At 39.7% G+C, this 71,790-nt stretch overlaps 4 protein-coding genes across 5 annotated transcripts in view; all 4 read right to left on the bottom strand.

Annotated features, from left to right (window-relative positions):
- Positions 1-18,815: 18,815 nt before the first annotated feature.
- Positions 18,816-27,846, bottom strand: dhx58 (DEXH (Asp-Glu-X-His) box polypeptide 58). 2 transcript variants are annotated; one of them, XM_063018900.1, is made up of 12 exons: positions 27,787-27,846; positions 26,515-26,688; positions 25,695-25,899; positions 25,166-25,356; positions 24,525-24,638; positions 24,037-24,169; positions 23,531-23,716; positions 22,807-23,054; positions 22,382-22,693; positions 21,801-21,991; positions 20,921-21,014; positions 18,816-20,712 (listed from the first exon to the last, which is right to left on the bottom strand). In XM_063018900.1, the coding sequence occupies exons 2-12, from the start codon at positions 26,686-26,688 to the stop codon at positions 20,533-20,535; spliced, it is 2,028 nt and encodes a 675-aa protein (XP_062874970.1). In that variant the 5' UTR covers positions 27,787-27,846; the 3' UTR covers positions 18,816-20,532. The 2 variants fall into 2 exon arrangements, with proteins under 2 accessions (XP_062874970.1, XP_062874971.1); XM_063018901.1 differs by lacking the exon at positions 20,921-21,014 and having other exon boundaries at positions 20,590-20,712.
- A 1,874-nt stretch (positions 27,847-29,720) lies between these two features.
- Positions 29,721-41,575, bottom strand: kat2a (K(lysine) acetyltransferase 2A). Its single transcript, XM_063018943.1, has 18 exons — positions 41,281-41,575; positions 39,928-40,051; positions 39,423-39,568; positions 38,601-38,690; positions 38,316-38,497; positions 36,987-37,178; positions 36,760-36,866; positions 36,075-36,164; positions 35,839-35,975; positions 35,279-35,487; positions 34,990-35,116; positions 34,792-34,902; positions 34,195-34,338; positions 33,824-33,938; positions 33,692-33,728; positions 33,387-33,450; positions 33,153-33,237; positions 29,721-32,262 (listed from the first exon to the last, which is right to left on the bottom strand). The coding sequence occupies exons 1-18, from the start codon at positions 41,473-41,475 to the stop codon at positions 32,069-32,071; spliced, it is 2,349 nt and encodes a 782-aa protein (XP_062875013.1). The 5' UTR covers positions 41,476-41,575; the 3' UTR covers positions 29,721-32,068.
- Positions 41,576-42,982: 1,407 nt separating this feature from the next.
- On the bottom strand, positions 42,983-54,199 carry rab5c (RAB5C, member RAS oncogene family). Its single transcript, XM_063018551.1, has 6 exons — positions 54,114-54,199; positions 47,442-47,771; positions 45,433-45,584; positions 44,790-44,912; positions 44,598-44,691; positions 42,983-44,381 (listed from the first exon to the last, which is right to left on the bottom strand). The coding sequence occupies exons 2-6, from the start codon at positions 47,611-47,613 to the stop codon at positions 44,233-44,235; spliced, it is 690 nt and encodes a 229-aa protein (XP_062874621.1). The 5' UTR covers positions 47,614-47,771; positions 54,114-54,199; the 3' UTR covers positions 42,983-44,232.
- A 6,169-nt stretch (positions 54,200-60,368) lies between these two features.
- The window catches only part of kcnh4a (potassium voltage-gated channel, subfamily H (eag-related), member 4a), a 21,167-nt gene continuing 9,745 nt past the window's right edge, over positions 60,369-71,790 (bottom strand). The window contains exons 3-16 of the mRNA XM_063018505.1: positions 70,179-70,310; positions 69,951-70,075; positions 69,136-69,397; positions 68,144-68,301; positions 67,715-67,922; positions 66,817-67,011; positions 66,199-66,398; positions 65,134-65,383; positions 64,052-64,251; positions 63,673-63,711; positions 63,022-63,368; positions 61,993-62,075; positions 61,259-61,335; positions 60,369-61,161 (exon numbers count right to left, since the gene is read on the bottom strand). Coding sequence (XP_062874575.1) covers positions 60,385-61,161; positions 61,259-61,335; positions 61,993-62,075; positions 63,022-63,368; positions 63,673-63,711; positions 64,052-64,251; positions 65,134-65,383; positions 66,199-66,398; positions 66,817-67,011; positions 67,715-67,922; positions 68,144-68,301; positions 69,136-69,397; positions 69,951-70,075; positions 70,179-70,310 — 3,053 coding nt within the window. The 3' untranslated portion in view covers positions 60,369-60,384. The remainder of the gene's footprint in view (positions 61,162-61,258; positions 61,336-61,992; positions 62,076-63,021; positions 63,369-63,672; positions 63,712-64,051; positions 64,252-65,133; positions 65,384-66,198; positions 66,399-66,816; positions 67,012-67,714; positions 67,923-68,143; positions 68,302-69,135; positions 69,398-69,950; positions 70,076-70,178; positions 70,311-71,790) is intronic.

The raw sequence follows: 71,790 nt of genomic DNA on the forward strand, positions 1-71,790 counted from the left end.
GAACTTCCCAACATACAACCACAGTATCTGCTATTCTGATGTGGCTTTTATTGTCACCTGTAATTTATTATTTTATGATATTGTTTTAAACTCTGCCAGGTATTGTTTGTGAAGGGTGGTACACACAGTGCAACCTGGGGAGTCTTTCTATTTGAGAGAACCCCCCTCCCAAAAACCATGTGACTTCTTGTATATGTTTTTAATATTTCTGGGGATATCTGAACATGTCAGTTTTTACAAGCTGTGTATTACTTGGCATTTTATAAAATGTTAAGACACTGTAACAACAAACAGGTACCACACACTAACAGTTTAAACAATTATTAACAATTGTTTGGCACAATCTCAGTTTACCCTACCCTACAATATTAATGTATTTATTAGGATTTTAACGTCATGTTTTACACACTTTGGTTACATTCACGACAGGACACGTAGTTACTGGTTACCCAAGATTCATCAATTCAAGTCTTTTCAAAGTCAAACACAGTCATGGACAATTTAGCATCTCAATTCACCTCACTTGCATGTCTTTGTACTGTTTGGAGGAAACCGAAGCTCCCGGAGTAAACCCACGCAGACACGGGAAGAACATATAAACCCCACACAGAAAGGACCTGGATGCTCCATCTGGGAATGAAACCCAGGATTTTTTTGCTGTAAGGCGACAGTGCTACCCACTGAGCCACGTGTCGCCACCTACACTGCAACAAAACAACCCTTCCTTCTTGTAAACCCAATCCCAGACACAATAAATATCTGCAAATATGAATGAATAAGAAACAAATGAGCTGCCGGTAGCACATTAAAGACTCGTAATGAGAAAACGTTTGAGAGAATAAGCAATAAAAACCTTAATAAAGCACCGTCAAGCTGAGCAATGATGCATCTGATAATAGAAAACTTAAATTCCATCAGACACAGTGCATGGGGAATTGGGGAACTGTAATAGGTCATGTTAACCTAGTGTCACTCCTGGTAAAGGTAACCTGGTATTTACACTAGTAATGGGTGTGAAATCGGTCGCAAAGACGTGTCGCAAGGCTCAGTTCAGGTTTGCTGTGTGTCTGTGAATGTGTGTCAAGTATTTAGGCCTAGTAATACAGACTGCTTCAGAGACGGGCTGCTCCGTGCTACCATGTATATGAATGAACTGGCAGACTGATAAACACACACACACACAAACACACACACACACACAAATGCAAACTCCTTGCTGATGAGGCAACAGTGCCTCCTTTCATACTAAAGAGTCCAACAGGAAATAAAGAGGGTGCTGCCTACCTGCTCTCTCACTTAGCCCTCTATTCATGTGTGTGTTATTTGTTTGTATGTGTGTGTTTCCACCCCATGCTTACACAGAAGCACACTGTTAGGCACAAATCAGTGTTGCTGGTTTGACGCATTTGGCACATGTGTGTGTGAGTGTGTGAGTGTGTGTGTATGTGTGTATACATGTAACCCTCTCTCTTTAAACACAAGCCAACATTTGGCTTCTTTTACTTTACACAAACATCTTGAGACTGCAGGCTTAAGTCAAGTGGGAACAGGCATCAAACTCCGGGCCTGTGAAGGTCGTTTGGTTAGAGGGCGTGTGTGTATGTTCAAGCATATGGAGGGCACAGTACCCTCTGTCTGGCAGGCAGAAACAGAGGGGCCATAGTGCTGAAACATTAGCTGTTAAGACCTCCAGGCACCCACCCGCTGACTCTGTCCTCAGTTGAGCTCTTGCTGGCGGGTGGTAACGTGGCAGGGTGCTGAAGAGCTACCACAGAAAAAGGGCAGGTTATGCACCATATCGCCTTATGTAGCCGTCAGACACAATGCGGTCACCGACTCGCCCTCACAAGCATTGACAAAAAGAGAGCTGAAAGAGGTTGACACTCACGGCCGCTCTGTGCGAGTGGAAGGGATTCTGACGCTAAGCTTGTGCAAATGTTCGTAAGTGTATAACATGAAGCATGGAGTGTTAGAGAGGTGAAGAAAGAAGTAAATCTGGAGTACTGTACACTGTACTAGCTGTTGTAAGAGAAGTGTGTGTAACATGTTTTAAGATAAGTGGGTGGACATGAGATAATTCCATCAGCAGTCAGTATTGAGAGCCGAAAGAGGTCGACACTCACGGCCGCTCTGTGCGAGTGGAAGGGATTCTGACGTCAAGCATGTGCAAGTGCTCGTAAGTGTATAACATGAGACCTGACGTGTTAGAGAGGTGAAGAAAGGAGTACGTCTGGAGTACTGTACACCGTACTAGCTGTTTAAAGAGAAGTGTGTTTCTCTTAAAACATGCCAGACATGAGATTCCATCTGCAGTACTGACAGTATTGAGTCTTTGTTAACCTAAATGTTTATCATGTGCTGTGCTGTGCTATAGGCGCTGAGGTCTGGTCAAACAGGCTTATATATCATTGTCTAATTGAAAAAAAAAAAGATCAACTGTCATTATTACTGTCAATATTCTAACTTCTCCACCTTAGCCAAAAGCAAAAACATTCGATATGTCAACTTCTGAATCTTGACCTCCTCACCTTAACCAAGAAACATTAAAACTTTTAAATTCACACAAAAGAGAGGGATAGAAAGAGTGTGCCCTATGTTAAACAGGTTCAGCAAACTCTTTTATGGTGGCCATAATGTCATCATGCCACTCAGCGAGTGTGCAATTAGTCTGAAATGAGGAAGAGGAAATGTGAAGCAGGCACAACTTGGAACTTTCACTTGCTCACATCCACACAAACACACACCCAGGCAAACATCCTGAAAAGATGCTGGGTAAAGTGGCCACTGCCTGCCAAAGAAAGAATATAACAGGAACTTCACACATTAATCAAAGAGTAGGAGGGAGTTGGTTTGACTGGTGGTTGAGTCTGTTCTTTTGTCGTGGTGCGGCTCTAAGAAGTTATTGAAGGCTACCGAGCATGTGTTGATTGTAGTACCTGTTGCTCTGAGTTTGCCATCAGCTCTTTGCGCTCCACTGATCATGGGGTATTACTCTTCCATAATTTTTCATTTATTTTAAAAGGATTTTAACGTCATGTTTTACACTTTGGTTACACTCATGACAGGACAGGTAGTTACTGGTTACACAAGATTCATCAGTTCAAGTTTAATGTCAAACACAGTCATGGACAATTTTGTGTCTCCAGTTCACCTCACTTACACATCTTACGACTGTGGGAGGAAACCCACACAGACACGGGGAGAACATGCAAACTCCACACAGAAAGGACCCGGACCACTCCACCCGGGAATCAAACCCAGGACCTTCTTGCTGAGAGGTGACAGTGCTACCCACCGAGCCACAGTGCCGTCCCTCAATCAGTCTAAAAACAATATTTTTTCAATGAAAATATTTCAGGTATCTCACCATCTACCATACATAATACTGTGAAAAGATTCAGGAAATCTGAAGAAATCTCAGTCCCTGCAGCGCAAGACTGGAAACCAATGTTAAAAATGTGTGACCCTTCAAACCCTCAAATGGCACTGTATGAGAAACCGTCATGCTACTGTGATAATTATAGTCACTTGCATTAGTGACCATGGTGCGGATACATGAATATCTTGCATATGTGTGAACAACATCATGGCTTCGGAGACACAGAGTGTGCTTGACTGACCTGCCTGCAGTCCAGATCTGTGTCATATTAAAAATGCATAGTGAGTCATGAAAAGGACATTCAAGTGAGAGAGTGCAGGACACATGCATACTTTTTGTGCAGTCAATTCACAGTTTAAGCAGGTGAAAACAACATCTCTTACACTCCATCTACAAACCAATTTCACACCCTTAAATCCCACAAGGTTACACCAATTTTTAGCACCAGTCACTGTACCAGAAGATCCAGCACACATTGAAGGTATAAAAGCAGTAAGGTTTACTGTATCTGTAGATACATTTGACATTGTACAATCTAAAAATATATATGTTCTTCTACTGGGTTCAAGTCATTTAGGTGTGAACTTGCTTTTGTGTTTGGGATTACTGTCCTAAGATTTTTTAAGAGAGTAAAATTCATCACTCCCTCAGCTTCTGAAAGTCACGCAGGTCCTAATGCAGCAAAGCACCCTCACACCATCATTGGTAAATGTTTCTACTACGAAATGCTGTATTTGATTTTAGCCAGACAGTATTCTGATTCTGATTGACATATACAAAGAACATTCTCCCAAAAGATAATGGGGCTTATCTGCTAAGCACTGCGGCTTCTCCTCTTGTTTTCACGTCATTCTGTCTACTAAAACCGAAATACTATTTTTTTAAATATAACTTTGCCTTTAGTTTAAAAAAAATACTTTAAATTGAAAAAGTTGTTGATTAAGCTTTTATGATTATCAGTTAAAACTAAGAAAAGCAGATGCAGCAAAAACACAGACCTGAGTAGGTTGTATGACAGAGAATTTATCATTAATACGTAGTCTTAAAATGACCATTTTTTTGTTCTTTTTCTTAAATGTTATACACTGTCACATAAGACAGCTGATGCCGGGTTAAAGACAACAGAGGATGCCACACTGTATTAACATTCAAATACACTTTTCTAAGTATAGTGATACTGTGAGATAAGTGATGTTCTCCAAACAATCACATCAGACCAAAACATTTATCATTACACACCATTAAACATACATGTTTAGGTTCCATGATTAAGTTTTAATGTTTATTAGAACTTCAATAGTAAATTCAGTAAAATTTGACATTAGATCCTCATGTTCAGCTGAGCATCATATCCATTCCAGGTAAAGTAAGGTCACAGTGTTTCAAACTGTTGGACTATACCAATAATTTTTGCATTGTTAACACAACACGACTTGCACGTCTTTGGACTGTGGGAGGAAACCCACGCATACACGGGGAGAACATGCAAACTCCATACAGAAAGGACCCAAACTGCTCCACCTGGGGATCGAACCCAGGATCTTCTTGCTGTGAGACGACAGTGCTACCCACCGAGCCACCACCGTGCCACCCTTAATAAATCACAACACTCCACTGTTTGTTTGTTTATTAGGATTTTAACGTTTAGGTTCATCATTTCACAAGTTTAATATCAAACACAGTCATGGACAATTAAGTGTCTCCAGTTCACCTCACTTGCATGTATTTGGACTGTGGGAGGAAACCGGAGCACCCGGAGGAAACCCACGCAAACACGGGGAGAACATGCAAACTGGGGATCGAACCCAGGACCTTCTTGCTGTGAGGCGACAGTGCTACCCACCGAGCCAGACTTTACTTTTATACATTTGGTGGAAGAGCCAGATATCGTGACAAACATTTATTTGTCTCAGGTATCGCGATATCAGAGACGTGATGTTGCACAGTTTAGTCAACTCGCTCAATCAGGTACTGCATATAAGTAAAACTCTTTAAACCAGTTCAGACACTTTCTATAGAACTTGTACGAGTTTTCTAAGGAGGAATGAGCCATCCAAACACTACCACAACATTTGTCGCCATTCAAACACTTGTGCCCTCATGTCATTCTCATCGGGACAATAATACCGCCGTAGTTTCATATTTCACCGGTCAACCGTGACAGGGAATGTCAGCACGAAGTGACGGACACTTGTTACAACCTTACATTAGTTTACTGTTTATAACTCACAGCCTGGGTTCAGTCTGAGAAACGTCCCCGGGTTAAACAAGACGAGCCAAAACGCGTGATACAGGATAGTGTGGTTCTTACCGGTGGTTCCGTGTCCGTGCTCTCCGTGTTCCTCAGAACCCAACATGACTCTCAGAGCTGATGTTCCTCTCACACACACACACACCGAGCTACTGAGCTCGAGCCTCGCGCCGGTTATCAGCTCGCTCACACACGCGCGTCATTGCGCGCGGCGCCGCCGCCACACACCAACTATTTCCACTCAAGTGCGCGCGCACTGGACAGGACGCTCCTCACAAAATAGTCGTTTACATTTTCTGCATTTAGCAGATGCTTGTATCCAAAGCGACTTCCAGTACTGTGACAGTATACAATCTAAGGGCCTTGCTCAAGGGCCCAACAGCAGCAACCTGGCAGTGGTGGGGCTTGAACCAGCAACCTCTGATTACTAGTCCAGTACCTTAACCACTAGGCTTGTATCCAAAGCGACTTACAGTACTGTGATAGTATACAGTCTAAGCAATTGAGGGTTAAGGGCCATGCTCAAGGGCCCAACAGCAGCATCCTGGCAGTGGTGGGACTTGAACCAGCAAAATTCTGATTACTAGTCCAGTACTTTAACCGCTCTTGATTATAACATTTACATTCACATTTTTGGCATTTAGTAGACACTTTCATCCAAAGCGACTAACAGTACAGTGATAGTATACAGTCTAAGTAATTGCGGGTTAAGGGCCTTCCTCAGGGGCCCAACAGTGGCAACCTAGCAGTGGTGAGGCTTAAACCAGTAACCGTGTGATTGCTGGTCCAGTACTTTAACCACTAGACTTTTATCCAAAGCGACCTACAGTACTGTAACAGTTTACAGACAGTCTAAGCAGTTGAGGGTTGAGGACCGTTCTCAAGGGCCCAAAAGCAACAACCTGGCAGTGGTGGGGCTTGAACCAGCAACCTTCTGATTACTAGTCCAGTACTTTAACCACTAGGCTACAGCTGCCCCTTTTATCCAAAGCGACTTACAGTACTGTGACAGACAGTTTAAGCAATTAAGGGTTGAGGACCGTCCAAAAGCAACAACCTGGCAGTGATGGGGCTTGGACCAGCAATCTTCTGATTACTAGTTCAGTACCTTAGTATGCAATGTCTTATCAATATTTTGCTTTTTGAAGGTTATCTATAGGTGCAATTGGTACTGTGGGTGCTAAAAAAAAGCAACATATGTCCAGGGCACATGGAACACTCCTTGCCTCCAGTGACAGTCTGTGAGGAATTTTGCATGTTCCTCCCATGCCCAAGTAGGTTTCCTTGTGGTACTCCAGTTTCTTCCAACTATCCAATAACATACAGAAAGTGGATTGGCAAATCTTTATTGTTTTTAGGTGTTAATGAGTTAGTAAATGCGAGTGTGTTGCTCTAAAATGGAGTAGCACCATGTCCAAGTTAGTAAAAATTAACAAAAGAATAAGGGAATCTATTAACAATGTTCACCTGAGTGTTTGAAATCTTTATGCAGTCGAATTATACCTGGGATTTCACCTGGGTACAAACATTGACAGGCCAATTTCCTACTTATAAACATTAAACTGATTAAGTAAATGAATGTGGGACTGTGTTGTGCCCCATGATAGATTGTGTGCCCTGCTCTAGTATTTAAAGTTGGTGCTGGATTCAGCGGAACCCTGATAAGGATCAGCAACACACACACACACCATCATATTTTCAGAAAACCCACATTTTGTAAGGTAAGGCACTGATGTTGGATGAATGAATGTTTAATGGGGTTGAAGTCAGGGCTCTGTGCAGGTCACTGGAGTTACTCCACATCAGATTTGTTATTGACTTCAGCTTGAGCACAATAGTGGTAAGTATGTGGTTCCTTATGTATGTGGTTTGGCTCTGGACATATCACAACCCTTAAGGAATTTCTCTTCTTTTCAGTCTGATGGATTGTTTTAGATGCAGTAGGAGAAAATATGCTGCTGTTTGATTGGTAATTCAGTGCCTGTTTTGATGGATGATGGTCATTTGATACATTGCAAAATGATAAGAAAAAAGTAAACATTCCAGTGTATCAGATTCATTTGTATTAGATTCATTGTTATACATTATGTAAAGTGTTTTATGGAATTTAGCCACTGGATTGAGCTGACTCTTGCATGTGTTTTGTTTCTGTGTGCCAGTCATAAATTTAAACTCTGTATGAAATATGAATCTCTGCCAAAGCTCTAACAAGACTGGACAGTAAGCTAATTAGACCAAAGCCAAAGCTGACCTTCACTCAGCTAATTTCAGATTGTGTGATAGGAGTTGAATAAAGCTTTGATACTACAGATTAATCCATCTGTAATTAAAGACTGAGTGGCAGACAGTGTCAGTATAAGGTCAAGTTGCTAGTACACTATATGGCCAAAAATATGTGGACACCCTTTCAAACAACTGAGCACAGTTGGTTCCGGCACAAGCGTAACTAACAGGTTTATAAAATTGATTACATAAATAAATGGTTTCCAACCTTGTGGCAACAGTTTGAAAAAGGTTCTTTCCTGTTTCAGTGTGAACATACCTCTGTGCACAAAGCGAGGTCCATAAAGACATGTTTAACAAGTTTGGTGTAAAGGAACTCCCTGACCTCATTCCCACTGAACACATTTAGCATGACCTGCAATGTTGATTGTGAATAAAAGTGCCTGACCTTTGAAATGCTATTTTGATTAAAATGGCACAAATTCCCACAGACACTTGTGGAATCTTGTGGAAAGTCTGCCTAGAATAGGGGAGACTGGTATGATTAAAGGAAATGGAGAGGACTGAGAATGGGAAGGACGATAAGCTCATGGTCATGTATCCAAATAGGTATTCTTTTGCCCATATAGTCCACTGTGATCCACTGTGATTCAATAAATAGATTGTAGTCAAGCCTTGATCTCAGACACATCTGTGACACAATTCAGCACAGAGTAATCCTTAAAATAATATATTATTGATATATTATTATGCACATAGGTTTTGTTATTTTGTTCACTCCTTATATTTTAATCTTTTCAGATGTAACCCAGATTGTGGCCAAAAAATCTAAAGATTAAAGGAGTTTTCTAAAAAAGTGTATAAACATTTGTACACGTCTGACATGTGTACACAGAACTTCACATTTTCTGTACACTAAAATTAAACTTGAAATGGTTAAAACCACCTGTGTCAAAGCCTCTGGCCACAGATAAACCCTTGATTGAATATCAGAAGAATCCAGTAGAATTCAGTACCATGCAGTAGCATCCAGTAGCATGCTTGTCCTTTGTGCGTATGTGAGTTGCCCGTCTTACTGTCAACACGTGGTTGATGGATGCTGGTGGAAACGCACATGGACCTCTGCTGGCCTGTGGATCAGTGCTTTGACATTCTGCACTAGAGGCCGGGAGCAGTCAACCAAAATAAACCAACAGAGAAACACAGTTAAGCACGAAATACAATCCCCCCAACATTACCAGCGGCCACATCACACCCTGCTTAAACACATGTACACACACATGATCTTTTCACTCACTCACACACACACACACACACACACACACACACATTCCCCGTAATCAAAATGTGTCCAATCAGTCCTGACTTTTCCATTTGACTCACCTGGTTTCCATGGCAATGAGCCGGAAAAGTGCACATCAAGCTTTCAAACAAAAGGCACTTTCAAATGCAGCTTAATGGAGTCTTTTGAGGGCCTGCAAAAAGCACACAATGAATAGATAAAAAGGAAGAATGGAAGGAAGAAAAATGAAAATTTACGTGTCATTAAGTCTTGTGTGCCCACCAAATCCACCCTGTAAAGTGGAACACACTGTATTTGAATAGAAAGGTTGATTTAGACAGATACACAAGATCTCTCAGGCAGGACAATTGGGAGACGTATGAGAGATTTATAGATGATGATGATGTTTTACAAATTAAACCAACAATGTGAAGGTGAGCTGGAAAAATCTGCATAACCCTTTAATTATTATAGAATATTAAATCCTGTTAATAGGTCACAGTTATGTACATGCAGGTGCATGTTCTAACAGTGGTCACTGAACTGCTTTCTTACATATAAATTATACTTGAGTGCCCCCTGGGCCCCTGCACATATACTGACACCCCAAGTTATTTCATATTTATTTTACTGTCTTTTTTGGGGAAATCACAAGTTTGCAGTCCTGATGATAGAGCAAACACATCACTTGGAAAGCCCATCACCTACCATCTTGAGTCAACGAATTGCAAATGCACTTGAATTCTGTTGACTAAGCTTTGTCCTAGGCTCTGTTAAAATTTTCAGGGATAAAGTACTTCTTATCAACCAAGCTGCACAAAGAATGAACCTGGATTTAGTGAGGAGATGACGCAGTGTTTGAGAAAAAGGACCAGAGCAACGATAAGCATGTGCCAGGAAGCCCAAGCACTTAGAACATGGGCACTGGCCTCTGTGTTTCTATAGTGAATCAGGAAATCAAATGGATCTTTAAGGTGAGTACAAGAATTAGTGCCGTTCCAGACACACATTAGCCTATTAGTGATTTTCACATTGTAAACACATTGCAGTGTGATAGGTTTGTTGTATCAGGCCACTTTGCTTTGAATCCAAAGGCTTTTATGCATTAACAGAATTCATAGAAAGTAAACTAGCTGGTTTCTAATTCGTGATACACTAGGGTAGCGTTAGCCGTAGCCTTCAGTGATACCCAAGCCCTTCTCTGCTCAGTGTTGTGAATTCCAGTAGCATACAAAGTCTACTTTAGTCATTTTATGCTAAAAGCCAGTGAGGAGTGTGTGTTAAGAGGAAACAGAGTGAGTCAGTGATTGTTGAGAGCTGCTCTCTGTGTGGGACTGAACATAAAGAGACTCATTTAATTCCCCTTGTGTGTGTGAACTACACACACACACACACACACACACACACACACGCACACGTCTGTCCTACACAGTGTTTATAATACAAGCAATTACCGGCATGAGGGACAGAAATCAGTCGCCTTTTATCAGATTCCATTTACTCCCAGAGTGTCTTAAATTAAAGTCCCTCTCTCCTGTTACTAACAAACTTTGTTATACAGTTCAAGTCAAATGTTTACATACGGTTGAAAGAGACATGTATAAAACTTTGGGGAAGGCCTTTTTTTCAATGTACTTGCCAGGCCATACTTGTACATTTTCACAGATATACCCCAAAACTTGTAAAAAGCCTTTCCAAAAGGGTGCAGTCTTTCACAGCTGCAAAGCCAAGCTGACGTCCCAATTAGTGCTACCAGGGCTCATGGTGAGGTGCCATCATACTTTATGCCAAATATTGTGTGTTGAACATAGCATACCTTTTGAGGTTAATTATAAAGTGTCATGTTGAAATGATGTGCTGCTAGTAAGTCTCTTGACGTGACCCACAGCAGCAGAACGAAGGCAGAGATGATGCACCTTTCACTGGACACTTTAGTACTGAGAGCCCTTAACTACAGGCATCATGAGGAGCAGCTGAGTGCCTCTGAGTGGTGTTACCTAATCCACCCACAAGACTGCATTTAAACACAAACACAAACACACACACACACACACACACACACACACACACACCTGTACACACAATAATATAATCAAGTGGCATAGCAAGAAAGTGACATTCAGTTTTAATACTCACTGATTCTCACTGCACTCAGCCAGCCACCAAAGCACCCTATACACTCACTTACTCACACTCACCAGTCACCGACCCACCCACAGTCATGATTTGCTATATTTAAGTAAGTACATAGATTTAAAAAGTTGTTTTGAGCAGCACAAATATTCTCATAACAAATTCCTTTAAATGTCAGATACAATAGTTCTACCAAAGCCAGCTGAGAGGAGCCTTCAGACCTGAACAGATGGAGCACTGGATAGAAGAGAACTGTGACTTAATTTAGACCTTGATAACATCACGGAAAAGTACTTCCTTTCACAATGACCAGTGCCAGTGTGAGGAAAACTGAGAATAACAGGTGCACCTTTAAACCGTACACTATCAGATTCAACAAATAATTAAAAAACAACCTTTATGAAAATGAATTATCAACATGACTATTTAGGTTAATGTTTTATTGTCTTTGAGTGTCACTGGACCTGCACTTTGAGACACTGGTTTAGCTCATTAGCTAAATTTATCCAACCATCTGTGTGTTAAATCACATCTCTTATTACAAGGAAGACACATGAAATTGTGTGGAGAAACTCAAGGCTCACAATGGATTGACTGTCCGTTTGTGCTACTTCATAGCGCCAAGTAATTCCGGGAATGCCAGGCCTGCCGCAGTCCTGACCAGAATATAGCAGTGGTTAAAAACATGACAATAAAATGAAGATGCTGCAAATCTAAAAAGCAGTGAGCTGTTGATTGGTCAGTAACCTACGTGAACAGAGATTCTTCATTGCTGCTGCAAATCCGGTCTCTGTTGGCTGTTTTTTTCTTAATAATATGTAATTTGTGTTAAATTAATAATTTATACATTGTGTTTTCAACTCAAACATCATAAGGCAATACCAGATTAAAACCTTAGACCCTACTTCATGTTATTATGATTGCTTATTGTGTTAGAGATTGCTGAATGTCTGATCAATTGCTATCACACAACTGATTTTATAGTAACACATTGTAGCCAAGCCAAGTACTCGTATTGTGCACCGCTTTACAATCACAAAACACTTCAATTCCGGCAGGTAAGCCACCAGACAACCAGATAAACTATTTAACCTCAAGAGAATACCTCTCTACTCTTTCTTTCTTTTTTTCTTTTTCTTTTAGACTTTAGTATCAACAGCAGCAGTAAATCTGTAGCTTAATCCTGCGGCACAGCATTGATGGAAAACGGATTCTCATCCATGCTAGAAATCTGTGGACATAAGTGATTGTTTCAGCCCAACAAACTAGTCATCAGATGAGACAGAAGAAGTGCTTTCATGCTACACTGGTCTGTGTTTCAAAAACAACCAATCAGCAGAGGAGAAAGAAAACATGAGGTGTAAGAGCGCTTGATATATACAGACTTAGTGGCTATTCAAAAGATCAAGCTAGAACTCTGAAGTAAGAAGGAACAGCCTAGTGAAGGAAATCAGTATACATGTATAATACGAGGGTTCTTCAAAAAGTTTCCGCACTCTCTCACTCTATTTATTCATTTATTAATACCAATTTTTTAATGCGATCAAAAAAGTTTTTGAAGAGACTTCCACTGGCACAGGGAAAAAGTACATTCGGACGTTGATTGTTTGAGCACTGACTATTCTATGAGCTATTTATGGCCAAAAGCCTTCTCACTGAATAGAATAGGACACATTTTACGTTTCTAAAATGGCACAGCTAAGATCCACCAAAATCTAAATACCACTTTAGGGGATTTTTTTAAAAGAAGGTGCTTAACCATTTTTGTGGAATTTCAGTCTTGTGGAATCTATGCCAATTTGTATGTATCAAAATGGTACCTCACTAGGGGTAAATCTCTTTAATTTTTTCTTGCAATTCTTCTACATACTGTTGAAATTCCAAGTAGCATGATATTAATATGAGGAACAGGCAAGTTAAAGGATCACTGGAGCAAATCAACAGATAAGACATTTGTTCAGGGTGGAACGATGTATGAGAGGCCGCTTGTGTGTTAACCACAACATCTTTTGATTTTTGCTGGAAACACAGGGTCACTTGTTCCCATCAGTCAAACTGCTCTGATCTGGTGTGGTCTAGCCGCCATACACCCCCCTCCCCCCATTTTAATACAACCACTTTACCTCCAACCCCCATTGCTTTTTTTTTTTTTTACAGTTTCAAATTTTTAATGGCAGCATTTGCTGCTGAAGGTTACCTGTGCCTGCAGGGTACACTCATAATGTGTGTGTGAGAGTTCACTCCATTTTCCACTACATAAATAGCTATTTCCCATCAGAGCAAACCCAGTTTTACTACACCATCCCACCACCCAGCTTACAGAAGTTCCCACCAGATACACGCCTGCACATTAATACACACAGAATTCCTTGTGTTGTGAGCGATGTCAGCCTCGGCCAGACAGGCTGTTATTTTCATGTCCTGTCCCTGTGGCTGCACTTTCTTTGAGCGATGGAGTAATGATGCCGCATGTACAATTGATTCATTTGCTTTAAAACCGACTGCCACTTTATAGCGGATCCACAAAATCCAGCCAGACTCCATCTGCTCTCATTAGGACTTCATTCAGAGGCCATTTAATAGGAGCAGCATGGGGTCACTTATTATGGCCTGTCTGATCACTGTAGCTTGTTTAGGTTTTTACATTGACAGCATGTAGCGGACGCTTTTTATTCAAAGCCACTTTCAACCATGACCATATACAGTCTGAGCAATTAAGGGTTAAGGGCCTTGCTCAAGGGCCCAACAGTGGCAACCTGGCAGCCTTCCGAGGGAAGGATATTTAGTGATACCACCATGTCTAAAGCTGCGGTCATACTTAAGTCCTGTTTCTACTAAAAAATGACCTTTACCAGTACTGTACAGAAGTGGGGGTTCTTCTAGACACACAGTTTTCTAAAAAAAAAAGAAAAAAAGAAGATAATACAGAAGAGAGAAATTACAACTGAATAGCATGATCAGGGTTGTGGTAGGTGCAGCACAAGGTGAGAATCCACCACATATTCATGTATATATCAGTACATGCAAACTTCGACAGGAAAAAATGCATTTTACATAGACAATATTGTCATAGGCATGACAGAAGGTGCCAACTTAATAAATAGATTAATAAAATAATAACAACAACAATTAGATTTTATGAATCACAAGTGTTATCTGCTTAGAATTTCATAGTCAACCTTATTTTTATCCTAGATGACTTAACAAAGGATCTCTAAAGATTGAGAACCATTGCTCTACCCTAGGGTCACGTGCCTTAGGTGGGTTGCAAGCCGAAAAAAATGAGTCACAGAGAAAAATAATAATGATTAAATAAACTTGAATGTGAACGCCCCCTTGTGGAGGCTTTATGTTACATCTTGTAAACCACAGAGATTAGATGCATTGCTTGTGTTGCCTGGGTCATGTAAAAAATAATGAGCAAAATGTGGGTCGCTGTAAAATAAAGTTTGAAAAACTCTGACCAACCCTACTCTAAAGGAATCACGTTCAAGATTCAACCACCGAAGAAATAAATAATGGAAAGGAAAACATAACTAAGATTTATACAACAAAAAAGCAGAAGCAAAAGTGAAGTGATGGTACAAAATGTTCTTTCAAAAATCCAGCAAGGTCTTCAAAGTTCCCAAAGTAAATGTAGCGCACTACTACCCATCTCAAAATACCAAGCACAACTAAGTGGTCGTCACACGCCAGCTGCATCCAGCGATGAAAAAGAATAATACTGTAAAATTAATGACAGAACTCGAGTGTGTCTCATTCTGATACTGATACTAAGCATCCAGGTTTTTGGCAGCTCTTTGATATTCTAATATTGGAGCAGAGAAAGGGAAGTAAGTGTGGGCTTCTCTTCCAGAGACAAAAGATGACTGAGGGGGTGAAAACAGGGATGAAGAACAGAGTGGTGGAGGAGGAGGAGAAGGATCGGGTCATCTTCATGTCTCATAAATAAGAAAACACCACAACATGCAAACATGAGACACCATCAGATGAGTGAATCATTTTGCTTTTGCAAGGAGTGTGGAGGTGTGTGTCGTGTATGAGGATGAGGGAAACCAGGCAAATGTGTATATTTAGCTGTGTGATTGTACATATCCTGTTTTTTTAACTGTTTTATCCTGGTCAGTGTCACTGTGGGTCCAGCATCACCCGAGTGCAAAGCAGGAATAAACTCTGGACATGCTGCCAATTTGTTACAGGGCATCACACCCTCACACTAATAGGCAATTTAGAGCAACTACAACATCTGCATGTTAATGGAAGCAGGATGAAACACAAATGTACCTCCAGCTTCTTGATTGTGTTAAGAATGAGTACCAGAGGTCACTTGACACTTGACCATGAACTCATTGGGCATCTCATTCTAAATCTGTTGGCATAAATATGAAGATTTATAGCAAAGACAGGGGTAATCTTCATATGTATGCCCACTCCACTCTTCAGGAAAGGCTTTTTACAAGAATTCAGAGTATGTCTGTGAGAATTTGTGCTCATTTAACACTGATGTTGGGTAAGAAGGCCTGGCTCTGTGCACACCACACACCAACTAGTCAAACCATCTTTTTATGGTTCTGCACAGAGGCAGCCATGCTGAAAGTAGAAAAGACCATCCCCAAACTTTATTTGCTTCTGTTAGTACTGGGTGTTACAGTGTATCACAAAAGTGAGTACACCCCTCACATTTCTGCAAATATTTTATTATATCTTTTCATGGGACAACACTATAGACATGAAACTTGGATATAACTTAGAGTAGTCAGTGTACAACTTGTATAGCAGTGTAGATTTACTGTCTTCTGAAAATAACTCAACACACAGCCATTAATGTCTAAATGGCTGGCAACATAAGTGAGTACACCCCACAGTGAACATGTCCAAATTGTGCCCAAAGTGTCAATATTTTGTGTGACCACCATTATTATCCAGCACTGCCTTAACCCTCCTGGGCATGGAATTCACCAGAGCTGCACAGGTTGCTACTGGAATCGTCTTCCACTCCTCCATGATGACATCACGGAGCTGGTGGATGTTAGACACCTTGAACTCCTCCACCTTCCACTTGAGGATGCGCCACAGGTGCTCAATTGGGTTTAGTCCATCACCTTTACCTTCAGCTTCCTCGGCAAGGCAGTTGTCATCTTGGAGGTTGTGTTTGGGGTCGTTATTCTGTTGGAAAACTGCCATGAGGCCCAGTTTTCGAAGGGAGGGGATCATGCTCTGTTTCAGAATGTCACAGTACATGTTGGAATTCATGTTTCCCTCAATGAACTGCAGCTCCCCAGTGCCAGCAACACTCATGCAGCCCAAGACCATGATGCTACCACCACCATGCCTGACTGTAGGCAAGATACAGTTGTCTTGGTACTTCTCACCAGGGCGCCGCAACACATGCTGGACACCATCTGAGCCAAACAAGTTTATCTTGGTCTCGTCAGACCACAGGGCATTCCAGTAATCCATGTTCTTGGACTGCTTGTCTTCAGCAAACTGTTTGCGGGCTTTCTTGTGCGTCAGCTTCCTTCTGGGATGACGACCATGCAGACCGAGTTGATGCAGTGTGCGGCGTATGGTCTGAGCACTGACAGGCTGACCTCCCACGTCTTCAACCTCTGCAGCAATGCTGGCAGCACTCATGTGTCTATTTTTTAAAGCCAACCTCTGGATATGACGCCGAACACGTGGACTCAACTTCTTTGGTCGACCCTGGCGAAGCCTGTTCCGAGTGGAACCTGTCCTGGAAAACCGCTGTATGACCTTGGCCACCATGCTGTAGCTCAGTTTCAGGGTGTTAGCAATCTTCTTATAGCCTAGGCCATCTTTGTGAAGAGCAACAATTCTATTTCTCACATCCTCAGAGAGTTCTTTGCCATGAGGTGCCATGTTGAATATCCAGTGGCCAGTATGAGAGAATTGTACCCAAAACACCAAATTTAACAGCCCATTTACACCTGGGACCTTGACACATGACACCAGGGAGGGACAACGACACATTTGGGCACAATTTGGACATGTTCACTGTGGGGTGTACTCACTTATGTTGCCAGCTATTTAGACATTAATGGCTGTGTGTTGAGTTATTTTCAGAAGACAGTAAATCTACACTGCTATACAAGTTGTACACTGACTACTCTAAGTTATATCCAAGTTTCATGTCTATAGTGTTGTCCCATGAAAAGATATAATGAAATATTTGCAGAAATGTGAGGGGTGTACTCACTTTTGTGATACACTGTATATACCATCCTTACTGTATAATATAGTTAGTCTTTGTCTTACCTAGGCATGAAAAACAAGTTTTTTTTCTTTTACTTCCACCCTCTGTTCCCAAACATGCACAAACACAAGCTCGCCTCTTATTGGTGAAGAACGCTGGCACACCATTAATTACACTGTGCAGATGTGAAATTACTCAATTTAAGCCAATTTTCCCTTGTATTTTACTTGCTGATATTGGCTATCTGAACAAAGTGGCCCGGGAACACACTCGGTCTCTCTCTCCCCAAATCAGCCTGATCATTAATATGCTTTCGACTGGAGAAAATAGCGGCTATTACACCCTGAATGGAAAAAGAAAAGGAAACAAGGCTGTTTTTCCTACCGTCCACATCGACGAGAGGACAAAAGAAAAATGAAAGGGAGACGCAGCAAGAGGGGAAGTGAGTGCACAAAATGACAGGGCAACCTAAAATAGACAGAAGTGTGATGATGGGTAAAAAGATCCAGAATGAACAAAGCTAGGCTGATAGTACCATTGTACACAGTTTCATCTTTCTGTCCCTTACAGTTTCCATAGTTGGCATCCTTCCCTCTCCTTCTGCGTTTTCTCTTTGTTCCTTGTCCTCTCCTACAAACAGAGCTTAAACATCGACTTAGTGGCTAAAAATACAACACAATTTAAAGATAACAAAGAGAACAAATAAAAAAAAACATGAGAAACAAACCATAGAGCAACATTCATAACAACTGAATTCAGGCGTTTCAGTGACATGTATTTCTAACAGGTATATAAAATCAATTTCCATATCATCTGTTACCATTTTATTTTTTTATTAGGACTTTAATGTCATGTTTTACACAACTTTGGTTACATTCATGCCAGGACAGTTACTGGTTCCACAAGATTCATCAGTTCACTTGCATGTCTTTGTACTGTGGGAGGAAACCGGAGCTCGCGGAGAAAACCCACACAGACACGGGAGAACATGCAAACTCCACACAGAAGGACCCAGACCACTCCACCAGGAAATCGAACCCAGGACCTTCTTGCTGTGAGGCGACAGCTGAGATTTAAGCTCAGACTCAAAGCTGTTACATTGTTGCGGTCAAAACTTCTGATCTCACACTGAATAGTTTAATTTAGTGCTGGTTTCATATTTAAATAAGCCTGAATTAATAACAGATGTAATCAGTAAAATCATACTTATGAAAACAATTTGATGAATGAATATTGATCATTTTTTTTAAACCATTTATTTATTAAATATTTTATTTATAATTAACTCCAAAGGCTTTATAGAGACCAAGGAAAACACATTTATTCATCTTAATCATTGATTTATTGAGATACAAATACACCTTTTACAGTAAAGTAATCATTTTTAATAACATGTCAAATATATTTCATCATTAAAGAAACATACAAACAGACAAAAAGGATAAAAGTCACATCAAGAGCAGTATCTTTCATCAAAGCATTCAGGAAGGGTCGTTTTGGGTGATACCCATGTTTGGTCCATGAACAGAGTTGGTCGGCATGTTTGTCCCAAGGTCACAAACCAGGAGCATTTCATAATGTCAAGCATTTTAATTCACATTCATCAGCATAAATTAAAATTCATCAGGCAATCAAGTGCCAAGCTCCATTAGCATATCAACCCCCCAGAGACACTGGCTACGTCCCAAACCACATACTACTGTGCTCAATGTACATGTTTTCATTGAAGTGGTTTACAGGTAAGGTAGAATATGTTCCACACATTTAGCTGAGCATTTGAGAGCTGATTTAGGACTTTTGGTGGCTCTCAGGAAGGTGCTTGACTTGAACTAGCTTCTGGTCAGATTACCCACAAAACTAGTTCAGTTCTAAAGGTCTACATGATGAGAAAAATGGGTTAAATATGTTACTGGATGAAGAAGTGTATTAGCTTTGTTGTCTTTCCCACAAACAATAGATGTGATAACAACAGTGCCAAGACCTGTAGCCGTGCAGGTACTTAAATAAAAAAACACATGCAGGTGCTTCATGTGCCCAAGTATTTGAGTCATATTACTTTCTGTTTATACCCTTACAAGATTACCCAAGCAGAGAAAAGTTGGATGTCTATGGCTGATTATACACAAGATGTTCATGTCAAGTGACCTAACATTTGTTCACTGCTTAAAGTGAACTAAACCTGACTCTCAGCATGCACTGGCAACAGTAATGTTGATTTATTTGTTTGAGTCTTTGGGCTGAGATCTTACCAAATAATTTGGTACATGTCTGTACCATCCCAGGTAATTTCAACCTAAAATTTTTTAGATTATTGCATGTTATTTTATTCTAAAACATAATTTAAATATTAAAAAGCTAAAATATTACATACAAATATACCAACTCCAAAAATAACAACTCTAAAAACGTGTTTAAAAAGACTTTGGTTTTAGGTACAAAAAACTTTAGGGGATTCATTACAGATTGTAGATTTCTACCTTAATGTTCTTAAAATAATAAATACATTATAAAATCTGTTCTATGTAAAACATTTAAAAAGATGTTAAACTCAAAGTGAGAAAGTGCTATGTAAACATGTTACTAGTTACATGTTATTTAAATAATATCTAAAATGCATTAAATTATTATCATTTTTGATTTGTTCATATTATTATATTTCATTTTATTTTCAAGTTTTACCACTAATTCATCCAGTTTAGAGTTGCTTTAGGTCTGGCTTCCCTGAACGCAACACAGTAACATAATCCAGACAGGACGGAGAATAAGGCGCTAATTCACATACAGTTGATGTAAACAGAGGATATTGTGTGTGTTAACATTATGGATTGTAATATATTAGTAATATAGCAGCTATGGTAACTGATAATAAGTTGATTTAAGTTCTGCTGCAGAAAACAATGGAATAAAAATAAACAAAATCTATTGCACAACAGCGACACCTAGTGGTTAAATAAAACAGTAAAACCTCCCAGATACTAAAAAGTCTTGGCCTAATAAGCTGTGTGGAGTTTAATCAGAAGTGTTCCTGCTGTCTAGCTGTGTGCAGAAACTCACTCCAGGTCGAAGTTCTCAGACACATACTTAACAAATTCAAACTCCTTCACCTGGAACTCCACCTGCTTCCACTGTTTGACTGTGCGGCTTCCCTCTGCAGTCTTCAGCGAGAAGCTCTTTATTTTTAAACATGGCAGGACTATTGTTTTTCTCAGTTTGATCTCATACCCCCAATCCTAGAACAGAAAGAACAAGGATAAAAAACACCATTTCATACATCTCTCTGACCAACTGGAGACACCTGATCGTTTCATGGATCGAACGTAATCTCAAGATTTTATTTATATACAATTCCAGGTATTAGTGCACAAAAGAAAGATTTAAACATATGTGAATCTGATTGATTCAGAAGATAAATAAATGAATGTAGTATGTAGTAGATACCTTTCCACATTTAGCACAGCTAATGGTGCGACCAGGCTCCCAATCTTCAAACGTCCGTTCTAGATAAACCTGTCCTCCAGTCTTATAATACCTCCTGTAAACCACAGTCAGTTTTCTCTCGTCTTAAACTTACTAAACTCCATCATACCAACAAGTACAGATTTATTAAACTCATGTTAGTAAAAAGGCTGTACCTTCTACTTCTCCTATTTATCCTAAGTATAAAATTATGTGTTATGTGTTATGTGTCAAACCATCCAGACACAGCAGCCTTTGGACCAACTGCCACAAGAGGGCAACACAACACTTTGCCCTGTTTCTATATCAGGGGTCGTGACAGAAGATCATTCTGGTCTATGCACCTGACCTTACACCAGATGTCCTTCATGACGCAACCCGCCTATTTAGATATTTTCAAAGCCTTGATCCACTTTATACTGGGCACAAACAAGCTCTGTCACCAACTAAAGTCAGTCATGAATTGGCTAAAAAAGTATTGGCATCATTTATTGAAATTAATTGGCACAATGAGTTATTCCCATCACTTGGGGGACCTTGGGAATTATAGATTACTGAGCAGTTTAAAAAGGAACATGTACACCATCTGTTAGCATAGCATACCATAGCAAAGCATTGTGGGCTGATGAGTTATATCACTTGAAACTACAATTTAATGGTCAAATACTTATTCTCTTAGACTTTGTAGATTTTTGAGCAGCATACCCACTGTATATGTTCTTCTTTTATGCTTCTCTGGAACTACTTAGTGGTAGGAGTAACTCAAATGGCAATAAATGGACCAACAGATATTAGATTTGGTAATAATTAAATACTGGACTGTCCAAATTCACTCAGCAAAATAATCATTCAAGCTCCTCACTTAAACTCAGAGTTGATGTTGACATGCTGTGTGTCATTCACGATCCTAATGTCGTCTCCGTGTGCTACAGGAGTGAAACAGCTGCGGCAGAGGAACTGCACTTCGTTTGGGCTGAAACGAAGCCTTTTTTCTTCTCTCTTCATGGCCTCCAGTGCCCGCACTGCCACTGTAGCTTTCTGCAGATCATTGGTCTGTACATATAGAGAGTTATAGAGAGTTTGGTTAGTGAAACAAAACAGCAAGATCATTCATGTTTTACATTTACATTGACTTTGGTTTGGTTTAACATGACTGTCTCCTGGAGGGTCTCCATACTTAAAATAAGGCCCCACAACTTCACACTTAAACTAGCTTCTAGTCAGATAACCCACAGAACTAGTACAGTTCTAAAGGTCTACATGAAGAGTTCATAGGGGAAAATGGGTTAAATATGTTACTGGATTAAACAGTGTAGTAGTTTTGTTGTCTCTCCCACAAACTTTTATTTTTTGGTTTGGTTTAACATGACTGTCTCCTGGAGGGTCTCCAAACACAATCTAGAATTTTTTTCTAGATTGTGTTTGCAATAACTACAGACTTACCCTCATGTCAAACTCTCTGGGCCCCATGCTCTGAACTTTGTCAATTGCTTTGGATGTCAAATCCTCCAGGTATTCATTGGTCCTCTCCTTGCGTTCCTCCCGGCCACCTGCCTTTGCCACCACCGAATAGACGCTGTCTTTGGCCCGAGCCCTCCCACTGGCCTGCTGTTGGGCAATCTCGTTGGTCAGCAGCCCGTAACGGATCACCACATTGCACTCTGGAATGTCAAGGCCTTCCTCAGCCACGGTGGTGGAGATGAGAAGGTTGAGGGTGCCATCTCGGAATTTCTGGATAGTATCTTTTTGCTCTCTCTACAAGCACACAAATAACACAAAAATATACTTTACACTCCAAACCAAAACCATTTCTGTCAAACAGAACTTTTGTCTTCTCATAAACTGTAAGTTTTCCACTTAAGTTCTACCTGCGTCATGTGGTTAGGACCAGTGCCTGCTCCAACAAGCACGGCAGCGTGGATGTTGTTACGTTGCAGTTCCTGGTTGGTATGCACCCAGTCGTTCAGGCAGTGTGTGCCCACTCGAGTTTTGACAAAGATGATGCCACGTGAGTTTTTATCCTGGAACTGCTCCACCAGGGTGCACTGCAGCTGTGCTAGCTTGGGGTTCTCGTTTTCTGGATCTGATGCCAGCTCCCAAAGTTCCACTACATTCTCTAGATAAGAACCAAAAACAGTAGCGTCATCATGGACCAAAACCAAAACCTTTATAATTTTTATTACTTTAAATTAATATTTAGTGAAATCAGAGCAGCCTGTTTTATCAGATTCCTCACACACTCAGAGTTAGTGTAGTTTAAATAAGGGCTCTGTAGTTCCTCACCAATTAATTGTTCAAACCACATTTTTTATGGATCTCACATTGGTCATAACCGGGGCACGATCATGCAAAGTTGCAAGCATAAACTGGATTTGCTAAAATTTATTTTATAACTGTTAGCAATGGGTGTGGATTAAAACACCCAAGCAATAATTAGGAGAAGTATCTACTGCATCTACATACTTTTGGCCATTAGTGTTGTAGTTTATTAACATTAAATAATAAACTAATATAAAAAATATTTTAAAAAATCAATAGCGATAATTCTTTGCCCTACATGATGGAGTTGCAGAACTAGATCTTTCGCAGTACCTTGAAAGATTCCTGAGAGAAAGATGTCGGTTGTGTCCAGAGCATTGTTTTGCTCTGTGTTGTAAAATTCCCCCAGAAGCCTCAGAGCGTCCTCCATGCGCACAGTGTCGGTAATGAGCAGAGCATCGTTATACTTTCTCAGGTGAAGAGCACACTGCGCCAACAGCCTGTTCTCCTGCCCAACAGCTGGAAACCACACACAGTCCACATCTCAGTAATACATTAATAACCTAAATAATAAATAAAAATAGCAATCATAAAGCATAAAGAATCATATATGTTTTCAGGGGATTCATGTATATGACTGTCTTAGAAAGGTAAGCTTGGCTTTATATAAGCTAATGCTCCAAGTTCATTTTATTCCCACATCCTACTAAGTCATGGCCATGCATTAGGATCGTGTTCTATACCTTCTGAACTTAATCTCATAACTAACAGTTTGCCATCATAAGCAAATGATAACAGCCATACTTCTAGACTGAAATATATCTCAGATTCCCGCTCACCTATCTTCTCCAGTTCCACCACATCAGCTTCATATTCCTGTGTGCCCATCTCCCGCAGACTCAGAGTTTGCCCTGATGACATGTACTCATGGATCAAGCTCATCATCCTCTTCAAATGGCGACCGAATGGGTCCTGTGAGTTAAGTATAAAACACACAGGTGAGGGTGCAGGACCGCAAAGAAATATTCCAGTGAAACTAGCACAGGATATAACAAAACTCATCAATCTCTGGGTTCATCAGTAATGCAGATCAGGTCACAGGAGATTTTTAAAAACTGTTAACATGAACTTAAAAACAAATAAATCTGAGCTGATGTTTTGCATGTGCAGAAACACATTGTGTACAAACAATAACAACACTGATCTGTTTAAATAATCACTTTTAATCTAAAAAAATAGCTTCATTAGGATTTTTCATTGGGTTTTCAATGGGTTCATTGGCCACAAAAAGATAAAAACGCTGAAATGCATCTCTCTATATACTTACCAAACGGTTTTCATTCACAATGTCGTATCTCTTCTTGGGTTTGGGAACAACATTTTTCAGCTCTGGGATGTAATTCTTAGTGGATACAATAACAGAGTCCAGGTTCGCACAGATCTGTTGAAATGATTCAGTAATAATTTAATTGGCAAATGTTATTTGCATGTTTTACACCATAAGAGATACAAAACATTCTTAAATCTGAATTACATAAGAAATCCTAGAGTGTCTTTTAACTGCCCAGTTAAAACCATAAATACTAATGTTATTAGTTTGTGCTGACTAAATAATTTCTTTGCTTTTTTTTGCATTTTCTCCCAATCTAGTCATGTCCTGTTTCCCAAATTTAACTTCCTCCGTTGCTGCAGACCACCACAGCGGTATGGCCTATACACTACAATTCACCATCTCTCATGCAGGCATCTCCATCAGAAAGTAGGTTCATATATAAACATACAATGGCAAAAGACATCATGTGTACATTTACAGTGAATATATGCACTGCATTTATATTAAATAAAACAAACAACAGTGGTTAAACACTTGTATCCCTTACTGCGTTTTAAAAACACATTTTCTTTCAATTCAGGATTACTTTTACTCATCTGGGGTCACATTTCCCATCCACACCCGCTTCCACATACCTGAAGAACGTGGTCCACTGCTCCATCCAGACTTCTGGCTCCACCAGTCCCAGGTGAGGCAGTTAGGCCCAGGATCTGAGGCAAATTCCTCTGACCTTTCATCTTCATATTCACATAGCGTGCCATGATCTTATTATACACGCCTTCCTTATGAGTGTGATGGCACTCATCGATGATCAGCAATGTAAAATCTGAACCAGAGGAAACATCAGGAACAAGCACATAGCTTTTATTAAACCTATAAAATGCATTTCAATCTGGGAAGCAAATCATTTATTTAATAGCTTGATAGCAATGAATGTGACACACTTCTGAATTAGATGAACTGTCCACCACACGTTGTCCGAATAGAGTATATTAAGATGGGCATGTGTGAACATGTGTAACATTAACATTCATAAACACTTGGCATTGATCTGCAGAAATAAATTAACAGAAATACACACTAAACAGTGTATAATCCTGCAGAAATAATTGACACATTCTTTGTGGTACTTGACTGAACAATAACATCTGTAAAAGTGCTAACCCGTGAGCTCCACCTTCTTGCTCTCCTCTTTGCTTATTAAGGCATTCTCCAAGATCTGAGCGGTGCAGATGACCAGATCTGAGTCTCTGACTACCAAGCCAAAGAAATCTTTCTCCAGACTGTCCCCACTGATGGCTGCAATTTTTACTATGTCACCAAGGTAGGGCTGAAACTCTTTACTATTGTGCTGATCAACCAGGTGCACCTGAAAATAAAACCCACACACACCTTTATTTTTCTGTTGTGTGCCTGACAATTTAAACACAATAAACCTATCAACCCATGCCTAATATATTTTAAATGATTTAACACCAAAGGAATATTAATAGACTTAATTAATATGTATTCATCAATAACAATAACAAAGTGACCCTGTTCATCTGGGAGTATTTGGGCAACATGCATGGGGGCTTTTTGTGTGAAGTGTGTGAATGTCTGAGTGTGTGAATACTAATTTTGATTACTAATGATTAAGCACCAAACTACCAGGAAATATGCCCAGATTTATTTTTATGTTTTTAATTCTATTGTCTTTTATTAATGGGACATTATGGACAGAAACCTTTGTGCCTTGTTGGGAAACTGAAGCAGAGGCAAAGTGTGAGGACACAATGCCAATAGCAACAAAAGCTCAAGCTGCATTCTAAGTGTTTCCACAAATTGAGATTGATCCTGTTATTTACTATTCTGGTATACTTTCATGAACTGATAGTAATGCTACAATCATCACTAGATCAGCTTGTTTTTAAAGTCTCTACCAAGCTAAAGGTTGTGCTGACTGGTTCCGTTAGTTTAGTCTGAGAGCAATGTGTATATGTACCTTGTTGACGAGCACAGCCACTTTAGCATTTGGTTTAGTTTCCAAATGCCTCTTGGCCACATAGACTGCAGCGCGAGTCTTTCCTCCACCTGTGGGAAGCCAGATGATACTGTTCTTCCCTTTTAAAGCTGCCTGGACCACTTCCTCCTGGTACGTCCTGAGTGAGATCTCCATCTACACACATGTAGACATTTAACAGATCCATGGCACACAGGTATACATACAACATTTACATTTACAAAAAGTACTAGCAAGAAATAAGCTTTATCCATAAATCTATTATGAAACAAATTCTGCATGCACTGGTTTAGAGTCATATTCAAGGCAAATGCAGACAGTTTTAGCTACACAAAACCACAAGATCAGTCTCACATGTCACAAACTGAAGAGTATAAGGACACCATGCCTACTGCAACAAAAGCTCAAGCTGCATTCTGAGTGTTACCACAAGGGGCACTGTAGTGTCTGTGGATTGAGTGTGTTTATCTTCAGTCTGTCATGGCAAAGTAGTTTAATAAAAATCTGAATGAACAAGAGCTAGTTCACATCGTCAGCTGTTCATATACAATTTGAATCTAAGTTAAATTTAACATGGACACCGCTCCTGAACTGAATTGTGGTTATAAAGCCATGATTTTGTCATGCTTGTCATTTTACCTACAGCAAAACTAACAGAAAAGGTATGTGATTCAAGAACGAGGGCGAGGTTTGTGTGCTGTAGCTGGAAGCCCCACTGGTTCATTTAAACATTCCAATACACAAATAAACTTTCAAAAAAACTTTAGACCCTTAAATAGCCTGTAGAGTTTATTGTTAAACAAAACTAGTTTTTTAGGGTGGGAGCAAACAGACATGGACCTTTGCATTTTCTTCCAGTGAGAATGTGTGTGTGTGTGTGTGTGTTTTGAATGTATTTATTTATTATTATTGGCAGGTAATTAAAACACAGACTGGATTACTGAACCTAGGTGTGTGACTGAATGTGTTGCCCTGCAGTTAATTGTGTCCCAGTCCAGTGTTTCCAGAATGAAGCAGTTAGTCAAAATAAATGAATGAATTCATGTTAAACTTGAATGTTTCTACCTGCTGCATTTAATTACATTTAGATTAAATTGTAAGTAACGATCTCAAACATGCATCTGGTTTCTGTTTCTAATCACAAGCATAAACACAACATGGATGAAGCTTTAACTACAGACCTTATCATATAAAACAGTGCATTACAAATATCTATATATAAAAATCAGAGAACCAGTGTATAAATGCACTTACCTGGATTGATATATAGTTAAGGTAAAGCTGCTGGAAGACTAATGTACTGTGTTGACAGAATTGACTGGATCGGCTCTATAAATACCCCCCTGGTAGCCTGCTGACCTGAGAAACGAAAGCGAAAACACACAGAGGGCCCAGTCTAGGGGGGTGAATGACATACAGCAGCCTGTGGGACAATACAATCTCAGTAACTGTGTGTAAACAACAGAAAACAACAGTATGTATTTGGACACCTCTCTTAGTTGTTGGGTTCAGGTGTTGCAGCAAACTCCACTGATGTACAAAACCAATTACACAAAATAAATAATATGCTACCAGTTTGGGGAAGGCACTTTTCTGTTCCAACATGGTCTTTTCTGTGCCCATGCACATAAGTGAGGTCAGTTTATTTGTTAGGATTTTAACATCATGTTTTACACACTTTGGTTACATTCATGACAGGACAGGTAGTTACTGGTTACCTGGTTACAAGATTCATCAGTTCACAAGTTTAATGTCAAACACAGTCAAGGACAATTTTGTTTCACCAGTTCACCTCACTTGCACGTCTTTAAACTGTGGGATGAAACCCACACAGATACAGGGAGAACATGCAAACTCCAACATGAAAGGACCTTCCTGCTGTGAGGCGACAGTGCTACCCACCAAGTGAGGTAAAAAAAAAAGGCATGAAAAATTCATGGCCTACAAAAATCCCTGGTCTCAATCCTATTAAACTTTGAGATTAACGGGAACATCAGTTATTAGCCAGGTTTATTTTTTGCAGAGAAAAAAAAAAAAAAGGAGGCTATTTCAGCTGCAAAGAATAAGCTAACTGCATTATAAAATCCATGATTTTGGAATTAGATGCCCAAAAATCTCCTGTGGTATCTCAGTGGGTAGGGTACAGGACTAGTAACTGGAAGGTTGCTGGGGCCCTCGAGCAAGGCCCTTAACCCTGACTTGTCTGCATTGTATATGGTCAATAATGTACATCGCTTTGGATAAAATGCCTACAATGTAAATGTAACCTCATGGACAAGTGTTTGCCTTTAAGTTTCATGCCACAGCAATATTGTAAATGATTAGTTCCAAAGAATCCAAACTGTCACAGTGTGTTTAGCAGAAAGGTTGCTACACTAAAAAAAGCATGAATATCAGAAACAGTGGGGATCCTTTAAAATAGCCTGATTAAGCAAACCAGATCAGAAACCTTAAACAAAACAAGAACTGGAACTGCATAATACGCAGTGGTGAATTGTCTAGAGCAGCAGAGGCATTGCCAGACATACAAAAGAAGGAAAAACCCTTGAGGAGCCCCATTAAGAAAGGCAAGTGCAGTCTGGAAATGAAAACCAAAGGTATTTCCTCAAATTTAGATTGTGACTGATGTTTACCTCTGTAATGGACACACCTTGCTTTCCAAATTCACACCAGATCATTTGTTTTCATTTACAAAAACAGAAACCACCTTATATGAATAGAAAGCTATACACGTAGAGGTGTGGCAAGAAAGAAGAGATAATAAAAGACAATCATATAAAAAAGTTTATTTTTAATAAACAGAATTACAGTACAAAGAAATGCAAAATATGGAACTAAAGCCATGGACATCATCATCTTTGTGTGTGTTTTTTTTGTAAAAAAAAAATTGTACAGCCTGATATGAACACTGCAGCACATTAAAACAACTTACAATTCAAGTATGTATGAACACAAAAGAATAACCCAGAGTGAAAAGATGCCGAACTAGAAACTGAACAGCGATTAACATCGATTAACGTCATGAAATTCCTCACTAAATGTAAAGTTGTGGAGATCATGCAATCAGTGTAATCAGGCACAGACGGGTATAAAACTGTATCATTTGTGTAATAACCATTCACAAACACTTAACCAGATATTTAGATTACAGCAGATACCGAGTCCAGGTTACCCCCCCCCCCCCTCCCTTCCCCAGCTATCACATAGAAAATAACAGGATAATCTGAGAAAAAAAAAAAACTAAATACAATAATGAAATGTGTAACAGGTCATGGTGGTGGGTCCTTTTTTCCCAGAACAGAAGAGACACACTTTTTTTTTTAAAACAATTTTAAAGCTTAGATTGTTTTTTAAGCTTTACATGATTTTAATATCATTTTGGAATGATATATTTACCCATTTCGGGTAAAATTGCTGTTTACGTGTTTTCCTGGAGCAGAATCAGAACAGCATCATGATATTCAGTTATAATTCACAATGAGTTCAGGGGCTTGTTTTAGTACAGACACTACTGATCTCCTGGGACGCCTCTAGTTTGACAATGTATTTTTTGCAGCAAATGTTTGTTACATGTATGATTAAAAAGCACAATACTATCCAACACAAGCTCTCAGAGACTCTTTTGTTACAGCAAGGAAATCAATACTAAAGGATTTGTGAAATCAGTGCATCCCAGCTACACGACCTGCAGAACTAAGCTGTCATAATTTTAATACATAATAACTGCTGGAATGGCACATATGAAAAACTGTCCCTTTTGAAAATAAAAATAATAAAAAAGTGCTCCCCATGACTCCCAGTGGTAACGGGATGAAGACGTTTACAAAGAATGAATAGCCACTGGAGGTCCTAGTGCCCCATTGTCAGCTGTGTATCATGCATTAATAGATTATATGCAATCTAGTGCTCCAGTTTGTGTTTAGTGACATCTAAGTTAGCACATTAACATTTTGCATTTCATAGAACTGAAAGACATGTTGAACTGCACCTGACTTGACTTCACAAGTGAGCAGCCCCATGAGGATTGAATTCATTTTTTTTAATTATTGTATTTATGCATGTACTCTTTTTTTTGCACTCTAGTCGTATCCAGTCACACTGTTGTATCTCTCCTCTACTGCTGCAGACCTGGACCCTGACCGAGAATGGCTGTACCTAACACATGACCCCTCCCATATGTGTGCAGTAGCTAACCATTTCTTTTCACCTGCAGAAAGTGGGTTTACACAGAAATCAGTGTGTGATTCTCCATATGTGACACTGATCTCTATTATTCACAATCCACCGTGAAGGTGCCAACAACCTGTCAGCAGTGGAATGAAGCATCTTTTCATCCTCAGACGTAACCAGTCAATGTTCAGTGGTAAAGTAAAGCCACGCTCAGGTTTAGAAAGTTCTGCTATGCTATGTTCACACCAGTGGTGGGCAATACGACAACGGTACTGAATAGTATAATAAATTCTCATGACACTTCACATGTATCCTGATAATCAGTTTTTCTACCAGTACCAACAGGACTGTAAACCACAATATGACCACAATGATTTATAAAAATACACTGCACATGTTCACGTTCATATTTAGTATCGCTTTAGGTCAGAACCCACACAGATATCCAGTAGAAGGCAGGAATTCATTCTGAACATATTGATCAAACTCGTCAGGTTAAATCAGAGCAGGTTATCAAGTTTTAGTCCTAAAGGCACACTGCCCTAAGATACTTAAGCTTATTGAGGGCTTGATAATGACCGATCAGATCCATTATGCAAACAGAAAGCAGGAAAAAGAGCATTTAAAAAAAATTACCAGAAAACAGGAGGAAAAAGAAAAGGTAATTAAATCCCCTAAAGTAAATTCACAGGTTAACATGCAGTTGACCTCGTTATAGCTCTTTTATTGAGCTTCAGCTAAATAAAACAAAACCTGCCGATCTTTTTCCCCTCCGACTGATATCTTCTGAGGTTGACTTACTGATTTCTACTTGAACAAGAGAAGCCAACAAAAGTCCCAATGTATAATACTATATGAAACGTAGCATACACGATACTCAACATGTCCTTAACAATATGATAACCCTCCTGCTCCTGACTGCATAATATTAGTGAAGGTATTGGGTCTGCACTGGAAAACTCAATTTGAGACATAACCGCAGGGTGAAAATAATCAGCACACAGACTGATCAATCTAATCAGCTTTAGATGCAAGAAATATAAAGGAAAATCTTGTAACTTTAACTCAGTTAAATAAAAGTCACCAATGTGGTTGTGGATTCATCACCAGTATGGAACGGACGGTCACTACAAATGAGCACTAATCTGTATTAATGACGTTAACCTTGTATACCAGGTTCACAGGGCAAAACAAGTGAATAATGTCAAACACTCTTATCTGCACCTATAAGCAACCAAATAGTCACCAAAACTGGGCCCTCTACCCCTTTTACACTGATTTATGATGCTTTTCAAAACAGCTATATAATCATGTATATCTGATATATCATGCCCTCATCTGATGTGTCCTGCCCCTTTAAGTGTCATCACTTCTCTATGAGGCCGCTCTCTTTAAGTTTGAAGTAGAAGAACTTTTCGAGTGTGTTGGCACACTTGCAGTACTCGCTGTCGGGTGGGTTGTACTCTCTGCAGTTAGTGATGACTCTCTGCAGGTCAGCGATGAACAGCTTCTTGGTTACATAGTAGCGGTTCTTCAGCCGCTCCGTCATGGTCTTCAGGTCTGAGAGAGACATCAGAGACCAGGTTACACCAGTGATCCGAATCATCTAAGAGTTATAGTTATATACCACATATGTGAACAGTTTACACCCATTCTATTTACTGAGCTCAAGAGTGTCAGACACACGCACTGCAAACAGGTGTATAACCCCAAATAGATATTTTTGTGCCAATAGCAAGCAGAAAGCCAAAGGTGGTTTGCACACACCTTTGTCCTAACATTTTCATTTTCAGCATTTAGCAGACGCTCTTATCCAGAGCGACTTACAGAAGTGCTTCCATAGTAAACATTTAATTTCTCAAGTTTTAGTAAACAACAGTCAAGGAACACGAATCTGCTGAAACCTGTTAGAACCAAAGTTGTTTTTTTGTTTTGTTTTTTTGGAACATGGAAAATGTTAGTAAATAGGTATAGGTCAGCTTAAGTGTTTAGTATAAAGGTGAGTTTTTAATCGTTTTTTTAAAGACAGCAAGAGACTCAGATGTTCGGACAGACAGAGGAAGTTCGTTCCACCACTTGGGTGCTAGAACAGAGAAGAGCCTTGATGCTGCCTTGATGCTTGTCTTCCTTTAGTCCTGGGTGGAGGCTCAAGTCGAGCGAGACTAGTGGCTCGGAGGTTGCGTGGTACAGAGCGGAGTTACACACTAACCCCCGACTAAACACCTTTAGGATGGTTTCTTGCCAAATATTAGTACAAAAACTCCCCACAGACACAAGATATGGATTAATATGGGGCAACACCATATTAATGCCTATGGTTTTGGACTGGGATGTCCAATAGGCACAAAGTCAGAGGTGAACATAATTTTGGCCATACTGTGTGCTTAAAATTATCTCTGCTTTCTAACTGTAACCATTATGCTGTATCGTTGAGAAGTAGCCACACTGACCGATAGGGAATCTGATGATCTCATAGTAATCTGGAGCCTCTGATTTTTTCACTGGCTCCATGAAGGGCCAAGCATCTGGATGCGTCTGGAAAATTCACACAAAAACACACATTAGTTCTGAAAATGTAAATTATGTTTCTAGTGTAACTGAAATGGCTGTTACTGGTCAGTGAAATGGTCATACAATATATATATATTTGTTTTTTAAATATATATATTAATAATATCTCTTACTTTAATCTGGGCCAGAAGGTTCTTCAGTATATTATACAGAAGGTCCGGATCCTTCAGCTCTTTACTGCAAAATAAAACATCACCGGGAAGTCAGTATAACAAGCAGGAACAACCACAATTCTGATCATAGGCAAAGACATAAAGATGTAAAAAGTAAAAACAGCTTAGAATATTTTAGACTTTTTAAAACAGGTAAAAAGTACATTATTTAGCTTCTTTCCCTTATGTGTCATCATATAACTTCGCCAACCCCTGCGCCGGGTGTGAACTGTGCTATCCAAAAATGGGTATGAGATGGTACTTACTTTTTTTCTTTGGCACTGGGTTTCCAACCAGTTTCTCCTAATTGATAAGAAAGAGAAAAAATATAGAGAGCCTTAAAAAAAAGTGTGGCATCACACACACACACAAACTAATGCACGGACACACACACTTACTAATGCCTGGAATGCTCTCCACAGGGATCTGCCGGACTCCCTCTTTAAAGCAGGTGAGTCCAGGGTACACCTTCCTGATCTGATTCTGTTTCCGCTCAATCAGCTTCTTTATGATCTGCAGGAAACAAACATGGTGTTCAACACATGAACAGAACTGCTGGTCCCAGAAATATTGTTTCTTTGGGGAACACAGCCTGTTCCTAGTTAAGGGCAGTACATTGATAAAGTGGATGTTAACTGTAGGAGACATTCTCATAGTTTGAATATTTTGAGAGTTACATGATGTAATCACAAGTGAGAAGGTGAACTGAATGATTCCAATACAGCTGTAGCTTGTATTATCAGGGGGCAGGGTGATTCGGGTGACTTACCTCTTTTTGTCTCTTGATAATGTGTGACAGCTCTGTGTAGGGGATTTTGGGATTGAGCTCACATTCCATCAACGTTGCACCTTCATAGTCCTTGATGTAGCCCAGGTAACGACTTTTTGGCACTTTGATGTCTTTGGAAAATCCCTTAAGTCAAAGAGGGGGGAAAAGGAAATAAACTTTAAAATAACTAATCCTTTGTCGGCAAAGTCAGTTTAGTTCCAGCACTGAATTTACTGGCATGAAATCATGGATGGGATGGTTTGCATCACAGTGTAAATTTGCATTGACATTTATGCAAACTACTAATAACAGGGTATAATCCAAACAACTAAGAAATTAAGGGCCTCAGTGAAGACCCAGACAGTGGCAGGTTGATTGTTATATGGCTCTCATTCTTCTGATTAATAGTTTTTCATTTCGTTTTCACCAGTATCGTTATACTGGTCATAGTGGGCCCAGTTCTACCAGAAAACATTGGATGCCGGAATTCCCTGGCTAATACAATCCAAAAAAAGTTAAATCCTCCGTTACTGATGCAGCACCAACCCCATGTCCATGAAAAAGGGGCAGGAGAAAGAAACATAATGCAGGTAGTACCTGTTTTTTGAAATAGCCAATGGCATACTCATCAGCGTAAGTGAGGAAGTAAAGAATGCCGTGCTTTATGTGATACTCCTTCAAGTGATTCATCAGGTGTGTACCATAACCCTAAACAAACACACACACAGAACACACGTTAGATTTCAACAGCATGTTAGAAATTCATTTAGATTGACTGGGTGCAGTTTTGCGTACCTTGACCTGCTCGTTCGAAGTTACAGCACAGAAAACAATTTCAGTGAACCCCTGAGTGGGAAACATTCTGAAGCAGACTCCCCCAATCACACGGCCGTCTTTAATCAGAGCCAGCGTCTTGTGCTTCCTGTGCCCAAACATAAATAAATCGAATTCATCGGTAACCCATGTTTGGAAAGGTTAGTATACATGAAGGACAATTTTAGGTGTTAAACTGCATTTGTAAGACATAAGCCTCGGTCATGCACTGGTATGCTTTGTTGAAATTAAAACAGATCAAAGGACTTACGGGTCAAAGACGAGGCGTGTGATGTACTCTTTAGGCATTCGGGGCAGCTGGTGAGAGAAGACGTTCTGCAGGCCCACCAGCCACATAAGGATCTTTTTGTTGGACTTCTGAGAGAGAGAGTTTCCAATCACGTGGAACTCAATGATGCCCCTTCTCTCCTCCAGACGTGCCGTCTCGTCCCGTGCTGCGTTTGCCGAGAGGAGACTTGTCTAAGGAAAAACAAAAATATCATCATTCTTTATCTTTGACAGTGTGGTAGTTGTAAATCTGCACTTAGCTGACCAAGCTCTTAATACAGGTATGAAAATATTATGACACATATAATATATATGAAAATATATAGCAATGTTCTACAATTGCTGTTCCATTTGTTCCTGTTGTTATTGCCACAATGATTCACTAAAACAGTATGGTGGTTAATATCGCCCCCTTGTGGAGTATGTATAACATCAAATTAAAGAAATAATTACTGTTTAATTTTAGTACTGCTAAAATGTACAGTGAATTTCCCTTGACAGACAATTTCTGAGAGCTAGACTGGCAAATTATGGGCTACTAACCTCTGGACCCAACATGGCAGCAGGGTCTGTAATGGTCATCATGACCTCGTTGACCAGCTCCATCGGGATATCGCCCATCACCCTGATCCTCTTAGCATCCTCTAATGTCAGTGCCTCTGGTAGCTTCCGTTTCTCTCCTGAAATAAAAAGATAAAGAAAGATAAAAAAAAATGTAATAAAACAGCCATTGCATTTATGTTTTTTAAAATAATTTATTGGTTTGTACCAACAAGTACCTATGACTGGCTCAGAGATGGACGTGTCTACAGCAGGACCAGCAGAGCCTTTACGCAGAGGAGAACCCGTCACCGCCACTGGACTCAGCACTGCAAGAAATACCATACACTTAATTACAGGGCTATAAGCAGGACAGGTAACACAAGCCATTGCTCCAGTAAAGCATTCATCACAGAAGAAAATGTTGTCTATAGACTCTGAGTTTTTTTTGGGAGATATGTAAAAGAAAAATTGGTTTCCTTTGGCAGCAAAATCCTACTGTATTCTAAAATTTCATCTGCTGCACTTACTGTTGATTAAACAGTGCATGACAAGAAAGAAAAGTACTGATCCAAATGTTTTCAAACCAAAAATCAATGTTTACATTTAAACTTAGATGGCAGACACTTGTATTAAAGCACAGAAACTGATGGATAAACACTTTCTCTCACTGATCTGATTATCAGACTTATCTAGACCTTGTGGTTGAGCAGGGGTTTGTTATTTTGCTTCTTGTAAAAGCTAATCACATGACTGCAGTGTGGTAAAACCAGCCCTATTAATAAAGGCACAGAGAAGTCACACTTTACTATGAATACACATGAGAGATTCTTGCCAGAACACCTCATTATGAGCAATGATCTTTCGTTCGATTGTGTTTATATTATTTTGTGATGTGTATTATGTTTGTCTACTCATACAGACCTGCCTGGGGCCCCAGCTGTGCTCCCTCATTTGCAGGCATAGTGAAGTCAGCATCCCATATGGGAGAGTTTTCACCATAGATCTCTTCTTCCAGCATGGAAAGGAACCTAGCACATACAAACATAACATGACAAGCTATGAGCTCCAAAATAATTGCTGAAATAATGTGTAGTTTGTCAGATCTATGTGTAGGTGTGCGTGTAGGTGTGTGTGTGTGTGTTTCATACTTGGGAAAGTGAGTCAGAATAAGGGTGCGTTTCTCTGGGGGAAGTTTGTCTTTCTCCACTCTGAACTTCTCTAGAAGCTGGCGGCGCGTCACCGTGAAGATGGACTTGAGCAGACTGCGGCCAAACACCTGACACGTCTCGTAGCGCGGCAAACTGTCATTGCTCTGCGGTACATGACAATAGCACAGCCACCTAAACAAAACACAGACCACAAACGTTAAGATCGACAGAAAGTTATCACACTTTCTTTACATAAGGAAAATATGTACATAAATACCTACATTAATATGTAAATAAATATCCCTTCTACTGTATTTAAGCAAAAATGTCAAGTGAGGTCCCCTTCAATCAAAAAGCAGCCTGGTACACAGTGCACCGTGAACAAAATAAATCCATTTTTATCAACCACTTTATCCTGGTCAGGTTTGTGGTGTTTGTCAGTCTGATTTTCTTGAAAACGCAGGAGGCAGGACAGGAGTACACCCCAATTTTGTCTAAGCAAGGATTTGGGGAAGTAAGCAGCCATGGCCGCACAATGAATTTTCATCCTTTTCTGGGTGTGTAACTGTACTGAACCCAGAGATTCCAGGGAAGCTGGACCCACAGTGACCTTCATCTTTCCATCACATTTTCTTCCTTGTACACTAAAATGTGCAAAGTGGTGCACGCTACACAAATAAAAAAAAAAGTCTGTTTAGGGGGTGTCATGCATTAGATGGTCGTTGATGTTGATTTTCTTGCTCGCTGACCCTGCAACTCAGCACTGGGTGGTGCTACATGACAGATTGCTCAGAACCACTACATAAGTGCTTGTCATGGCCATCCGGGGAGTCCAGTCACTAATTAAATGAAAGCTCAGGCAGCTCAAAAAAGGGCTGCACTAGGCATTAACCTAAACTGTTATTAATGATTGTTACTAAGATTAAATTTAATGCTGAGTTTATTTACAGAAAACATCAGGCAAATGGTGCTCAGGTGGCGCTGTGGTAAAATATGCAGGCCCAGTATTGATGGGATCCGGGGTTGAAATCTCATGATTGGCTGTATCTGATGGAGGGGTATGGCCTAACAGTCTAGCCACTGGGAGGTACACTAGTCAGTACAGTCTTAGTGCCGAACCTAGAGGGCATTTGGTGTAAACTGTGTATACCAAACCAGGTATGCTAACCAGATTGCAGAAAAAAACTACATACATTATAGGCATTATAAAACAGTTCCCACCAAGAATGACTAAAATAATCTAAGAACTTAAACAATTGGAAGAATACAAAAAGAGCTGATTCATACACACCCACACTAACAAAGGCACAATGAAACAGCCAGACACACCTGGTATAGTCTACTTTGTAGGCGGAAGCGTCCTCTTTCTGGGCACGCTGGCGGAACTGAGATGGCGTCTCCAGCTTCCAGTAGTTCAGACAGAGCAGGAACATCTTACTCAGTTCATACATGGTCTGCCTCTCTTTGGGAGCCAAATGACTAAACTTGTACTGCACAAAATTTAACACTCCCTAAAGAAGAGAAAAAGGAGAGCGGATTATGGAGAGGGGGTAATGTCACAAAACTGTCAAAATTCGCTCATTTGTTAGTCTGACTTGTATATGCACGGTTTACCTGTTCTATGTTGGGTTTCTCGAAGGGTGGGCTTCCTAGTGAGCCCTCAACTACTGGTTTGCCCATCTGCAGAATACACTTCCGTAACAGCTAGAAGAGAAACAAAAATAAATTAATTATGAGACACAATTAATTATATTTAAGCTACACTCAAATATTAGTCTAGTTGCTTTTTTCCCCAGAGTGAAACAACTACATACATGTTACATTTCTCTATTTGTTAAGGCAGGAAATGGGAAAACAATTCAAATGCAAATAAAACAGAAAAGCATGATTTGTAAACTGTATTTTGAGGGTATTCACGGGTACTTTTGAAAACATTCATCGCTGCACCAACAAACGCAAAGTGAGACTGCTAGTCAAAGCAGAAGCCATATATCAACAGCATCCTCATCGGATATGACTAAAGTGGAAACATCTGCTGTGGTCCATCTTTTAATCTTTTAGTTTAATCTCAGATCAGAAGAGGAAAATTACCATTTAAATTTTTCATCCTAGTGCTAATGGCGTGGGTGAATACACACTTTAAAGCAACATATGCTGCCAGCTGGATGATGTCTTTCATTAGGTACATCCCTGCTTATTTAAAAAAAACAATGCCAAGACACATATTGCATTGTTATGACTGTGTGGCTTTATAGTGAGAGAAAGCAAGAGCTAGACTACCATTGACAACATGTACAGTATCATAAAGCACAATATAGAACAACAGAAAGTGTCCTTAGTCCCCCCCAAAAAATCAAGCAGCTTCACTAAACTCTCTATGCCTTAAGACCAGCATCAAATCTCTGCTTTGTATGTAGAATCCAGTATTGTATTTACCTTAAACAGGTAGAAGTAGACCTGCTTGGTGTCTGTGTCCTCCTCCTTATGCACGGACATAAACAGGTTTTCAACATCCACCACCATCCCCAGCAACCTATTTATCTCTTCTTCTGAGACATTCTCCAGGTGAGACACGTGCTCCGCTATACAGACAGACAGACAGACAGAAACACCTAAAGAACTAAAGCACTATTTTAAATGGACACAGACATTATTTAAGTTTACATCCACAGAAATAGGGGTGGGACAATAAACCCTGTAAAACAGTATATCTGACTACTTCATAGTTCAAAAATGCACAGTCAAAGATTATGCACGAAAATGTATATTACAAATTCTCCTAAAGCTTATTAACGTCATGCCTTTTATTATAACAGTTATTGCCGTAACCTTTTTATTGCTTGGTAAGATACAAAAAATAGCAGGCAAGAGAAATTACTGTGTCCTGGTTCCTTTGGATTGACAATTTGAAAGCATAAAAGGTTTCAGTAATTAACCATACCAAGGGCGTGGCTACAGCTCCGGCAAGCCTCACTCAAGTCAGCAGCCTGCTGCTGAACCTCCATCCTGGTGGCTGTTGGAGGATGAGGGTTCTTCCAGCCATTACACTTACAGGAATCATTGGCCTGCAGATAAGAGTAAATCACAATTATACAGTTCCATATGTGAGCTCTATTAGGTGGATGGCCAGGAAACAACATTATTAGTAACTGTTTGAGAAACACATTAAGGAGTTCAAGGTGTTACCCTATCCCCGAAATTAATCATATCTCAGTCCAATAAAGAATCTGTGTGATGGGCTGGACCAACAAGTCTGATACTCTACCCAAAAACATACAGCTGGGCACACACAACTAAACAATTAAGCTCATGTTTTTTGAATGGGAGGCACGGTCACATATCCACATGACATTCATTTTCTTCTTATTATTACTGGTGTAAGTACAGAATAATGTTTCTTCAGAACATGCTGTCTTCTGTTTGTGTCTTCAGGCTTATTAATGGTGTATTCATCATTTCTCTACTTGTATCCAACAATCTTGTTGCATGATGCCCTCTTCTACCTTTAACTCTTCCAAATGTAACTGTATTTTTTCCAATGAAGAGATTTTGTTTGGTCTTTCAAAAAAGCCTATCATGTATGCACACACACCCTCCTGGACCATGAGGTCTTGACAGTGTTTAACAACCCTTTTCTAAAGTGGCATTTCAGTTTCACTTTGTGGTACAGCTTTTTAGTTATTTATTATTGATTACTGCGGGTGACTTCTTAGTGTTCAAATAAAAAAGAGGTAGTTTCACTGCACCCATGGAACCCAGTAGGCTCTTGTATGGGTCTACCACAAATGCTAAAACATTGATGACACTGTCCACAGCCAAGCAAGCGTTACACTACATTACATTGACATGGGCTTAGGCTACCACTCAATAAAGAAGCCTCTGCTTATAAACAGGCAGCTTAAAACGTGAATTAAGTATATGCTTATCACATGGACGAAGAAAAGGCAAAAGTAGGGGTTTATTTTTTGGGTGGTGGCCCCTAAGCCCATGACGATGTGATTCTTATGTACAAAGCAGATCTGACACTGAGAGGTTAAATATGAACCAGACTGAGGCTCCATCCCAGTCGCATCCTACATTACTAAATAATATGTTAAAGCAGTTCATTAATCAGTGTTAGGACACTAAGCTGAAACACTATTTAGTTCAGTAGTATGCGGTTTAGAGACAGACTGGGCTGGATAATTGACGCTAATCAGCTCCTATTAAGCTCATTGTTTTTAATACAGTGAGGTAGCTAATATGAGCTAACGCTAGCTATGAAGCTAATGAGTATCGTTAGCTTTGCGGCTACCTTACAAGCCGAGAACACCCCGAGTTTCTCCAGCTTCTTAGCCCGAGGAAAAGCGCGGACTTGGGCTTTTTTCTGACTGGCCCACTGCTGCTGGCTCAGACCGGGCCGGGCCGGGTCGCTGCTCCCGGAGCCCCCGCTCTGGCCTTGCTGCTGTAAGCGGGACTGTGAGGAGCCCTGCGCCGCTGTGTCCGCCATACCAGCGCCGTGTTTCCAGCCGCTTCTCCTTTTCGCCTTTCCAGCCGCTCGCTTCAGTATAACCGTGAGCTGGATCTGCACTTACATCCAGGCCTCGCTCTCTCCTGCCTTCACAACACAAAACCAATCACTGCGCATGCCCAGAACTGGCCGCTCATGGGTAATGTAGTCCAAGGTGTCAAGGTACAAAATCACAATAATCATCTGAATATATTTGAAACAAACAATAAATGTATTAAGTATGTATTTTAAGTGTACTTGAATTTTAAGTATGCATTTTAAGTACACTTAAATTTCAAGTGTGCATACTTGAATTTTAAGTATGCATTTTAAGTATACCCACATTAAGTGTGCATACTTAAATTTTAAGTATGCATTTTAAGTATGCATTTTAAGTATACTTAAATTTTAAGTGTGCATACTTAAATTTTAAGTATGCATTTGAAGTATACTTAAATTTTAAGTGTGCATACTTAAATTTTAAGTATGCATTTGAAGTATGCATTTGAAGTATACTTAAATTTTAAGTATGCATTTTAAGTATACTTACAATTTAAGCATGCATACTTAAAATTTAAGTTTGGGCCGCTCAGGTGGCGCAGCAGTAAAACGCTCACTGTTCACCAGAGCTGAGATCTCGGATATATGGTATCCAATCTCGGCTCTGCCTTGCCGGCTTGGGCTGAGTGGCTACATGAACAACGATTGGCCTGTTGTTCAGATAGGGGTCGGGACTTAAAGCCGGAGGGGACTCGCTCTCAAACTAGTGCAATTACGCCCTCTGCTGGCTGGTTGGTGGCGCCTGCATGGAGATGGGAAGGAGTGCGGCAGAGTGTGTGATCCTCCGTATTACGCGATAAAGACGGTCGGTTGCTGTGCACATGTCGGAAGAGGCGTGGAGCAGCTTCGTCAGCCCCAATCAGGAGCAGGGACCAGCATTAGTGAGAGGATGATTACTAATAATATCTCCTGTAATATTAATAAAAATGATTTTTCAATATATGAATGCAAACTTTCCAGAATCAGAGGCAGTAAAAGCCCCAAAACCATGATGCTTAGTGTTAAGTGCATAAGTGTATAAGGTTTTGGTATTAGTGTTTACTATATTGCCTTTTTCATTACAAAACATTTATTAAGAGTTGTGGAGCATCCAGGTTAGTACTTTTTTTTTTTTTTGCAAGGTAGCAATTATAAAGGTCCTGGTCACATTTTCAATGATACTGATACGTCAGAAAATGCAATGGTGGTGAGTTTTAGGACACTCTTTGTACTATATTTATGTGGATGAACAGTGTATATGTAATTTGTCTTAAAGTAAAACACACAGAATTAGAGTATGATTAATATAAACAAGGCTTTTTGAAAAGACAAGGTTTACACCCTTCTTAGCCTGAATTGTGAATATGATTAATCATTGTATTCCTTACAAACATCAGTACAACTGTTTGTATTTCATCACAAAGCATGATTCATGTATTACATTAAAGAAAGAACAAGAGCCATAAAGTACCTTCCCCTTTGTTTATTTTTAAAATTACAAGTACAAGATTTCTTTTTGCAGTTTTTTGTGTCTCCCATAGATGGAAGACCACAAAACATTTGCCCAACCCTTCCAAACCGGGTCTGGGCAGCTGTTTTGATCTGTTGTGCTAATTCACATTGTTTGTCGAAGAGAGATAATTAAGAAAAATAAGGTAAAATAACCACTAGTTGTTGGAGGGGTGGAAGGGGAGACGGAAAGAATGAAAAATACATCAGAGACAGTCAGTGCACTCAGAGAAACAAAAAATGAAGAAGAATAGATGATTGGTTTTGGGAAGGTATTGTATTAATAATGGCTAATGATTGATATTGAATATACTTTTGCAGAAAAATGGAAGAAAATACAAAGTACAAATACAGAAACAGTTATTTTTTTTAATACACAAGATGATTTTGGTCAGAAGAAGCAAAACTTGTTTTGCGTTACTCATGTTTTAACACTCGGACTAAATGATTCCATAAATTTCATTAATGCTAAAAGACACTGTTGTTACTCAGTCCGGTTATGCATTATCATTTACAATATGATATTATACATGTAAATGTTGGGGGGCTAATCTATTAACATAGTCATACAATAGTTCTTGAGTAGTGGTAATCATAATTAATTACAATAATATCTATAGTTACAACCAAGAATAATACAGAATCTACAGAATTGCTGTGCATGAAGGGAAAACAGAGCAAAAACATTTTCAAAAAGTAAATCAGAAGAGCAGAAGATTAAGAATCAATACTAGTTAGGTGCTGCATCCAAAGACAAAAAGACAATGTATGTTTAAAGATCAGAGCTGATCGCAGTGGAGAAAATAATATGATCATGTAAAAGGTCGCCTGTTTTCCCTTACAGCACCACTTTTGATTTATTTTGTGAATACAGATAAGAACAGATCCTCACAGCTCCAATAAGTGCAACAGAATTGATCATCGTCTTCCCTGTTCCCTAAATCCATGTCTGTTTGCTTTCATTGGGTGGAATCGACTTTAGCTTGTACACAGAAGCCAGTGGAAAGTTTTTAAAACGCAGCTGTTACAGAGGAGTTTGTGGGTCTGCCTATTAGTTGGAGAGATAAATTGGTCATAATATTTACACGTGGCTGAGAATGGCCCCTTTGGTCAGCTCAAAAGTAGAATCTGTTGAGCTGCTGATGGATATCACAGTCTAACTGATTAGATTTCCCGGTTGGGCTGTGAATAGACATAATTGTCAGACTGTTAGTTGGTTTGATAAGGTGTCTGTTTCCCACCAATGCAGCACGGATCAGATCTGCCCTGAGGTGCTGCCTCCTGCAGGTCGACCCCACCCCGGGCACGACCGCCGGGCCCTGCCCCACCCTGTGGCTCGTTCTTCGGGAGCTTCTTAGCTACAAAAAATAACAACAGATTTTATTATGGCTGCAGCAACAGTATGGAAAAAAGAGAGACATGTCAGGTGTATCTGAAAAACTCCTGAGTACAAAAGGATTTTGGGTTTACTTATGTTATATTTGCAAAAATAGAGGAAATTGGGAAGGGAGGAAACACTTTTTCACAGCACTGCATGTATGTCTTGGGTTTGCTTAGTGACAGCTGCTGCTTACCGATAGCCATGAAGATCTCGTTGACATTCATGGCAGTCTTGGCGGATGTCTCCATGAACAGTAGACTGTTGTCATCAGCATAAGCCTGTGCTTCCTAAGGTCATGTATGGAAACACAATGAAGAATTTAAAGCAATTTAAGCCTTATGCAGTTATTTTTTATTTACAGTAAAAAATAAACACACTCACATACCTGAAAATCAACAGCTCTCTTGTTGGCAAGGTCGGCCTTGTTTCCAGACAGGGCAATGACGATGTTGGGGCTGGCCTGTCTCTGGAGCTCCTTTACCCAATTCTTTGCTCGGGTAAAAGTGTCCTGCAATTTAATAACAATTACTTGCCTAAATGTTAAGCAATTATTTCGGCATAATTAATCAGGACATGTGCAGTTGTCCTGTACAGTTTCAGACATTCAGACATTATTATTCATGCCACTTTACCTGTAATTTAAGACCAAATTTGTTAGGGCGATACACTACACATTAAATCTTTTATGGTTTAATCAGCATGACACGGGAAGAAAAATCCAAACTCCACACAGAAAGGACCAGGACCGCTCCATCTGGGAATCAAACCCAGGACCTTCTTGCTGTGAGGCAACAGTGCTACCCACCGAGCCACTGTGCTGCCATTTTAAATTCTAAATGAAGAAACATTTTTTTGTAAAATCCTTATAAATAAACCAGTAGATCAGATTTCAGCCCCCGCATGTTTGTGTTCATGACCAAAACTGAATGTAGAGTCACTACAGTTGTTTGTACAGTTCTAACTGTAGGTCTGGGTACGTCTGTGTGCTGCTGTACTTGTGTCTGTGCAGATGTGTTATTTGCACTTACTGTGTTAGTAATGTCATAGACAACGATGGCAGCCTGCGCTCCTCTGTAATACATCGGGGCCAAGCTGTGGTATCTCTCTTGACCGGCTGTATCCCAAATCTCAAACTTTACTGTTGTATCATCCAAACAGACTGTCTGTGTGAGGAATGCAGCTGCAGAAAGACAAGACAGGAAACAGAGAAATTAAATGGGTCAGTATGATGGGTGGGGTGGTGGTGTAAATTATTCAACCGTTTTTAGTATTACACTGCCAGCTCTCTCTCTCTCTCTCATTCATTCTCTCTCTGTTTTTACATGAACATGTTTTTACAGTTCATCCAAAATGATAAACACACACACTATTGCAGTTTCTTGTCTGCGAATTAATGCGTTATTCAACCGGCCTACACATTATTTAACAAACATTAAGCGACATGGTTACCATTTAGTCAAAGAGCTTAATAAGTGTAGCTTAACAGAGACTCATACAGGCTTTCTGAGGAATTGTGAGGTTTAAGGTCTCTAAGTTGAAAGTTTGTTGTTTTTGTCGCAAATGACTGCTAGTAAATTAGTAGTAGTTAGACTTCAGCCAGCTTTGTTTGATTAATTTGTATTTTATAAATATGTTGTTGTATTTTTATATTATTTGAATTAAGCTTTAAAGGTGCCCATTCATAGTTTTTGCCTAAAGTCCAGACTACAGTAATCATCTTTTTATTTCTCTTAAATGAGGACTGTTTCTACACGGTACACAAATGATTAACTAAGAATTATTTCTCTATAGCAGCTCAAAGAGCAGGAAAGAAGCCTGCATTTTTGTAGTCCGCTAAATTCCCGACTTCTGTAGAATCAGCAGGTCGCTCACATGACCAGCTTACATACCTTTAACGAACACACGCAGTTTGCAACCTCTGACCTACCGGCTGGCAGAAAAAAAAAAATTAAGAGAAAATAAAGTCCATGGAGAGGAAAAACAAAATGCTGACCCCTTCCGTATTCTCTGGCTGATGTAAGCATTTGGTATCCTGTCTGTAGGAATGTCTTCCTCTAGATATCAATCTGACTCAATAGAAGCACTCATCTGACACGTGTCAGAGATTTACAGACTGGTCATGTACTGAAGGACCTCGAAGAACTCTTAGATTTAACATTCAACATTGTGTCTTAAATGAGTCACTGAAAAGCAGAACAACGGTTTCAATCAAGAGAAAGGTGAAGGTGTGCATGCGCGTACTGAAACTTCAGGAAACCCCATTGTCAGCCTGCTTCCTTAACTAGAAAAGTGCACGATGAGAAACTACTTCCTGTCTGCTCTGCTGCCTGGAAAATGCCTGCTCATCTTCTTATGACATCACAGGTCACATTCAGTTTTTTATTCAGTGAGTAGGGACATGATTTCACTTGCTGTTAGCACCATGTGTCATTTGTGTGCATCCTCTAAAATAAAAGTTAGCAAGTAAATAAGTAACATAAATGTTTAAACTGTTGTACCTGGATTCATTAGAAACAGAAATACAGAGGGGCCAAAAATGTCACACGTCAACATGAAAAATAACTGCACAAATGCTTTTACAATTCAGATTTTTAAAAAAGTGATTTTAACACAAGTGTAAATATGACTGGCACAGAATGGAATGATAAAAGAATGACTAGTAACAAACTAGTAACATAACCAAACAGCAAAACACACATAATATATTTAAAAAGACTCAATCAGACTTAATCAGTGATGCTATCAGCAGGCCGGGCATCTACACAGACTGTTTGGCTGTGTCTGGAGGGGCGGCTGAGCAGCCTAGTCACTGGAAGTTGCACTTATATAAATAAATAAAAATAAATGAAATCAAACTACTGACTGACTCATGTAAGATGTTTCCTATTACTAGATCACTGAAATACATATAAAAATGCAGGGAACTGATTTCCAACATAAGTAATACAAATATTCTCATTATGATTATTATTTTGTGCATCACTGGACAAGCCACACATATTTGGCGTTGATACACATTCACACACACAGACCTTACCTCCGATGGTGCTCTCCTGGTACTCATGGAACTGGCCCTTGACAAAGCGCAGCACCAGGCTGGACTTGCCCACAGCGGACTCTCCTAACAAAACCAGCTTAAACTGGCAGATTTTATTGGTGGTGGCGGCGGCGGCAGTGCCGTTGGTCCGCGCCGGTCCTCGCCCTGCCATGCCTACACAAGAGGAGAGGGCAGGCTGAGCTAAACCCGGGACCAAGAACTCAGGGGCTCAGCAAGGAAAGAGGATGAGGAATCGAGTGAAGGACACCAGGACCGAGACCAGCTGAAGAGGAGGTGGACGGAGAGATGGCCACTACTGGAGAAGCAAAACTAAAAGTGAAAAAAGAGGGGGGAAAAAAAGTCAGTCAATACATTTCAACAAACTGTTTTACATTATAGGACTTCTGATCAGATTCTAGAATTACTGGTGTAACATTTGTTGTCATAACTGATTGTGTGGGAACCAAACATGGGAAAATGACATGGGAGAAATTCAGATAAAAAGTAATTTAGAGGACCTTTTATCAATACTTAAATATATTAATTATTATGGGATAGAAAAATAAATCTGATCAAAATTACCAGCTTTTTGTTTGTCTTTGTCAGTTTCTTGAACTCTGATGACACACAAGCTGTTAATCTTGTTTCAACACACCATCATGACAAACCCAAAATTGAAATACTTAAATAATAAAGAATAACATTTATAGACTGGTAACTTAATTAAACATGTCACCGACCTTATTTCTCTACATTTTGTTTGAATTACTCTGTCTACTTGAATGAACAAGTTTTCCGGCACGTCTGCACAAGTTTTCAGGGCACAAACCTACTTTAGTGGCTGCACAAATCATTCAAGTTCATTTTTATAAGCAAAGTGAGTGTTTTAACAATTATAAAGCCGTTTTCTTGATCACATAAACAACCTAGAAATGTTTAAGTGTTTTATTATTATATGCTTTATTCTGGTCAGGGTCACAGTGGGTCTGGGTCTGGAATCACCAGATACAATGCAGTAACACATTCCAGGCAGGACAGCGATTCTTTTTTTTTTTTTTTTACTAATGGTACTGAAGCCAATTATGTCTCTATGTCCGTATGTTTATGCCCTACTGGCCAATGGGACTGCTAGAGTTTCAACCCTGCCTGGATCCCAATGGTAGTGGGCTAGTTTAATTTACCACTGAGCCACCCGAGCACCTTCCATTTTAGCTTTTTCAACTGTGCATGGAAAGATACAATCATTTTTATTTTCAGGAGATTGTGTACAAATATCAAATTAACATGCTTTATGACATATTATTAATATTATTTAGTCAATTATATTAAAAATACTCATCACATGCCATAAATTATTTCTTCACTGTCTATGATCACCTTACTATCATAAGGAAATGTTCCAGCTATCATTCCAGCACCTTTAACTAAACCATTTAATGTTTTTATTTCCTTTAAAGAAAATGTTGACAAAACCAAAAGTGTCCAGTCTCAGTTAAGATTACCACAGGCAGCCAAACAGTGAGTTTCCTACCAAACCACAGCGTATTTACAACAGACTAGAGAAACAGGTCATGGCTAATTATTCTGGTTAGTCAGTGGCAAACTGTTCCTCATTTAAGTCAAACAGAAAGCTAATGTGAAGCGTTTACGCAGATAAGCTCTGTGGCCCTTGTCCTGCTACCTGCTCTAAATCCTTCTCAGAAGTGAGTAAATAAAAACCAGACAAGTAAATACAAATCAAGACAAAAAGGAGATTTGAAGAAATTTGATGAATGTTAAATGAAATATAAACATTACATTGCATGTCAAGTCAAGTCAAATTTATTTATATAGCGCTTTCTACAATGGACATTCTCACAAAGCAATTTGACAGAATCCAGGACCAACAGACCAAAAACCCTGCTGAGCAAGCCAAGGGTGACAGAGAAAAACTCCCTTAAAAATACAGGAAGAAACCTTAAGAGGAACCAGACTTAGCAGGGACCTCCATCCTCCTTGGGTGGCCTGGAGGATCATTTGAATCAATAGGACACAAATAATACATACACAGAATTAAACTGAACTGCATTCTGATCAGTCGCAGTATGTCCAAAGCCAAGCCAGAAACTTAAATGCAAGGCAGGAATACACATGGACAGGTCACCAGCAGAGGCAAAAACCTTTTCATAAATAAAAGTGCTGGTCATAATAGGTTACACGTTGTGAGACAGCTAAAATGTACGAGCTCACCTTTCACTTCGTGAGAGAGGAAGAGTAGCATTAGAGCACAAGACAGGAAATGCTTTGTTGGAAATTAACCCTCAGTTGCTCATTGTGTAAGTCGCTTTGGATAAAAGCGTCTGCTAAATGCTGAAAATGTAAATTTATACGCATTAGGGGTAAATACAGTCACTGCAATACTCTGGTATCAGACAAAAAGCTGTACTAATAAGCTCACAAGTAGCAGTACAGATTTGAGGTACAGAGGATGTACACTATATGGACAGAAATATTGGGACACCCCTTCTAATGACTGAATTCATGTGTTTAAGCCACATCAACTGATAATAGGTGTAATACATTAGATAAAGGAAATAATATGCTTTCTACTTTGCAACAACAGTTTGGGAAATACCCTTTCCTGTTTTAGCATGACTATACTCCTGTGTACAAAGCAAGGACTATAATAACAGGTCCTATAATGACCTAAGCTGCACTGAACAGTTCTTAAATAAAATTACACATTGAGGATTTGCTTTGTTGGAAAATTAACCCAGCTTCCTGTGCTAGTTTTTAGTGTGTGTATGAGTGTGCTCTGGTGCAGGACTGGGAGAAAACCGTTAGCCTATCAAAGTTTACATGAGCGTTCTGCAATGCCGACGGACAGATAACGCGTCTACCAACACACCCAGGCACATTTTCTGCTTCAAATCTGTTTCAGGTGGTACTGACATGACTGAAAGATAGCAAGTCAGTGCATGATTATGAGAAGCATATTAACCAGTTCACACTCTACCTATTACTAAGCAATGGCTCATAAAAGTTAATCAGTCATTTTTGTGATATGATAAACGTACTGAGGGGAGGTGTTTGTGCTGTGTGGGATGGCTAGAACTATTTCCCTGTCAAAACCCATTCAAAATACCTAACATTTTATACATTTATTTTTTGTAAATCTGCAGTTGTGAGTCATAATTTGACCAAAAAAGACTTGAATCTAACAAGTTCGGCCTTGATAAACCTGCTGGGGATTGTGGCTTAAAGGTGGGTATCTAAAATAATAGTCTAACAGTATGTAGCAGATAGGATGTGGTTTGGGATGCAACCAGAAATTCACTTGCTCCTATAGATGTCTTATAAATCACATCAATAATAAAACATTAAGTACTGTTAAGTGAGACGATGCAGCCAGCAAAATTTAGATTTAAAAAAAAATGTTTATTCCACAAAAACTACCGTATGTGTTTTTGATGTGATCACACAGTCCAGCCGTTCATATGTGAACATGTGAAACTCTGTAAATTGCTGTGTGAGGCTTGCATGTGTGACAGGCGGCAGCAGCTTCAGCCAATTAGCGAGCGAGTCAACGACTTCTATCTTAAAATCAGAAGTAATTAAGGCTGACAGGTTCCTGGATGGTCCTCTGGTCCCTTTGCAATACATTTTTAATCCAAAGTTTTGACATCATACAGCATTAAGACAGGTCAACTAAAAGAGCGATGCGGTTCAGAATGAGGAAATGTCAGGCCTGCTCACTCTTTAAGTTTATCTTCAAGTAAGTCAGTCATTTTCTTCCAAATAACAACTGTGGTGAGGTTAAGTGGTGGTGACGGTGCGTCTTCCTGAGTTTGTGTGCAAACAGAATTTAAAACCCCAAACAGGATTTAGGGCCACCAACAATCATCCCACAACTTTCACACAGTTTACTGGAAGAGGGCCTAGAAACGTAGGCAATTTATTACACGTCAAACTCGGGGACCAAAAAGGAAATTCAAAACACACTACGAGTTAGCTTCTAAACCAAGACTACTTTTAAGAATATAAAACTGAAGATTTGTTGTATTTGTTACAGCACACTAGAGAACAAAAGTCCATCCAGGTGTTGTATAACACGATAAGGACAATGCTGTGTTACATACTGACTTTTGAACTTAAGCTTAGCATTAGTGAGAATGTTTCTACTGGTCATGTGATCTTTTAGGTAGAATATTGTCCAATATTGGGAATCGAACTGTTTATTAGTATTATGAATGTGATAACGTCTTTGTTGTTTAATAAAATTGTAAATCATTCTTAATAATTATAAAAGAAAAAAAAAGAAAAAAGAAAAACAGCCTTGTATAAAAACCTTACCGTGTTAAAACAGCATCTTAAGATTACTTTCTGCCCCTGTACGGTCTCATGAAGCAAGCTATCACACAACCATTAGCAATAACAAACACTAAGCCTAACCACAAATACATTTAAAGACAAACTTCATCAGTAAGCTGTGTCAGCTTGATTTAAACACCGCCGAGTAGAAACAGAAACTCAATCATGCCACTAAGTCATACGGTGACACAAGGTTCACCCAGCTGTCTGTGTGCTACGCTACAATGAGCTGAGTTCTGAACCTGGAGCTGACATAAAAAAAATCATAAAGCAAACTTACATTGAAAATCCAAGAACATTAAAAATTAAAATCATATTTTCTTTATAGATATACCATTATAAATGTTTTCTCTGTTGGACATCCTGAACACATGAAGGACCAGAACAATGCTTTATTCAGGCCATTTCCACCCAGACCTACTCGAGACATTCTTTACATTTTTTCTCTCACTCTTTTTTTATGTGAATGTTATATGGGCCAGTGATAGCTCAGTGGTTAAGGTACTGGACTAGTAAACAGAAGGTTGCCGGTTCAAGCCCCGCCACCACTGTTGGGTCCCTGAGCAAGGCCCTTAACCCTCAGTTGCTCATTGTGTAAGTCGCTTTGGATAAAAGCGTCTGCTAAATGCTGAAAATGTAAATGTATACGCATTAGGGGTAAATACAGTCACTGCAATACTCTGGTATCAGACAAAAAGCTGTACTAATAAGCTCACAAGTAGCAGTACAGATTTGAGGATTTGAGGTACAGAGGATGTACACTATATGGACAGAAATATTGGGACACCCCTTCTAATGACTGAATTCATGTGTTTAAGCCACAACAACTGATAATAGGTGTAATACATTAGATAAAGGAAATAATATGCTTTCTACTTTGCAACAACAGTTTGGGAAATACCCTTTCCTGTTTTAGCATGACTATACTCCTGTGTACAAAGCAAGGACTATAATAACAGGTCCTATAATGACCTAAGCTGCACTGAACAGTTCTTAAATAAAATTACACATTGAGGATTTCTTGACCAACATCGGTGCCCAGCCGTACAAATCTTCTCAGAAGAGTGGGTGATGTTATAGCTGAAAAGATGACACAGAGGTCATGCTATTTGAAATAAGAGTTTTGGCCAGGCCACATACTGCATCAAGCAGTATCAATATCAAGCAATAAGTAAATTAATGTACTTGTTCTCTTACATAATTAGAGAAGTAAATGAGACACTGTACTTGATTACGGCTCCTCAGAAAAAGAAACCGATTTACAATTGATCGACGGGCGGCACGGTGGCTCGATGGGTAGCACTGTCGCCTCACAGCAAGAAGGTCCTGGGTTCGATCCCCAGGTGGGGCGGTCCGGGTCCTTTCTGTGTGGAGTTTGCATGTTCTCCCCGTGTCCGCGTGGGTTTCCTCCCACAGTCCAAAGACGTGCAAGTGAGGTAAATTGGAGATACTAAATTGTCCATGACTGTGTTCGATATAACCTTGTGTATTGATGAATCTAGTGTAATGAGTAACCACCGTTCCTGTCATGAATGTAACTAAAGTGTAAAAACATGACGTTAAAATCCTAATAAACAAACAATCGATCGACACAATGATCCTACGACTGCACTTACCAGACTTACCAGCTTATACACAAAGCAACTAACAATGCAAGCAAGCAATTGAGGGTTGGGGGCCTTATTCATGGGCCCAACAATGGCAACTTGGCGGTGTTGGGGTTTAATTACAAACCCAGTACCCAACAACGTAACTACCACTGTTCTCTACTAGGGAGTTTTCTTTTAATATGCAATCCAAGTTGAAAGTATCAGTGACATTAAACACCTTATGTTGCATTATGTGTATATTGACATTGGCTGAGTATAAACCGGCACAATACGCACTAAATAGTACGCAAGTATAGTACAGACTCCAACGGTTTTTACTATTAACACGTACTATTAAGTACGCAGGACACAGTTTGATACGCAGCTTTAGCAGTAGCGTTTACCTACCTGCTAATGTAATTTACGACAAACTACATTATATAAATGCGTCTAGAATATTACTACAATAGCTGTTACCACTATTAACCAATCCTACAATCAACAACTGTAGCAGCGTCCACAACTGTAACATTTCTAGCCGCTAAGCTAAGGTAATTAGCAAGGCGGCTAAAATAGCCAGCGACGTAACAGGTTAGCATGTATGCTAGCTGGATGACATAGCTATCATTGCGACAACGGCAGGCTGTTTAATAATGTAACTGGTCTGACCGCTGCCATACAAACGCTTAACAAGCAAATCACAAAATCAGTTTAAATCTAATATTCACATTACCTGAATATATGTTTCTTAGTATATAGAGCGGAATTTTCCTCCTCCGCCCCAAATGTCTCTTCTCCAGCCGAGCAACCCCAGCCTCTTCTCTTCCGCCTGAGAGAGTCCTGCCCGATCCTCCTATTTCCTGATGGAGGGACCGGCCTCGTTCCAAACCCCACAGAGCCCTACAGAGTGGAATGAAGACAGGCGGCTGTGTTCTTAATGGAACACGTACACTATAAAGTGTATACTACATAACCATACTGTGTACTATTACATACAGTTAGTACTGGTAATATGTAGTATGTAGAGGGAGCAGTGGAGCACCACAGTCTGCTCTTTATTAGGGTTTTTCTTATGGGAGGGACTTGACTAGGCTCATGTACATGGTGCTCAGATCATCATCATCATCATCAACAACAATAATAATAATAATAATAATTATTATTATTATTATAATCACCCTATTCTACTGAAGGTTGTGCTGGGACCGTGGTAGCCTATTGGGTAGGGCTTTGGATTATCAACTGAAAGGACAAGAGTTCGAATTCCAGCTCTGCCATGCAGCCACTGTTGGGCCCTTGAGCAAGGCCCTTAACCCTCTCTACTCCAACAGTGGCTCTGACCCCAGCTTTCACACAAGCTGGGATATGCGAAGAAAAAATTTAGTTGTACTGTACATCTGTCTATGTAAATATGACAAATAAAGGCATTCTTCTTTCACAAAGGCAGGAATTACACCCTGAACAGGGTGCCAAACGGTAGTAAATCCACCTTCTGCACTTATTTGAAAGGTGGAAGGAAACAGCTATAGACAACAGGAGTACAGCCAAAGAAAAAACACACAGAACCTGGCACCCACTCCACCAAAATTATTATTATTATTATTATATTTTTTCTATGTGTCATATTATTATTATTAATGTTATATTATTATTATTATTATTATTATTATTATTATTCCATTTATCACCAAAGGATGGCGCTACATGCAAATAAATCTCTGTAAAACGTGTTGGTAAATGCCACTGTTAAACTTGGTGTTTGTGTTCAGTGAGTCTCAAAAGCAAACAAGCTGAATTTACTCTGTTAATAGGTTATTATTCACCCACACGGTGTCAAGCACAAAGCCTGTTAATTACTGCTGTGCTGAATGAACACATGCAGTAGGTTATTATTAAAATGAAGGGCAGATGATGAGAGCATCTGCCTACTGTTGGAGAAAGACTATGGTCCATACAACAATAATCATAGCCAGCAATACATGTCTGGTCTGGTCTAAGTGATCTAAGCTATTTTCATCAGAGTTACTTAAGTGCAGAATATTCTGAAAAGAAGGGCTATGTTTTTTTAAATAATTGCTTCATCCAGAACAGGGTTGCAAGGGGTCCAGTACCACCCACAGACACTGAGCACTAGGCAGGAATACACAGTCAACAGAACTGTAGGTCAACACACCCACACTTATCTACACTGGGCATCAACATTAACAATAATGATATGATAAATTATTTTTATATCTGTTTTTATCGCTATGTTATAAACACCCAAGATGGTTTGATATTCAGCTTTACATTATTTATTAAGTGACTTGTGACACAAACTATCACTAGGCTGTAAAAGTCAGACAAATGGCGATGTTCATGCATCACCCATATCCAAGATGTGATCTCATGTGTGATCTTGTGATCTTGTTCTGTAGCTTATTATTCTGATTTGTGACTGTCACCTGTGTGTACAAACGTCTTTTTATTGCTAATGAGAAGTGCAAGTGTAGCACTGTGTCGGTGACACACATACACATCTAGGGCACTTTTAGCTCTGCTTAGCCTGACTGTATGTTTTTGTACTTGTGGGAGGAAACAGGAGCACTCTGAGGAAACCCAAACAGACAGGGAGAACATGCAAACTCCACACAAAAAGGACCCTGGCCACCCATCTGGGAAATCACACCCAGGCCCTTCTTGCTGTAAAGGAACAACGCTACCCACTATGCCACTATATACTGTATATATATTAATAAAAACAGCATGGGATTTAACTAACAGTATGAATTAATCATGAACAAACACGTTGGGTAAAATTACACAATGCTGCTAAGATCAAGATTATAATACGTCTAGGCCCGGTCTAGGTCTTGTATTAGCTTTGTCTTTTTCTAAATGGTTTATGGTCTTGAAACTGTATTATTTATAGAAACTGTACTGAATCTGTTTCTGTAGCTGGTGATCTAACAATGTATGTGGTTTACATGGTCTGATTTATAGATCTATAGCTAGAAAGAGGAAAACCAAACATAGTCTGTTATTGAAACTCTCTCAGGATCTGTATGGAGAGATGAAAGCATTTTATTATGTGGCTTATCTGACACATCGTGCCAATGACATTTAACCACAAGGGGATTAAAAAGAGAGAATCTGAGCGGCAGTAAACAAATGATGAACATTTGTGTAGTGCTCTCAGTGGAGTTATGACTCAATACACGACTCTGCATCAGCGACTAAAAGCACCGATTAAAAACAGATCGAATAAAATAGCTCAGATTAATCATTTGGAGAAGAATAAAAGCTGTACAACATTTACAAAAACAGATGTTTATTTTTTGTACTGGACCTTTTCAGGTAGAATTCAATGCACTGTAGCAATTATTCATTATAAAACATAGAGAAAAAATTAGTTAATTAGGTAATAAATGTAAACATTCACAAAGAATAAAAAACTGTAATAACATGTATGGAATCTATTAACACTCTTACAGATGTATAATATGATACATATATTAAAATAAAAATAGCCTAATCACTTAGCATAACTGTACACAACTGGAATGTACTGAAATGTGTAAAGCATCATTAACAAATGTTGAACCCTGATGTGCGTAATGCTAATCAAAGCTCAATGACGAGCCTTTCTGAGTAGTCCTGTCTGTCACTGTGCTGTGAGCATTACAACAAAACCAGCACAGAAAGAAAAATAGAAGGAAATATTTTAAGTACAATCATGCAGTGTTAAAGTTTATCACAGCATTGTGTGTTAGCATCGGCTTTCCCACGGCACATCACTTCATTATCCACATTACAATTCATGCAGATAAAGACAGTAGAGAAAGCAGTGCACCTGCCGGGCGTTACAGTCGTGTGTTTAACACGACCTCGCCATTTTCCTTTAGAGAGATTCAGTTTGTCCTTTTCTATTACAAAGACAGATCAGCATTACTGCATTTCATTCTCAGGAGTGGAATTTAACCAAAAGTCATTGCAATGTCAGAATACCGCTGTAATAGCAAACACGGCTTTACCAAGTAAGAAAAAAACAAGGAATTAACAGGGAACTGATTGTTTCTTGCCATTTTGGTTTTTGAATTTGTATAAATGTTTCAAGTAAATACGCTTTTATTAGTCCTGAGAAAATGCAAATTTGATACAAACATTAAAGTTCTTTATCTAACTAATTTATGTGAAAAATAGTTGGGAGCTACATTTTGTTAAGGCACTGTATGTACTTATCTTAACATACTCCAAAATGTGTCATTTGAAACCAATAAACATGTTAAATAATGGATAACTCCACCATATGGCCAAAAGTATGTGAATACATCTGCTAATCATTGATCACAAATGTAATTTTCCACTAAATGGGCATGAACTCCCAGGAACACACACTTGTGAAATGTCTTCTCAGAAAAGTAGAGGCTATGATACGTAGCTGTAAGTTGGAAAGGAAACTTTACTTCAATGCCCATGATTTTAAAATGGGTTTTCCAACAACCTAATTTGGCCATGTAGTGTTTGTATTTTAATACCTAAGCCAAGTACTAAAATGGTGTATGACCTTTATGTATCTCTACAGATTCATCCTCATGATGAAATTCTCCAATGGTGTTTCTCCATGGTGGAACTGCACTAAAGGGGCTAAATGTGGACAAATTAAAGTTTAAAGTTTTGCATCAACATATACTGACCGTGCTTGATGCTACTGTGATGTACTTCGAAAGCTGCCTTCACATGGTCCTTCTAGCAGTCTATTAAAAAATACACTGCTGCCATTGATTTCAGTAAGAATGTTTGTTGACAGACTGTATGCACTAATTCATGATTATACAGTGTATCACAAAAGTGAGTACACCCCTCACATTTCTGCAGTTATTTAAGTATATCTTTTCATGGGACAACACTGACAAAATGACACTTTGACACAATGAAAAGTAGTCTGTGTGCAGCTTATATAACAGTGTAAATTTATTCTTCCCTCAAAATAACTCAATATACAGCCATTAATGTCTAAACCACCGGCAACAAAAGTGAGTACACCCCTTAGTGAAAGTTCCTGAAGTGTCAATATTTTGTGTGGCCACCATTATTTCCCAGAACTGCCTTAACTCTCCTGGGCATGGAGTTTACCAGAGCTTCACAGGTTGCCACTGGAATGCTTTTCCACTCCTCCATGACGACATCACGGAGCTGGCGGATATTCGAGACTTTGCACTCCTCCACCTTCCGCTTGAGGATGCCCCAAAGATGTTCTATTGGGTTTAGGTCTGGAGACATGCTTGGCCAGTCCATCACCTTTACCCTCAGCCTCTTCAATAAAGCAGTGGTCGTCTTAGAGGTGTGTTTGGGGTCATTATCATGCTGGAACACTGCCCTGCGACCCAGTTTCCGGAGGGAGGGGATCATGCTCTGCTTCAGTATTTCACAGTACATATTGGAGTTCATGTGTCCCTCAATGAAATGTAACTCCCCAACACCTGCTGCACTCATGCAGCCCCAGACCATGGCATTCCCACCACCATGCTTGACTGTAGGCATGACACACTTATCTTTGTACTCCTCACCTGATTGCCGCCACACATGCTTGAGACCATCTGAACCAAACAAATGAATCTTGGTCTCATCAGACCATAGGACATGGTTCCAGTAATCCATGTCCTTTGTTGACATGTCTTCAGCAAACTGTTTGCAGGCTTTCTTGTGTAGAGACTTCAGAAGAGGCTTCCTTCTGAGGTGACAGCCATGCAGACCAATTTGATGTAGTGTGCGGCGTATGGTCTGAGCACTGACAGGCTGACCCCCCACCTTTTCAATCTCTGCAGCAATGCTGACAGCACTCCTGCGCCTATCTTTCAAAGACAGCAGTTGGATGTGACGCTGAGCACGTGCACTCAGCTTCTTTGGACGACCAACGCGAGGTCTGTTCTGAGTGGACCCTGCTCTTTTAAAACGCTGGATGATCTTGGCCACTGTGCTGCAGCCCAGTTTCAGGGTGTTGGCAATCTTCTTGTAGCCTTGGCCATCTTCATGTAGCGCAACAATTCATCTTTTAGGATCCTCAGAGAGTTCTTTGCCATGAGGTGCCATGTTGGAACTTTCAGTGACCAGTATGAGAGAGTGTGAGAGCTGTACTACTAAATTGCACACAACTGCTCCCTATGCACACCTGAGACCTAGTAACACTAACAAATCACATGACATTTTGGAGGGAAAATGACAAGCAGTGCTCAATTTGGACATTTAGGGGTGTAGTCTCTTAGGGGTGTACTCACTTTTGTTGCCGGTGGTTTAGACATTAATGGCTGTATATTGAGTTATTTTGAGGGAAGAATAAATTTACACTGTTATATAAGCTGCACACAGACTACTTTTCATTGTGTCAAAGTGTAATTTTGTCAGTGTTGTCCCATGAAAAGATATACTTAAATATCTGCAGAAATGTGAGGGGTGTACTCACTTTTGTGATACACTGTATGTGTAACCACCACATGCTGTGCCAACAGAGAGTCTGGCAAGTGTGAGAGGGAGAAACTGTAATATATAGAACAACAACCTAAAGCGAATTAATGCTTATGAGCTGTAGATGGTTGTCAATCAAAAGAAACTGACACATCAATCATCTGTGCCCCCGTGCCCCCTCTGTCGGCCAACATGTCAACGCAGAAGGACACGACTCTTAAAGCATTTTACAGATATTGTATCCTTTAGATCAGGGTTTTTTACACCCTGGGTTGTGACTCTTAACTGTTTTTGTTTGAATGTCATGCAGCACATATTCTTTGGTGAAGCTTGCTGGGATGCAGATTAAGAGGTATTTTCAATGTAGCAATGGAATCCAAAACTAAAAACCAATTGTTGTTCAGACTGTAAAGTCAACTTTTCAGAACAAACCAAGAGTGAAGAATAACTGGCATGCATTGCAATTTGTTTACAGTGATAGAACTGTGAAAGGGTCAATCCTATCCAGTGTATATTTAGACAGACCCTGCTGGACCCACACTTCCATTTTCTCTCGTTTCTCATGTGGACGTGGAGGTGGGTTCGCGCATGTGAACAGGACTCGAGCCCACCAGGTCATTCTGTCTTGGCCCTGTTGGTATGTGCAACAAGCTTGAACTACAAATTTCAGCATGCAGAAGTGGACTGACCACAGTGAGAGGTTGTGATTGGCCGGTCGGTGTAAGAGAGATGTGGATGGGTGCTGAGTGTTGGCAGGTGAGGTCCGGGTTAGTTTGCAGGCTCAGAGATGGGTGGGAATGACTCAGGCTGCTGTGGGAGCAATGACTTTTGTTTGGAGAGTTTGTTAGGATAGTTTCAGGTGCCATCATGCCAGGTCTGGAAATCGTATTGAAATTTGGAGCCAAACTTAGGAGACAGGACACTGCCTGACCAGCTGGGTGACTCAAGCACGGTGAGTTTGGAGTTGATCTGGACGTTTGAAAGGAGCTTGGCTGACTCTCTAGTCCCAAAGTGGAAAGTCTTTCTTGGTCAGAGAAGCATTGGGAGTGGGTACAGGTGCTGTGTGGAGGACTGTCAGGGGGATGGACATGATCCACTTCTACTTCCTGTCCCAGCACGGAGCCTCTTCCACACCCACAGATGGGAGCTGTTGCCAGGTTAAAGGGTGTCCCAGAGGACCAGTTGGAAGGAGGCTGGGTCAGGTTGGTACTACTAAAAGATGAGTATGGAGGAAGAGGGGATAGGAAGTGCTGTGTGTTCATGTGGGTATGAAGAAAGTGCATCATCTCATGCAGCTCTTTAGCCAGATTGGACACCTCCTGATTTAAGCGACTCATCTGGAACACAGGTGAAACCATTGAGAGTTTGTAAGATATGAAAGCCAACAGTATATTTCTGTTTAGTATTTTGTGTTTTGGGGTATTTGTTGAATACCTCTGTGCTGAGCTGGGAGATGTTTTGTCTAACTTCTTCAGTCTCCAGTAAAAGATTTGCATTCACCTGATAGGAATCTGAATATGCATATATTTCACAGTTACATTGGCACCACTACAACTGCGCATGACATTTTCAACCACATGTTTATTGCAACTTATTGACTACACTGATGAGCCAATATTTTAGACCCTCCCTCCTAATATGCTGTCAAAACAGCCCTGAGACTTCACAAGACATCAGAGCCTGTCCTGTGGTATCAGCTACCAGGACATTACCAGTGGGTCCTTCAACTTCTGAAGTGGATTGAAGAAAACAGGATTCATCAAACCAGTCCACTTTCCATTGCTTCAGTTGCGTGCCCAATGGAGGTCTTTTCAGCAATGGCCACTTCCACTGGTTTAAGACTATGCAGCTCCAGCACTCAACATGTGTTGAGACACATTCCCTCCATCCCACTATTAAAATGATCTGCCATTTAAGCCACAGTAGCCCTTCTATTGGTCAGTACCAGATGCTATAGCCATTGTTCTCTGGCATCAATGAGTCTTGGGTGTCTGCAGTTTTGGTATTACACCCATCCTGGATCAATGGATGCTCACCACATGCATTTTGGGGAGTAGTCCAAATGTTTTGGCTTATCAGTGTAAACTCTGTGTACAGTTATGATGTGATGCAGAATGCAGAATGAAAGTGAAACTCCAGGGTCATGGCTTGAAAAAAAAACTCTTTACCTTTGACCTGTTGGTTCGTGACCTCATTAGTCTCCACGTTAAAATGAAAGGCATGTTCATTATCCTCTATGCCATCTACAACCCTGCAGGACACAAACACACTATCAGATGTATTGTTCTTCCAATGCACTACCAGTAAAAATAAGGTCAAGAGTTTAGATATACTTGTATAAACTGCAACTGTTCTGAAAGCCGTTGTGAATCTCAGGGTAGCTGTCATTTAACTGGCGTGATGCAATAAGATAAATGACCAAGACACATGAATAAGCCAGCAAGAGAATGGTTTAAATGAAATAAAATGTGTGTGGAAATTTCTGAAGTGAAGAAATGCCAGAATTATATAAACGTCTTTCTAACCATGCTAGCCTGAGTAGCAACTACAGAAAACATTACTGCTGCTAAAAGGAAATCACTTACTGTTAATTAATACATTGGTTTAAAAATCCATGTTCAATTTTTTTTTGTTCTGCCAAAATTTTCATGTATCATTTATATTAAAAATGTATTTTTTTATCATGGTTGCAAAAAATCATTGCCCATCAATGACTGGCAGGAAGGTAGTTAATGATTCCGTATAATACAGTATAAAGCTTATAATAAAGCTGTGTAAAGGTCATTCACAGTTCTAAATCAACATCTGACAGACATTAATATGTTGGAAATGTAATAATTCTATCAGGTAAAAATAACTTCCTGAATTTTCCTGTTGCGACACTGAATGCCATAAACCTTAGTTTTATTATTTGGAAAGGACAAAACTCATTTTTATTAATGTAAAATGTAACACAAAAGAAATGAAAGAGGAAGTATTGAGGAACTGACAGAACAGCACCATTAAGGATTTAACAGAGGAAGCAATATAGTACCAAAGTACTTTTTCAGTAAAACACATATTTTGATTATTTTCAGTTTTGTTTTTACCCTATTTGTATTAGACATCAATGCTACAATATGGTGCGATGTCTGAAAAATGAAAGCAACCTGAATGCAGCAATATTGAACCTATCAGTGAGTAACTACAGTAATTACCTGGGACTCAGGTCCAGTGGGCTCACACAGTTGAGGGAAGGGATCAGCAGCTTGGCCGGTCGGTGGACTTGGCCTGTGTCAATCACAGGGGCGCACAGCTCCTCACTGGCCGGTGGTTGAGGTGAAGGGCTTCGTCCTCGGTAGCCCTGGGTTGGAGAGCGGCAGAGACGGAGCATGCCAAACTGTCGTAGCTCCTCCCCCAGCATGGCACTCAGCGTGGACTGTGATGAGCTTTCGGGAGCATGAGAGAGCAAGGGCTGCCTGCCTAAATCCTGTCCTGCATCGTCCTCTTCCTCTGCCTCCACGATGAAAGGCAACTTCGGGTTAAGGATGGAGTCTGAGCGATCCTGAAAACGATGAAAAAAAGAGATGGAAAAGATGATGAATGAAAGTATGGATGGTCCACAAAGATCACAACATCTTTTTTTCCCCAAAAACAATATGGTCTCACCCAACTACAACATGTTTTCACTGTCTTTTGGTCCATGATATGAGCTCAGGCCCAAAGAACTAAAAGAGTTTCAGTTCATTTGTCTTTGCAGCGGTGGACAGTGTTAAGCGGCAACAGTTTTCTGAATGTTTTTTCTACTTGTTAATTTATTCTGTCTAGGTATATGTGTGTACAAGTGCAATTTTGTGTGTGTGTGTTACCTGTAAGATTCTAGGAGATCGAGGAAATTGGGTCTGACCCTAAAACAAACAGGTAAAAGGAAACATGTAATTAGTCAGTGCTGCATTACACTGTATAAAACTGAATTTATTACATCAGTCGTGTCAGTGGTGTTGAGCACAAACATCATTCTTAACATAGAGGGTATGCCTTATACCAGAATATTTGGCACTAATTACAGTATATGGTGAGGCTAATTCTATAATTCATTGACCTTTACTAACTTTTTCATCCTGGTCAGGATCATGGTGGAACCAGAGCATATGTATATTTCAAGAACCTAACATTACACAGTAATGTAACTAAAGCTGCCGTTTCCTTAAACCATTCTTACAGTTTAGAACACTTCATAGCTTGTACCTCTCTGAGGTTGTAGGTGAGGTTGTGATGGATGTCCTCATTGAAGCGGCTGCCATATTCAGGATAAAGTTCAAGCACCTCCCGCAGCGCTCTTATACTGATGTACCGCAGGTCACAGTAGGTCAGAGCTTTTATATCAGCGTTAGCTTTAATCACCTGATCTTGCCCAGGCAGGTCTGCTCCAATCAGATCTCCCTTACCTGCATACAATAAATAGCCAAACACATCAAGTTATACTACATGGAAAAAATTATTTGATCCATTAGTTGCTTTAAAGCAGTAAAGTTTATCTGTACTCATACTGTATTTTTAGATCACTTAAAAACAGTTTATTGCATCACACAAACACACACACACTCTCTCTTTCTCTCTCTCTTCACACACACACACACACACACACACACACACAAATCTTTGATTTTATGATTTTTATTATAATTAAGTCTTGGAGGACATAATTATGCTCTTGCATATCTCTGCATCAGCGCCAATATACTATATATTTCATTTCTGTATAATTACCATTATTATTTTTATTGCTAGAGCAAAGGTAACAGTAAATGTAATCTGAACTGGATTGTTGTCATGGCAACATTTCAGCACTATCACACACACTGGTTTAAAACGGCTCGTACTGCCGTCTATACCTTTTTAAAGAACAGATTTACAAAGCACTGGTTTTTGTTTTAGCACTGTCACCTCACAGCAAGAAGGTCCTGGGTTCGATCCCCAGGCGGGGCGGTCTGGGCCCTTTCTGGGTGGAGTTTGCATGTTCTCCCCGTGTCTGCGTGGGTTTCCTCTGGGATCTCCGGTGTCCTCCCACAGTCCAAAAAAAAGCAGTCAGGTTAATTGGAGACACTGATTGCCCTATAGGGAAATGGGTGTGTGTGTGTGTGTGTGTCTGCCTGCGATGGACTGGAGCCCTGTCCAGGGTGTTACTGTGTGCCTTGCGCCCATTGAAAAGCTGAGATAGGCTCCAGCAACCGCATGCAGCCCCCCCGACCCTAACTGGATAAGACTACTGTTCTGAAAGGATTTACAAAAAATATGATCTTATAACACAAAACCAGAATGCCCCTTACCCAGTATGGCCAGCACCATGCCATCCTTGAGCACCTCTAGGGACCCTGAGCAGACGAAGTGATGAGCATTTAGAGCATCTCCATGTCGGATCAGGTATTCACCCGGTGCACAGAAGGAAGTCTTGATGTGCAGGGAGAGCGAGCGCAGGCATCCTCTACTGGCGGAGGCAAAGAGGGGCAGCTGCAGGATGTCTTTGTTAAGGTACATGGCGATGTCGGCCCTCAGCTCATCAGGAAAGTCGTGCAGGAGCTAAAAGAGGACACAGACAGGCTAAATATACGTAGTCTGAAAGTCAGGATAAAGAAAATCCATTTTCATTTTATTAGACTCAAGCAGTGATTTAAAATTACAGATGACCTGTATTACATCAGAAAGAGTACAAAAGCATGGGACTGGCAACCTCTCCTGAGTGTTTCCTGCCTTTCACCCAATGAATAAAGCGAAGGTAAAACATACAATAAATGAATGAATGAATAAATGGTTTGAAAGTATTTATTTAGGTTTTTTTTAGTGTTACTACCTGTCTGTATTGTTCACCATGGTCTTTTAATTACATAGTATGTGATAGTTACACAGTTTGATATCTCCTATCACAGTAACAACGGGGCACCACAGTAGCAACAGTTGTCAGGTTCCTGTTTGCTATTTTTTCTTTTTAATCACTGAGTAAATGAAAATGTCAGAGAAGTGTAAATGAGAGTCCACTCTGTATCCTTTCCAGCATTGAATCTTCATTTTTTTTGTGAGCTAATTAGTAGAGCATTCAACTGCATTTCACTTTTGCTTAAGCAGTCAATCAAATGGGCTTATTCAGTGTAATCTCAACCCACACATGCACTGATAGCTAAGAAAAGGATGTGTGAACGTGTAAAGCTAGAGCTAGAGTGCATGAGTGTATTTGAAGCATATAAAACTCTCTGAATGGCATTACCACATCAATTATGATCCAATTAGTACATTTTCTTTTTACAATTTGTCTATTTTTAATGCACACATATGTGCCTGGATTTAAAATATCTGACCTACAGCTCTATAGCGCTTCTATCTGAGGGATTTTATTTTACCTCATTAGCGTTGATGCCATTGGTGACCGACCATGTGGTCTGAAAGTACTCCAGCATACGCTGCTTCAGCTGCTGAGGCAGGTGGTGCACACGGATAAAGTCCTTCAGGTCCTTCATGCGCGTGTGGTACAGGGAGCGGCGGGAGTACATGCGCTGGATGATCGCAGTCACATTGCCAAACACAACAGCGTGCATCAGAGCTGTGAAAGGAGAAAAAACAACAAATGTAACCCTAATTTAACACAATAGATACAGTTCCACAATGATTTGTATAAATTGTAGAGATGTTAAGAAAATAAATCAGCTTATATGTACACTGACATTAAGCCAAACACATAACACATACATACTTTTTCAGTCCAGTTCATTACAATCGAGTTGTTTTACACTTCCTAATTATTTCTCTAACAGTGGATATGGATATTTTCATGTACAGTATGTAGCTATTTTTATAGCCATTGATTTGTGTATTTTCTGTTTACCATGTTGGTCAATAAATGAATAACCCAATAAGACAGGTATTGATCACTTAAGAATACCACCAAAAACTGAGCAACAAGCAATAAAACATGATAAATAAACAAGTAAAAAAATATGAGATTTTAGATCATAGTTCACCCCCAATGAGCATGGTGCAGATGGAGAAAATCTTCTCAGCATCAGTGTTGGCACAGACATTGCCAAAGCCCACACTGGTCAGGCTGCTAAGGGTGAAATAGAGCGAGGCGATGTAGGCGCTGCGCATGGAGGGGCCGCCAACTGTGCCATTCGTGTAAGGAGTCTCCAAACGCTTTCCCAGTTCCTGCAGCCAGCCTGAGAGTGAGCCAAAACAAGCAAATGAGAACAAGAACTTGAAATCGTCTCAGAGCAGGATATAAAGACTGAAGAAGATGACATGTCTACCTTTCCACTACCTAAAGTGTCCACTTGTATGTTAATTAAAGTCTAGTCATATAACAGCAGTCCATCTGACAAATCTGGGTAAAATGTCATACAAGGCGTTTGTCTTACAGCATCCTTTAAGCCCATGGTGGTGTAAATCTTGCATAACAAACTCGTTAAATTGTGTTATCCATATTTAAGCTTCTAATACATGGCAAACCTGTTATTTGTGGTGCTTAGATTATGTCTGACCAGCCAGACAAATTTTCTCCTAGTGTATTATTACAGTTTGAGATTTCTTTCCAATTTTGTTAGGAGACCACTGTTTAATTCATTTTTAAAGTGCAAACAAACTAATTCTATTTATTTAGGTACTAAAATTATCTACTAAAGCCATAATCAGTAACAAGAAAATTGAAAGCCCAGTGAAATAACATTTAGTATTTAGTATTGTGGTGTCGTGCTCATTAGCATGGTCAGGAGTTGCATTAGTTACACATGTTTACCAAGCTATTGCCTAGATTTGACCTCCCTCCCAAATGTCACCCATGTTCACAAGTGTGTGTGAATACTGACTTCAACTATATTACTAATAGGCACAAGTATGCACAAGCACACCCACAAACCAGCTTACCGATGTCCCAGGTCAGTGGGTCATTGCTGGCGAGCTCCTTGCGTCCAATGACATACCAGATGCACGCAAGCCAGTGGGCCAGCAAAGCAAAGACAGACATGAGAAGTGTGAGCACCACAGCGCTGTACTGAGAATATCTGTCCACCTTCTGTAGCAGACGCAGCAACCGCAGTAAACGCACTGTCTTCAGCAAATGCACCAAAGATTTCTGGAACACATGATCAGTAGAAATGATTTGCCACTGTTGTCCATGCATACTACAGCCCAGACCCATCCAAAATACTAGCTAAAATTATAATCATACAGTTTTAATTGTAGTTCAACATATCATGTGGATACATTTAGTAAGGTAATTCAATGCAGATGATACATACAAATACAAAACTACAAAAATGCATACAATTCTCACAAAAGGTACATCAGTCTTACCACTGGGATGTTGAATGCGTAGAGCAGGTCAAATGGAAAGGCAGCAATAAGGTCCACGATGAACCAGGTGGTAGAATAGTGAAGACAGATGGAGTGGGCATCGTACACCACCTGACCTGTAGGCCCCACATATGTTGTGCGGAAATTCAAGATGATATCTGCAGCAGATAATGCATTACATATTTATTATGATTATGGTTATCACATTTTTTAAAACAAGTTTATAATTCTACAAAAGAAACAGATGTTAGAAAAGGTAGATATATCAAGAAAACTAATTAAATCTGTTTACTCAAAATAATAATTAAAACCTAAGGGCATTTGCTAAATTCTATTAATAAATAATAGAAATATGTGACCATACAATGCAAATAACAACCCTTAAACTGAGGTAACACTAGAAAAGTAATTTTTGTTATTTATGATTCCCCTTTACCTATGACACAGATGATACTCCTACTTTTAATTTTAACTAAGAATGTAACTGAGACCAATTGCAGTGAATGTATACTGGTGTATATCACCCACAGTTTATTTAAGGGGTTATTATGAAAACCAAATAAAAGTTGGGTTTGGTAATTTAAAAACAGATAGTTTAAGTAAAGACTAGTGATCTAGATCGAGTTTTTGCCTTTACATATTTTTGTCAGGGCTGTATGTAGTTATAAGCATCAGTTTTTATGAGAGAAATGTGTGCTCATGTATTCACAAGTGTGTTACGTTTGAGGAAGGAAATTAGGTGCAATCATCACCTTGTCTTCACCTTATTTACACATTCCAGCAAAATCCAGCACTGATATCACACATTTATAAGTGAAAAACACTGTGAGCATTAAAACCAGCCTAATAAAATCTGAGATAAGTGCAGGGGTAAAACAGGAGAGATTTGGGTGGACAGTAATTGCTATGTGAGCCTGCTTTAGACATTACCAAAGTATTGTTGCCATGGTAATACATGTCAGGTGACCCCTGGCCTCTAAAAACACACTTACCGAGAATGAAGAGCATCTCCACGGCTATATCGCTTACTATAGTGATCCTGTAGGTGAAGTCACACTCTGGGTCGTCATGGTTACTGTCGTCTGGGGCAGAGAAGCACACGTTGTAGGGAACTGTGATGGCCACGTAGAACGTTGCAAGGAGGATCAACCAGTCCCACAAGGCTTTGCACATGCTGTAATGAAGCAGGATGAAGCGGGACTTATGGAGGTATGCAACCTTGTATTCAGGCAGACTTGGCTTCGGGAAGACATTCTATAAAAACACAAGATGTAATTTATTATGGCTTTGGATTGATCTCTCTCTCTCTCTCTCTCACACACACACACACACACACACACACTCACACACACACACACATATGCAAAGACTGTTAATTAAAGAAAATTAAGGCTTAAGGCTGCAGAATAAAATTTTCCATATATAGTTTCATAACTGTAGGTGGTGGAAGGTGAAGCACCCCATGAGTACTAGAGGTGAATTCACCACCTATCAAATTCCCTAGAGCTAAATCTGGCAATTTTAAGTGAAATCTGTCTTATTTCCTTTTTGATATCAGAGTGTGGTTTAACAATTCAGTGGTTAATAAGTAAAAATAATATTTGTTATGGTTACTAGGTGAATTTTCTTAATAGTTAAGTTAATAGTAGCTTATTTATGTTATGTGAAAGTGTGTAATTTTGGCATTGGTGATATGTGCTGTGTATAATTCATTAATATATACAGACAGATATGAGTACATTATAAAACGTATGCTTAGGAAATGTGAATACAATCTAATAAAATAAATACTCTCATGGTAACTTACATTTGACAGTTTGTCTTTGCTTCTATTGGTGAACTGACTGGTCAGGTGGTAAAAGACGCTCCGCCCTTGCTCACGTGCATGACTAAGATGGGAGCCGCCGGACTTCTGGTTTTGAGAGTCGTCCTCTGGCATGTCAGTAATAAACACAAACACTCATGTGGTGAGGTTAAGCTAAACATATACATTATATCAGGTTAAGCATCATTGGTTATATAATAAATTCCGTACCGTGTACCCTGGAGCACTGGTCAGTCTTGCCATATGTATCACTGATGTCTTTAAAGGAGAAGAGAAAAAGCACCACCTCTCCTTTTTCATTCTTAATTGGCACAATGTCCAACAAGCACCAAAATGCAGTTCCTAAAATCCAACAAGATTCATGTAATTCGTTTTTTTATGTATGTTATTACAGAGATTTGATTCAAATGAGCCTCCATCTCCGCGTTTTTGTTATTATTTTTTAAGTTTTAAATTACTTTTTAGAGAAGGATTATTCTCTATTTATGAATAAAGATTTATTTCCGATCTTAATGTTACTGTCTTTTTACCCACTTTTTGCATTGTCTCAATTTTGATATAGTCAATATCCCTGGGCACTCACACAGTGAACTCTGTTGGTTGCATGGCACTTGCTGGCTGAGAAGGGCCAAAAAATAGCACATGCCTCCTCTGTCATGTGTGAGGCCATTACCCACATGTTTACACCTGTCAGAGGTGAGTTTTATCATGTACTGCTCTAGTCTTCTTTACAAAGAGCTTTACTGCTCTACTCTCTAAACTCGCCAAAAGAAAGGCCACAAGCCAGTACTAAATGATGGTGGCCTTTAAACCCTCAGATGGCACAGCATTTAAAACTGACATACTTCGTAATAAATAACAACATTGGCCAGGAATACTTTGGGAAATTATTGGCAGTAAACAACGTTTTTTTTTGTTTAAACTATGCAAAAAGGATATTGTGTCAACAACATCCAGAAATGCAGTAAATATGCATCAGTCCTACCTGATGTAAGAGTATATATATACAGTGCCTTGCAAAAGTATTCAGCCCCCTTGAACTTTTCAACCTTTTGCCACATTTCAGGCTTTAAACATAAAGATATGAAATTGTAATTTTTTGTGAAGAATCAATAACAAGTGCGACACAATTGTGAAGTGGAACGAAATTTATTGGATATTTTAAACTTTTTTTAGAAATAAAAACCTGAAAAGTGGGGCGTGCAATATTATTCAGCCCCTTTACTTTCAGTGCAGCAAACTCACTCCAGAAGTTCAGTGAGGATCTCTGAATGATCCAATGTTGACCTAAATGACTGATGGTGATAAATAGAATCCACCTGTGTGTAATCAAGTCTCCGTATAAATGCACCTGCTCTGTGATAGTCTCAGAGTTCTGTTTAAAGCGCAGAGAGCATCATGAAGACCAAGGAACACACCAGGCAGGTCCGAGATACTGTTGTGGAGAAGTTTAAAGCCGAATTTGGATACAAAAAGATTTCCCAAGCTTTAAACATCTCAAGGAGCACTGTGCAAGCGATCATATTGAAATGAAGGGAGTATCAGACCACTGCAAATCTACCAAGACCCGGCCGTCCCTCTAAACTTTCAGCTCAAACAAGGAGAAGACTGATCAGAGATGCAGCCAAGAGGCCCATGATCACTCTGAATGAACTGCAGAGATCTACAGCTGAGGTGGGAGAATCTGTCCATAGGACAACAATCAGTCGTACACTGCACAAATCTGGCCTTTATGGAAGAGTGGCAAGAAGAAAGCCATTTCTCAAAGATATCTATAAAAAGTCACCTGGGAGACACACCAAGCATGTGGAAGAAGGTGCTC

This window comes from Trichomycterus rosablanca, chromosome 22 (assembly GCF_030014385.1).
Source record: "Trichomycterus rosablanca isolate fTriRos1 chromosome 22, fTriRos1.hap1, whole genome shotgun sequence".
In the NCBI taxonomy this organism is placed as follows: domain Eukaryota; kingdom Metazoa; phylum Chordata; class Actinopteri; order Siluriformes; family Trichomycteridae; genus Trichomycterus; species Trichomycterus rosablanca.

Bases quoted from the DNA above. Each gene is read 5' to 3' on its own strand.
- kat2a (XM_063018943.1), bottom strand. From the start codon at position 41,475: ATGGCGGACACAGCGGCGCAGGGCTCCTCACAGTCCCGCTTACAGCAG. The intron at 40,052-41,280 runs GTAGCCGCAAAG...TCTTATCTGCAG, and splicing joins GGGTGTTCTCGGCTTGTAAG to GCCAATGATTCCTGTAAGTG. The intron at 34,903-34,989 runs GTACGCAAAACT...GTGTTTGTTTAG, and splicing joins CTTCGAACGAGCAGGTCAAG to GGTTATGGTACACACCTGAT.
- dhx58 (XM_063018900.1), bottom strand. From the start codon at position 26,688: ATGGAGATCTCACTCAGGACGTACCAGGAGGAAGTGGTCCAGGCAGCT. The intron at 24,639-25,165 runs GTATGTGGAAGC...TCATTTCAACAG, and splicing joins CAGTGGACCACGTTCTTCAG to ATCTGTGCGAACCTGGACTC. The intron at 22,694-22,806 runs GTAGAACTTAAG...GTGTGCTTGTAG, and splicing joins GTCCTAACCACATGACGCAG to AGAGAGCAAAAAGATACTAT.
- rab5c (XM_063018551.1), bottom strand. From the start codon at position 47,613: ATGGCAGGGCGAGGACCGGCGCGGACCAACGGCACTGCCGCCGCCGCC. The intron at 44,692-44,789 runs GTATGTGAGTGT...ACATGACCTTAG, and splicing joins AGAGAGCTGTTGATTTTCAG to GAAGCACAGGCTTATGCTGA. The intron at 44,382-44,597 runs GTAAGCAGCAGC...TATTTTTTGTAG, and splicing joins CGAGATCTTCATGGCTATCG to CTAAGAAGCTCCCGAAGAAC.